General features: G+C 37.0%; 3 protein-coding genes across 3 annotated transcripts; all 3 read right to left on the bottom strand.

Annotated features, from left to right (window-relative positions):
- Window positions 1-25122: 25122 nt before the first annotated feature.
- Window positions 25123-29340, bottom strand: LOC121384146 (glycine-rich cell wall structural protein-like). Its single transcript, XM_041514396.1, has 3 exons — window positions 29203-29340; window positions 25648-26030; window positions 25123-25237 (listed from the first exon to the last, which is right to left on the bottom strand). Exon 2 carries the CDS (start codon window positions 26020-26022, stop codon window positions 25651-25653), a length of 372 nt encoding a protein of 123 aa, XP_041370330.1. The 5' UTR covers window positions 26023-26030; window positions 29203-29340; the 3' UTR covers window positions 25123-25237; window positions 25648-25650.
- A 13222-nt stretch (window positions 29341-42562) lies between these two features.
- On the bottom strand, window positions 42563-46273 carry LOC121384247 (glycine-rich protein 23-like). Its single transcript, XM_041514534.1, has 3 exons — window positions 46135-46273; window positions 44756-45135; window positions 42563-42682 (listed from the first exon to the last, which is right to left on the bottom strand). Exon 2 carries the CDS (start codon window positions 45125-45127, stop codon window positions 44756-44758), a length of 372 nt encoding a protein of 123 aa, XP_041370468.1. The 5' UTR covers window positions 45128-45135; window positions 46135-46273; the 3' UTR covers window positions 42563-42682.
- A 13929-nt stretch (window positions 46274-60202) lies between these two features.
- Window positions 60203-63505, bottom strand: LOC121384407 (glycine-rich protein 23-like). The gene is made up of 3 exons (XM_041514793.1): window positions 63389-63505; window positions 61207-61586; window positions 60203-60320 (listed from the first exon to the last, which is right to left on the bottom strand). Exon 2 carries the CDS (start codon window positions 61576-61578, stop codon window positions 61207-61209), a length of 372 nt encoding a protein of 123 aa, XP_041370727.1. The 5' UTR covers window positions 61579-61586; window positions 63389-63505; the 3' UTR covers window positions 60203-60320.
- Window positions 63506-72089: the final 8584 nt, after the last annotated feature.

Below are 72089 nucleotides of genomic sequence, written 5' to 3'. Positions count from 1 at the left end.
GATACTTGGACTTTGTCTTGGTGCTTTTAGAACATTTCCTGTGGAGAGGATGTATGTTGCTAGACGTGCAAAGCTCTCTGCACTATGCTACCAAGATTAAATAATGCATAATGCGGTGATTGATAACAAATACATGAAATTACTGGATGCGAGGGCGATTGTCGTCAAAAAATTTGGTCTTCATATTCAGACGTTTTTTCAGTTTCCGAACTTGATTTTTTAACCGTCATATTTGTTTTGCCATCCTGTCCATCTTGAAGAAAGATTGCAGTTATTTATAAACAACATTTCTTGGAAATCCAAGACATGTACCATGATTACATTCCTGTTTACACAGACGGATCACGGGATCTGAATTGTGTGGCTTCCGCTATAGTTTTTCCATCAGACACAATATTTCCCCTGAGCCTGCCCGATTCAGCATCAATCTTTATTACTGAAATTTGAGCAATCATTAAAGGTCTGGAAGAGATTAACTATTAATGTGCATACAAATATAGTATTTTACAGACGATCAATAAATCAATGTGCTCTAATGGTGTCATTAATAAAAAACCGACGAGAAAAGATATATTTGTAAACAGAAGTATATTAGACTCTTTTAAATTCCATCCAGAATTAATTTTAAAGTTTTAAAAACATTTTGATTTATGTACACAATTTTAAAATATACTTACCTTGATTTGTGTATTTAATTGTACCTTGCATTGCTCTTAGTATTGTGGTGTTACATACTTTTACAATTGTTTTTAAAAATCCAATTAATGTACTTACCTTTGTTTGACACTCAATAGTCGATATATAGTTTGTGTTGGGTAGCCATTTTACGAATAGCTAGCTCGGGATGTAATGTAATCGCATTTCGTAACTCTTTGATAACAGGCGTGTCGGGGAAATTAACAATGCCTCCAGCTGCACACTTTTCTTCACACACGATAAACAATTAATCATACAAAAATAGAAATTAGTGACATCTTGCATTTTTAGAAATTCATTTATTAGTCACAAAATGCCTGAAGATCACAACTAAAAACCAGGGGGTAAGGATATGACCGGTAATTGGATAGTCGGGTAATGTCAAAATTAAAATTAATAATGGAAAATGAATCCATCAAAGTTCTCAAATCTTTCCTGTAAAAATCGGCTCAGAATTCCCATTCAGCAGTCACATCTTGGCTGCAGTCGTGTCGACCAAGGTAAGTAAATTACATTTATTACTTTAAAATATATTTCATCCAAACATTCTGAAGAATTTGTTTACCAGTTAGGTTACTTAATTGTATTTTCACCAAATAAACACGTTCACAGTTTACAACCAATGAGAGCTAGAGCTAAATTTGCTCGGAGTAGATTAGCTGGCGTCATACCCCGAACTACGACACGCATACCCTCAATTGCTTAAGTTATGTAATGGTGGTCGGTATTAAGTTCGCATTTGATACCATTCCCATTCAGGGACGTTTTTACTGATTAACAACTAACAAATGTGCCCTGCACTGGCAACCCAGATAGCTGAAACGTGTGTCCAGGACAATATGTTTGAACCTTACTAGGACATATAACGACAGAACTCAAGTTTCGACGTTTACCAATTAGCTATGTTTTAATATGCATATACCATATACATGGTAGCACATAAATCGACTGTTGGTATACCAATTTTGGTGAGTTTTAAATTAAGTTTTCTTGTAGTCAGTTTAAGTGAATCATAATCCATGTGTCTGAGCTCTAGTAACAGAAAGAAACATAAGTTGCAAAAGATGTTGTTTTTTATCATCTTCGAAATGTCAAGACAATTTTGCTTCAAATGCTAATTTATATCTTACTCCTGGTTTAAGGAGCGTGATAACTCAGTAGATCGCTTGCATGAGATGCTGTGGTCTCAGGTTCGAAACCCCTTCGTAGATTCATTCTCTGATTTGTTTTTATCCATCCCATTTTATGAAATGGAAACAAATACTAGTATATCTGGTTTCTTCTAAAGAGTGTTTGTCAAAACTATCCAATAGCCGATGATTAATAAATTATTGCTGTCTAGTGGTGTCGTTAATGAAAACAAATTGTAACTTTTAATCCTTCTTTTTGCTATAGTATCAATACCAAGATAATATTTTATGCAGCCTAATATGTGAAAACGATGATCTTAAGTCTATTTTTATTAATGTGTTCAGATGATATTGTAATTTATAAAGAATATATTGATGAATTGTAATATCAGTCAGTGGCTCTGTGAGACTATTGTAGGAAATAGAAGAATTTACATCTAAATAATAAAAAGACATACATCGTTGTTTTTAGTAATGCTGGGAAAATACAAGACAAAAGAAAATGTTTTATGATAGAAAATGTGCAGAAATTGTCAATGACATATACGCATATCTAGGCATTTTATTTCACTATAATAATAAATATAAATTTAATGAAACATTATTGTCTTAGAAAGGAAGGAAAACTGTGTTTGTGTTGAGTCGTAGTGTTAAACGTTTTTGTCTTAATCCAGAAACAATGTTGTCATCGCTTGATTGTTATATTGGTTGTATTTTGTGGTATGAATCTGAAGTATGGGTTCACATAAAGGTGGTAACTGGGCGTATGCATTTTGACTTTTTCAATAACAAGACAAAACCCAAAACTATTGGACGTTACGAACTTTACATGTAATGTAATGATTTATGCAGAACGTGGTCGTTATCCATTTAGATACCTGCAGATGTATAAAACAATCACATATTGGTGTAAACTGTAAATTATTAAGGACTTCAAATTGTATATTAAAATTGTTATGAATGTTTATATGATAAGAGTTAAAAATTATAAAAAGCAAAATTGGACATATCATGTTAACAAGAAATTGATTAATTTAAGCTTTGGTGACTATTGGTTCAGTCAAGATCTACATATATCACATTTACCTGTACTCAAAGATAAGTTTAAACAAAGGTATGCAATATATTAGTAGTGAAATTATTATATCACGAAGATGCACTATGTATAAATATTTTACAGATTTATTGAATCAGTAATTTTATTTACTGACACCACTTCCAATACTTTATAGAAATTATATTTCAAAATGTAGATTGTCATCTCATATATTATCAATTGAGACTATTTCATGTTTGTTTTTTTAATTCGATTTTTATGTCCACTCGTGATGTCTGAAAACCATATTTCACTATAAACCGCTGGTTTTAGAGCGGTAGTATTTGCCTAACTGGCTTAAATCTGTTAATAATATATATATATTTCTGGTTTGGACATATTTTACAAAACAAACATTTTGATGTTATATTTCTGAATATTAAAACATGTTTTAATCATTTACTGTAATTGAATTGTTAAAACGGAAGAATACTTTTACTAAAACAGAAAACCCCCATTTGGTTTTATAATTTTGTTATTTTGATCTCTCATTTCAGATCTAAGTTGTGACGACGGTAAACGGATAATTTGGACTAATCTGGACACTGGAAACATGACTATGTTATCACAGTTACCACAGTTTGAAATAAACATTTGCGTTTTAAACAGTTATGTTCTTGTGTTTTTACAAGGATTTATCAATAAGGCAAATCCCAAACTATTGTATGTTAAGCTATAAATACAAATGAAGCCACGTGTACACAAAACTGTCTTTGATATCTGAACCCAAATCTGTCGCTGGAGAAATGACCACTCATTGTACGCTGTTTGGAAATTATAATATGCCCATTTGACAGATGTCTCACCTTTCTGTATTGTTAGTGGTCAATGAGAAAGATATTGGTATAGTAGGTTTATACCTCCTCGATGAACCAACAAATTCTGGATTTTCTTAATTGTGGCTGAACCACTTTAACACCGAAACCTATAAACATGACCTATTTGTTTAACTTGTTTTAATGGCTATACATCACAGGTGACTAGTCTGTTTGTGAAACCCTTAATTGTGGCTGAACCTTGAAGTTCGGTGTCCACAAATGTTCTTTGTGGTTTTTAGTACTGATTGAGGATCCGAGTGGGCAAACTTGGCACCCTTGATCATTTTGAAATATCCAAGATGGCTGCCAAAACATACAAATGGCACCTTTTATGACAGAACCGTTAATGTATGTTATGGCGGTTTATGGGTTCAGGAATTGATTTTTAAGGTACCCCCAGCCAAATAACGCATCACAACATAATGTAAATCCACGATGGCCGCTACAATAGCAGTTCGAACAAGGAAATTGCAATTATTGCATCTTGTATCCACTGTATAAGGATTTTGATGTTAGTGATTGCGATTTGTGGGCATATGAATTCATTTATAACATGTTGCTAAGAAGATGACGCATCATCAATTAAATCCAAGATGGCCATGAAAACGACCACCAAGAGTAAGCAGTTGTCATATTTTACGTTCTGGTGTTCCCCAAACGATAATTTATACTTCAAATACAAGGTTTTAGTGTGCAAGTAATCCAATATGACATTGCTTAAATCAAATTGCACAGTATGCGCCTCAAGATATTAACTACATAGATGACATTTGACCTTTTTACAAAATATCAAAAATTACAAAATTTTGGTAAGAAGTCAAAACATCCACAGAACTTGAAAAAATAATATTCCATTTGGTAAATGCCATATATCTAAAACACATTATTGACGTTAGCTGACCTTGATGGTCGGATATGGGGTCAACGATCATGAAGGTGCAACACTGTTTTCATCAGAACGACACATCACAATAATTAATGATACATTTGTCTGCTGTACTATGCTTTACGGCAAACAGTGGCTAATCCACTGGGATATCTGAAAAACGTCCATAACGTTAGCTAACCATGATGGTCGGATACGGGGTCAAAGGTTATCAAGGTGCAAAACTGTTTTCATCAGAATGACACAACATCATAAATTGTTGTCAAAACCATATGTATTTGAGCACTGCATATTCAGCTCCTTTACGTCCACTGGGTTCTTCTACCCCTTATTTGCTACCCAGCAACCACAGAAATCCGGACAACCTTTCATGTTCTTCGTTTTACATGGACATCATTTTGAGGCGCATGCTGTGCAATTTACAGGGAGTTGGAAAGCTGTCTGATAGCAACTGCTGATACCATCGTCCAATTCGAATCTGCGTTCAAAATTTTATGTCGAAATTACTTTTTTTTTAAATATTATTAAATAGTCCGATCCTCTCTTCTTTCTCTTATTTAATTTTGGACTGTCCTTAAAAAATGCTCAAAATTATATAAATATTAGGCCGAGCAGTCAATTCTTTTTTATTTTTGGCTTGTAACCTTTTTATTTATTTTATTTATTCTATTAACGTTTTTTACTAATTGTTATTTTCAAAATTCTGCCCATTTTCAACCCCCTCCCCCCCCCCACCCCTCCATCCCGATTCAGGCCACCGATCTTATCGGAGGTCGGACTCGGGATGGGCGTGTTTGAAACCCTAGTGGTATATGGGCACGTTAAACTAGTTATCATCATCATCACAGGCTCCAAACAAAAGAAACGTTGATTTATGTCAATGTATAATGACAATGCACAAACGTTATTGGCATCAGTATCTACATAAAAACACACATAACTGATCCTAACTGACATTATTTTCAGTGGACATTGTTAAAATGTGGATCTCATGACCAGTCCAGTATTTCAAACTACACTATGTTCGAGTATGCATAATTATAGACGTTTGGATTGTTTAACTTATGCGTATGTGTGTTGTAAGTGCGTGTGAATGTATGTGAATGTGTGCGTGTGCTTCTTGAATATGCATACATGTTAATTCGTCTGTGTCTACAGGTAACCGTGGGAGTGAATACGAGTGTATAAGTACATAGACAAGCGTCAGATTTATTCGCTGTGTATACATTACGAATAATACGTCTCATTACTAGTATTTTTTATTTTCATTTTCTTTTAATTATGATTATGGTTTATTTGTTTCTACATTACTATTATGTGTATATGCTATTATATGTATGCGTGTGCGTTTTTTGTGTTTTATTTTTTTATTATAATATTTATCATTATTATTATTATTATTTTATTATTATTTTTTTTTTATTTATTATTATTATTATTATTTTTTTAATTTATTTGTTTGATTATTTTTATTATTTTTATTTTTGTATTAGTTTTTTGGGGGGTGTGGGGGTGGGGTGTCGGAAGGTGGTGGAGGTACATCTGTTTATCTAGTTAGCGATCTATCTGTTAGTACCTATTTCTTTACCTACTAACCATATTTCTCTTTTGTTTAATATTGTCATCTCTATGTATATATGAATCTATGTGTGTCGGTCTGCCTACACTAGGTAAACAAATTATATTTGAAAGTAGCTGCTTGTTAGAATCACAGAACAGATCAATATTCCAAACCAGTCTGACATCTATCTTACCATGGAAACCCCTAATATCTACCCGTTTTGTTTTTCTTGTATTTGTGTTGTCGTTGCAGGGGAAAGAGGGGTGCGATATTAGTCCTTCTCCTTTTATTCATGGCTGGGGATATTCACAAAATCCAGGCCCGATCCCAGATATCTCTATTGTTCATATTAATGTTAGTGATTTGTATATAAAAAAATGATTTAATCGAAATCGAAATGAACAAGTTTGATATAATAGCAGTTACCGAAACCCATTTAAATCAACATATTTCCAGCGACAGTATCTTGATCAAAGGCTACAAAGAACCTTATCGTAAAGATCGATTAGTTAACACCTTTGGTGGTGTAGAAGTCTACATTAAAAAACATATAATCTTTAAACAAAGAACTGCAATGAATATACCTGGTCTTGAAGCTATTTAAGTGGAACTAAACCATAACAATTATAAGTTACTACTCGGTAAGTTTTACAGAGCTCCATCCACTTCAGCTGACATTTGGAATTTAATAGAAAAATCTTTTAATTACGGAATAGATGACCCTATCGACAACATACTAATGCCTTTTGACCAATCCCATCTGTTAATATAAAGAGAAATAAATATTATTTAAATCAAACATGGACATCTTAATATTATTCATGAAAAAGTATGGACCGTTATGATAAAATTTAGGACTTCTAACCACTATTTACCTGTTGAGACTGGACGTTGGAATACAGTTCTATTGGAAGATAGACTATGTAGGGCCTACTGCGATAAAAACGATATAGGAGACGAATTTCATTATTTATTTATACATGTATGTAGTGTTTTCATTAATACCCGGAAAGAACGTTTACGTACATATTATTATATCCGACCAAATATATATATAAATTTAGAGAACTTATTAGCAGTAAAAGAATAAACACACTAAAAATGAGCTAAATTCAGGAATATAATATTTCAAGTATTTAAACGCCCATAACAGCAACAATACCCAACAACAACCACAATTACCATACTTTAACCAGCTAATGAAACTGAAGGTAAACATACAATTATACTTGAAATATTTTAAATCGTATTGTAATGGCCCTTGGGTGACCCTTCAGTTCAAGTACCATTGTACTCAAACTCGATAACAACTCCAGAGTAAAATTCATTCAAAGTTTATTAATAAACAAAACAAGTTAAGTCATACATTGAATCCATCATGGTGACATCCAAGGTACTTTAATACGTTTTGAGAACTAACAGGACTGTAGTGAAGGATGACTTGAAATAGTAAAGAAGCACAAGTGTATTACTAATAGCTGATGGCCTGAATAATTCTAAGCTAATAAGTAATAATTATTACTAGTTGCAAATCTATAAAATGTCACTAAAATAATATTAATAATATTATTATTATAGAAAAATATATTTTGTATTAAAAAAAATGTGTAATGTAAATTATTATATTTCCAAGAAATAAATAGTAGTTTATTTATTTAATATTTAGAATTGTTAGGTAGCCAAAAATATTTTAAAATGTCATGTAAGGCCGGTTCCCTCTGCCCAGGACAGAAAGGGTTGGGGGAGGGTTGTAGAGAGGGAATGCCTGCACTGGCAAGTGCAAGGGAGCACCAGCAGTCCAATGTTGGTGACAGGCGGGGGGTATTTGGTGCTATGGAATTTTGAAAGTCCCGTTGGATTATGTCAAAGAGGAAGAGGTGCGCGTTTTACATGAAGGAAATGTGGCGCAATTTTGATGGCCGTTCTAATCGAAATAGTGAAGAGAGCCAATAGGTTTTGCTTTTAGTATTCCGAAAGTGGCTCTTTATTATGACCGTCTTGGTGCTGTAGGGTGTCTCCCTAGGTTGCACATAGGGTCCTTAGAAAGGGCCTGATCTCTTCTGATCGTGGCAGGACAACCCAGGGGAGACTCGAGCAATTTGTGTGTGTTGGACGAGGTAGAGGCGTTGGTGGAGAGCTTGATGTTGGACGCTTGTTACCGATGCTGTTGCCGTGGAGGTGGAGTAGGTTCGTCCGTTTTGCCCAAGGTCCTGCCAGCGCCAAGGAAAGTTTTATTTTGGGTTTGGGGGAAGGGGCTGGTATATATTATAGCTTTGCAAACATTATAAATATATCTAATAATATTAAACTGAACATTTATTGAAATAAACAATATTTTCGTTTTAACTTGTAAGAGCGTAACTTTGAACCCGACTATTGACGTCATTTTTTTAAAATGACGTCATATGTTTCCCACTTAAAGTGGCAATGTCGGATTTTGTAATTGATGTTTTGCCGTGAAAGCAACATTTCACCTATCTGGTTTTGTGAAAGAAATGTGTGCAAAGCTTTACAATAATATAAGTATTAATGTCTACTATTCATTAAACCCCTTGAACATGCCCAGTGACTAAAACAACAATTAAAAGTCCCTGTTGCTAAATATACAGTTTCATAACTCCTGTTTTCTAATCATGTGATTAGAAAGTAAAGTGATTAGTACCCATACATTACTCTCATTGATCTCTAAGCTGCAAATTTAATTAATTAAATGGACAATCAAGGAGTGACCATTACAGTATTACATTATGTTACGTATTTATTGGTAATTTATGAAACTTTAGTTTTAAATCTAATTATACACGTTTATAAAAATTGAAATGCACTAAATATTTATATTCATATATTGTAATATAAACAATTATAAAGTACACAGTTGTAACTGAAATACTCTTAATAATTATATTTGACAATATATCTATACTCTATTACATCACGGAATGTAGCTATATTGTTAATACACATATCTTTATAATGTAATACCATGTACGGTATTTGTATTTATATACGTACCAATCAATGTATTCCTATTATTTATATCCTTCTGTAAACCATCTTGTGAAAATCAGAATATGTCTGTTCCTCTTACACGGTTGCATAACAGCCTAAGTGTAATACAGATATGTTCTGTAATAACTGATTCCACAATCTTTATAAAAAAAATCAAGTCATTGGTTGGGGCTCGCCCATTTCTCGCAGGGAGTTATAGACTTGGTCTATATGATAAATTACATCGAGGTCGTCAAAAAATAGATTGGTGCAGTTCTAAAACAATGAATGAAGGGATGAATTACGGAGTAAGTAATTTCCAGAAACTGTTTTGGGTACCAGCGATGATAAATACTGTGAAAGGTACATATTTTGTAAAATACACGATGTTGGTTTAAAGGACTGAATCCAGTTTCGCTATAAATTTTCTCATGGCTTGTTCCCCTAACAGCACCACATACTGTACGGAGGGCGTCCAACTGAAGTGTTTCTAATATATTTGCTTGGGCTTCTGTACAATTACCCCAAATATAATCACAATAGTCAAACACTGGCAAAATAAAAGATTTATATAATGTTTCCAGAGTTTTCTTTTTTAGGCAATACTTTAAACTACGGAGACAATTTATCACTGGGCTAACTTTATAAAGAAACTGTTCTATGTGGTAATGCCACTGGTAAGACCAAGATGTTTATGATTGTTTACGTCAGTTATTTTGAATCACCTAAGAATATATCTGGTTGATCTGCTGATGGATCTTTCTAGAAAATGTGATTGATTCTGTTTTTTTCTGGTGAACATTTAACCTGCCACTTCTCTGCCCAGCTTGATAACAAACTACGATCCGAATTTATTGTACGACATCCCACTTGATAATCATCTAAAACTGCATAGAGAGAAGTGTCGTCTGCAAATAATTTAATATTACTCTCAATATTCTCCACTATATCATTTATATAAACGAGAAATAAAAGTGGCCCTAGCACCGATCCCTGAGGCACTCCTGCCGAAATAGGCTTATTATCAGATTAAAACCCATTGATCACAGTCTTCTGCATTCGTTTTTCTAGGTAACTTTCAAACCACAGTAAAAGTCTTCCACTAATTCCCTTAGTCTGTAATTTATATAATAATCCTTTATGTCATACTCGATCGAAGGCTTTACTAATATCACAGAATACCGCTTTGATTTATTTGCCCGCATCCAATGTTTGCAATATAAAATTTATAAAGATCGGTCAGTTGATACTGAGACATGCTGGCTAAAACGTTCATCATGTCTATTGTATAAGTTAATAAGTAAACACTCGATTGGCAAACACCGGTTATGTGTGTAAACGAACCGGAAGTGACCAGTTGTGTGTATGTGTATTGTCCTTTATAAGAAGAATACAAGTAGTATCCAGGCCTGTTGAGAGTCATGATTGACCTACTTTCCCGTGATCACGTGACCTTGGTAGGAGACAATGGGCTTTTGTGTAGGAAACAATGGCCTTTGTATAGGGGGGTGCAGGTGTCTGACCTTGGTAGGAGACAATGGGCTTGGCATAGACAATGGGCTTTTGTGTAGGAAACAATGGCCTTTGTATAGGGGGGGGGGGGTACAGGTGTCTGACCTTGGTAGGAGACAATGGGCTTGGTATAGACAATGGTCTTTGTGTAGGAAACAATGGCCTTTGTATAGGGGTGTGCAGGTGTCTGACCTTGGTAGGAAACAATGGCCTTTGTGTAGGAAACAATGGCCTTTGTATAGGGAGGTGTAGGTGTCTGACCTTGGTAGGAAACACTGGCCTTTGTGTAGGAAACAATGGCCTTTGTATAGGTGGGTGCAGGTGTATGGTCTCGGTAGGAAACAATGGCTTTTGTGTAGGAAACAATGACACAATGGTCTTTGTGTGGGAAACAATGACACAATGGCTTTTGTATAGGAAACAATGGCCTTTGTATAGGTGGGTGCAGGTGTATGGTCTCGATAGGAAACAATGGGCCTTTTTGTGTAGGAAACAATGGCACAATGGCCTTTGTATAGGAGACAATGGCCTCTGTGTAGGTGGGTACAGGTGTGTGGTCTTTATGTAGGAGACAATGACCTTGGTGCAGGTGTGCGATCATGGTGAATTCAATTCAGTGTATTGCATATTACCAAACAAACTGGTGTCAGCAAACAAATAAAAGCAAAGAAACAACAACAATTAATAATAACAATATGTACAGGCCAGGTGTAAGTCTGACGTTGGTTTTGGCTTCATTGTATAACGTCTATTGTGGGTTTTTTTTATTCACAGTGGACATACACGTGGATGTTTTTTCACAGTGTTTTATTCTAGAAACCCAAAATAATAGCCGTTAAAATATGTCTCGTGGGGAAGGACTGTAACTGTTTGCTGACTGTTTGGTTTAAAGTGAGGCTTTCATGTCGCCAGACAAAATGCGTGTGTGATGATTGTCATTCATTTGTATTTCTTTAGCACATTGTCGACGTTTTCTTTTGTGCTCGGAGGATCATTGAGCCATTCATTCATTCATTCGCTTTATAATAGAGGAGTACTTTATCAGACCTCTTCATCAGCCCTCATACAAAGACATTTTATTACGCCTCTCCGAGTGTTTATGAAACCAGGTGAACTGCAAAAGACATACCGACGCGTGCCCGTCTCAAGTAGCAGAATAAATTTGTTATGGTATGCACACTGACCGTCAAAGTTTGTTTGTGTTTAGCGACATCACTAGAGGACATTGATTTATGAATCATCGGTTATTGGATGAAAAACCTAATTTTGACAGTTCTAGAGAGGAAACCCGCTACATTTGTTCCATAAGTAGCAAGGGATCTTTTATATATACAATCTCATACCCCTTATGGGGCCAGTATTTTATAATTAAATACAAACTTTTTGTGCGTGCGTGCGTGTGCGTGTGTGAAACACTCCAGCCCATTCCTATGAACAAAGAACGCGTGATTGCAACTCAACGCTCCAACCTAACCTATGCTCTTTTAACTGCATTTTAAACACGAGTATTTCCCAAGAGTACAAGCCTTTATAGACAACCAGTGTATTATGTCTGGTATATCAAAGGCCGTGGTATGTGCTGTCCTGTACACACAACTCTTGCTACTATAAAGTAGCGGCAGAAATATTCAATCACAAATCTAGTTATAGAGTAGAATACACAACAAACAAACGCAATGGTTGAGAGAGAGAGAGAGAGAGAGAGAGAGAGAGAGAGAGAGAGAGAGAGAGAGAGAGAGAGAGAGAGAGAGAGAGAGAGAGAGAGAGAGAGAGATATCACACGTGATTAATCCATTAGTGTAAGTCGGCGATACGCGCGCCGCCATGGATTTAACAAGTAGTACGTGTTAACCGAAGGGAAATAGCTGCATTTTTAAACAGAAAATGTCTCTAGAGTACTAGCCTTCGTACAGGGCTTTTTAATTACCAAATGGGTAAATACAGTGATCGATCTAGGATCGATCCCCATCGATGGCCAAATAGGCTATAGCCAACCAGTGCATTATGTCTGGTATATCAAAGGCAGTGGTATGTGATGTCATGTACACACAACTCTTGCTACTATAAAGTAGCGGTAGAAATATCCAATCACAAATCTAGTCATGGAGTAAAAAACACAAAAAACAAACGCAATGGGTTTTTTATTATTTTTTTTCATCTAAAGTACAATCGTTGGTCTCTCTAGAGACAACTACACATGCAATGGACACACATCGGGTTACATCGAGAGGCCTTAAGGGGGACATGTGAATAATATTAGTGTTCATTTCTCTTCATCTTCGTGCTCATCATCAGTATCATCATCATCGGTATCGTCATCGTCTAGTTCGTCCAAATATTCGCCAATCCATGAACGATACTGATTTAATTTAGAACGAATCTGTGGTCTGAGATCTCTGTCTGGATTCACAAACTGTAGAATTTGTCTCGTGTTGGGGCCTTTGTCAAAGTAATGCATATACGTCAGAAAGCGAGAGTACGTGTCTTTAAATAACTTCCATTGCAATGTCTTCATGTTTCTTTCGATGGCATCTTGGGACATGTTTTTTTCTTCGTAGCGTTTCCTCTTGCTTTCGAAATAGTCACGATTGATGTCGAATTCACGCTCGATCATCAGACGTACGCCTTCGTTTTCCAGATCGGACGACGGCTCTTCATTTCCCTCCTCTCACGTTTTCACGTGTCGCTGCAAGTCACTCCCGTCTTTAAAGACCAGACCACACGTATCGCAAGACTGCATCCTCTTGACCTTTTTCAGATAGGGCTCTACCTCATCTTCTTCTTCTTCGTAGGCGGGTATGCCTGGTAGTTTTCTCTTGAATGCGTTTCTTTGCATGATTTACTCGTAGAGCTCCTTCTCCGACGGTGGTTGAAACTCTCCTGAGACATTCGCCGTTACGCTCGTGCTTATATACCATCCGGACGGCCCCGTCTCTAAACCATTAGGTCGAAGGCGCCAATGTTCGGGCGTGGTCGGTTTTAAGTCCATCAAGAGATGTCCGTAGGGCCTGTGGGTAGCTTCCTCAAACCGCTACATGAAATGACGAGTATTTCCAGGATACATCTGCTGTGCCAAGGTTAGGACTTGCTGCTTGTCGATGGGGTTGTTGAACAGTGCCAGGTAATGACAGTTTCTTCTTTGTGTCGGGACCTTGCTGTTATAGAGGTTCTGGTTGATGGCAATCACAGAGAGGTTTCTCTGGTGACTTCCTTCCGTGAACAGATCGGTGATGCGAGGGTCTTTTCCAGCTGTAGACATCAGGTCGTCCAACACGATGAGCTTTCTGACTCCTGGATCCAAATAACGATCCTTTTCCAAATTCGCAGGTATACCTTGAACAAATTTTACTCGAGCAACCATTTTGATCGTATCATAGAGAGGTTGCCATCGTTTGTAGATGATGCGCTGAGGAGGCGGGTGGATTTTACCATCCCTTAGCAGTTTGTACAACAAAAATGTTTTTCCACACGACGTGGGTCCCGACACGATCATGGTGAACGGATGTAACAATCTTAGGGGCTGCTGCTGCAGCGGAGCAGGAGCTATAGGAGCCCTATGAGCAGGAGCTATAGGAGCCCTATGAGCAGGAGCTATAGGAGCCAGAGGAGCAGGAGCTATATGAGCTAGAGGAGCCAGAGGAGCTAGAGGAGACGGAGCAGGAGCTATAGGAGCCAGAGGAGCTATATGAGCCCTAGGAGCCGGATCAGGAGCTATACGAGCCAGAGGAGCCGGAGCAGGAGCTATAGGAGCCAGAGGAGCAGGAGCTATAGGAGCCAGAGGAGCCGGAGCTATAGGAGCCAGAGGAGCAGGAGCAATAGGAGCCAGAGGAGCCTGGAGTTGAGCTGAATGAAAGGTCTTCCAATGACGTAGCATATTTGATGGTTTTGAAAAAAGTCTTTGGACATACGGGACACGATCTTTTGTTCATGACATGTTCCGGAATAAACCAATTCTGATTCATGATGTTGACTATTGAAGTGTTCGACGTGAACTGACGATGTTGAAACTGCCATGCCCCCTTTTATAGTCTTCTCAGAAATGCTTGTGCCGTTTTTGCCCAGTCTGCTCTCGTCGTTTCTGTTCCACGCCACTCTCTTGACGTTTCCGTTTCTGCTCGGCCTTGGCTTGCTCTACCACCTGCTGCGTTGGGGACACCATGACGACTTTAGGTGCCCCCTCTTTTTCTTTTTTCCATGTAGGGTCATACAGTTCTAGACATCGATCTACACTGTACATCATCTGACTTTTCCCACCACGTTGCACTGGAAAATGAGGTTGAAGTTTACCTTCTGCCTGCAGTTTATAGAAACGGGTCCACTTATCCACGTCGGGTACATATAACTTGTACTGGTCTGACATGTTGCTCCTCTGAAGGTTCTTATATACCTTATGACGCATAAAGATATGGTACAGGAATGTTTGAATGTGTGTGATACGTATGACCAGTGCCCCTTCTCCCAAACACGAATCTCGTCGTGCGAGCTCCCAAAAAAACATCGTTACCAACATATTACCCTTTACCAGTGTCACTACCATAGGGACACGTCCAGAGACACACTCATGGACGCAGGACATAACTAAGAAAGCAAAACATGTTATTCACGATTTTATTCACAACATACAACATGAAAACATAGCACACAAGTGTCTGAAATATTTAATGTCTGAACATGTTGTTCACATAGGGACATCTTGGAGAGAGTCTGTGATGTTCCATCACTGGGTCGTCTGTCTTCTTCCATCGGTAGATGCGAAGTCCGCAACAGTAACAGGTGATGGCATCGTGGTCTCCCGTGTAGTAGAAACCGGCCTTGGCAAGTTCTTTTGGTTTTTGACGTAATTATATGGGCCACCGAGCATACGTCAGCATCCAGGCATAGAAATGTCTCATTTCGGGACGATGACAGAACAAGTAACGTCTCGAATAGCAGTCTTCCTCACAGGCAGCATCTGTTTCACAGGCAGCATCCGTCTGATCTGTGGGTTCATCCACGAGTTCGCCATCTTCAGTTCCAACCTCAATTTCACGTGTAGCATTCGTTTGATCCGTATAATGAATACTCGTCTTCTTCTCATCTTGTTTGGTAGTCACTCCTTTACATTTGATTGTATGTCTTTCTGAACATTTGCAGACCAAGACGTCGTCCTCGTCGCTACTGCTGCTGCTACTAACACTGCTCGAATATCCCGATGTCATCGTCTTCTTTCAGAATATCTTCAAACTCCAAAAGCAAAAATAGATCTCCTTCACAGAACTTTCGGCAAGCAAATGACGCTACTAACAACACACCCCTTTTTATATCTAAATACGAGCCTAGTTTCTTTCAACAAACATGAACGTTGATCTGTAGACTTTTCGGCGAACGAATGACAATGAAACCAAAAGCACCCTTTTTATACCCGAAGGAGGCACCCCCAACTCAGTCCAAGGACGCACACCTGCACCAAGGCCATTGTTTCCTACACAAAGACCATTGTTTCCTACCGAGGCCATACACCTGCACCCACCACTACAAAGGCCATTGTTTCCTACACAAAGCCCATTGTTTCCTACCAAGGTCAGACACCTGCACCCACCTATACAAAGGCCATTGTTTCCTATACAAAAGCCATTGTGTCATTGTTTCCTACACAAAAGCCATTGTTTCCTACCGAGACCATACACCTGCACCCACCTATACAAAGGCCATTGTTTCCTACACAAAGGCCATTGTTTCCTACCAAGGTCAGACACCTGCACCCACCTATACAAAGGCCATTGTTTCATACACAAAGGCCATTGTCTCCTACCAAGGTCACGTGATCACGGGAAAGTAGGTCAATCATGACTCTATACAGGCCTGGATACTACTAATACAAATGTATTTATGTAAATAAATCTAGTGTTATTTATATCATTTGATATACTCTTTTTAGTAGTGTGTTTATTTATGTCAACAAGATAATTCTTTGTTGACATGCAAAGCTTATTTATTGTATAAATATCTGGCCGATCGGTGTGATCAACTAGTAGTTACACTTAGAAATATATCCGGTCAAGGCAACGCTACCACATAACCCACACCACCCCGAACCGATTACAGATACAATGTACAATCACCAGACCTAAATCCAGATGGCAAATTAAATATTATATTGTTTTCCAGGAAGAAATTGGATACATATTTTAAGACGCACGTTTCGAATATTTTTGATAAACAACTGGTGGGAGCCACTGGTCTGTAATTATTACACAAGTTAATGCTGCATTTCTTATGGATTGGAATTATAAACAATTGTTTCCAAATATCAGGCAAATTGGAATACATTAAAGACATATTAAACAATTTTGTAAGTGGTTTGATTAAATGTTTTCCGAAAATTTTAATAATTCTATTACCAATCATATTTGGACCGTTAGCTTTTCTTACATCTAATGACTTCAGTATATCTTTTAACTATTCTTCTTTTATTGAAATTTCACTCAATTCGTTAATGGCTTTATATTTATCTGGTACAACTTTATCCGGATTATGAACTCTGGCTTGAGTAATAAAATAATCATTCAATATATTTACAATATCTTCCCTCTCTTCATAAACAATTCCACCACATTCGATTGATGGGATCGTATATTTGGAGTTATCTTTTTTAAATTAAATATTGTTTAAGGACCTGCCGCCAAGCTTTACTTCCATGTTCATTATTTAGAACATTATCCAAGTTTGTATTATAATCAGCTTTAGCTTTACGAACATTTGCAATTACTTTATTTCGCGCTTCCCTGAATGACTCCCAATCCTTCGGTGTATTTCTATCTTTAGTCTTCTTGTGAAATTTATTTCGTTTTCTCATTAATTTTCTAATATTTCCATTCATCCATTCAGCATCATTACGGCTAATAGTAACGGTTTTGTGTGGAATAAATTCATTACAAAAATGAGTTATAGTATCAGTCAATAAGTTTGCTATATTTACATCTTTACTAATAAATATTCTTTCCCAATCATAATTTTGTAAACTATTTTGTAAACCTTGATTATTGGTATTTTTATAATCATAAATTACTCTTTGGTAACAATTTGGTTTTTTCAGTTTTACAATTGAGAACAACGTGTATAGCACAGAGGTCACTACAAAAATGGAGGCAATACACCCTTTTCGAATACCAGCTAAAGGTATGAGACAAAAATCAAATCGATGAGTTGTAGAAGTTGGTGTGATTCGTGTCGGCTCGGTAATAATCTGATAGAATAAAAAAACACCTGACAAATGTGATCAATATGAGGATGGAATGGGCGTAACAAATCTTCATTAAAATCACCCACGACAACCGTTTTCATCATCTTATCATTAGCAGATTGTAATAAAACCGAGATTAACTCCCAATATGTCTTACTATAATCAGATCGGTAAAAAACAGCCAACAAGTACATTCTGATTCTTAAAGCAAATAGTAATCCACATTGCTTCAAGGCCGTTTCGTTCTATGTCTGGCATATGCTTAAAATAAATATTTTCTTTAACATACATAGCCACACCACCTCCTCTAGTCAGCCGATCTTTACGGACAGGAACATGATATCCTCGAAAAACTATTTCATTGTTTGTAATATTTAGATTCAACCATGATTCAGAAATACAAATTATGTCATAACTATTAAGTTCGGCATTAATTAAGTCAAGTTTGTCTCTTAAACTACAAACATTCAAGTGAACAATGGGAATATGATTACCATATGGTCTTGGATTAGGATGTACATCCCCACAACATAGCAGAAATACTAAGATTATACGAATACCGACTAGACCAAAGAAATGAACAAATAAATGAATACATAGGTACTTATAATCATCTCTAAGTTATAATTTGGTAAACAATTATCCTCACCATTATCCTGTATAATATTTAGTTATTATAAGTTAAGTTTGTAAAATGCAGATAAGTTGTAAAACATGAATAAAAAACCTTGGAAAACACAGACACAAAATTATATATCGTCCTAGTCTTCGGGAAGTGGCAGTCCTGATCCATGGCTGACCCATGTAATACATAGAGGATAATAAACGAGTTACCAGTTATTATCAAATTTATGTCCCTCGTGAAATAATTTTCATTTGTCACTCGCTAAAGCTCGTGACAACTAAAAAGTATTTCACTCGGGACATAAATTTGATAATAACTGGTACCGAGTTTGTTATTCTATTTATTACCTCCGTTATTTTCTCTCTAAAAGCCTTTATTTTGGACACACATACACCTACATCTATAGAAACGATATACACCACTTTACGCATTGTTCTGAGTATTGCTATAACTTTGTAATTTAATCACGTTCATAGATAATTTTCAAAAACAAAAGTCCTCTTTATTCTGGTACGAAATCTATAATGAATTGCATTAAAATGACATTTTGTTATAAATTTTGCATTAAATGACATTTTGTTATAAATTTAACACCAAAAACAGACCCCTGCGTGTGCTGTAACCTAACCGTGGTGCAGGGGTGTAACATTCTCTTTGAGAATGGCCAATACAGCACAACTCCCCTTTTGGGGCACCTTGTTGGCCGTGAGGTGCATCCCGTAATGCTGGATGATGGGATCCTGGTGGTTGAGTGGGGGCATATCTGCGGATATGTTTTCTGGCAACACACCACTTTGGCCTGAATTTCAGCTAGACGGGTGATCAGGGAGGCCCGACCTGATCAATCGGCTAGTCACGCCAAGCTCGAGAGCAAACAAGCATTGCTTTGTTTATACAGTCAATAACAAACACTGTTTGATTTACCATTTGTATGTGTTGCTCTTGGGGCGGTGGCTAGGGTCAATTGGGTGATTCATTCTGTGTTTATTGCCCTAGTATATCAACCATGTATCCCTGGCATGAATGTCTGGTGGTTATCCGCAGCTTCATGTTCCCTTGTTGGACTCCGTGGTGGGTGGGGGCATGGTTGATGAATCACATGACCTTTATTATGGATCATTAAAAAAACACTATAATCTCCGATGGGACCCTGAAAAGGGTCCATACCGAAGTTTCGGACTCTTCTTCATCTGATGAAGAGTCCACGACCATATCGACCTTAAAGAAATCGAAAGTGATTTCTTCTTTAGCTTGGCCAAGGTTCCTTGTTATTGAATCTTCAGATGACGGAGCCTTGAAAAAATGGTCACCCTTTGCTGTACAAAAGGGTCCTGAAGGCTTGGCCAGTGAACCGAAAAGCGTTAAAAGGCTTCAAAATGGTTCATTGCTGGTGGAATGCTCTGCAGAGAGCCATTCAAAATGCCTTTTGAAATCAAAGATGTTGTGCAATATTAAAATCAAGTTAAGTGCACATTCGTCCCTGAATTCATCGAAGGGTGTCATTAGAACAAGAGATTTGGAAGGTGTCAGCGAAAATGAGATTTGTGAAAATCTCTCTTCGCAAGGCGTTTCTTCAGTCAAGCGGATAAAGGTTCGTCGAAATGATGAGTTAGTTCCGACGAATACTTTAATTCTCACATTTAGTACGCCTGTCCTTCCAGAATCTATTAAGGCAGGTTACTTGAAAATATCTGTTGCACCTTTTATTCCTAATCCTTTGCGGTGCTTCAAGTGCCAAAGATATGGACATGGACAAAATACATGCCATGGCAGGCTGACATGTGCCCGCTGTGGTCAATTTGATCATGACAGCAAGGCATGCCAGGCTGACATGGCTTGTACCAATTGCAAGGGTAAGCACTTTGCATACTCTCGCGAATGTCCAAAATGGTGCAGCAGATTAAAGTTGAAAAGCGTTTGTCTTTTACCGAGGCCAGGAAGTTAGTTGAGACTGCAACACCTGTTGTAGCTGGGAAGTCCTATGCGGCAGCGGTTAGAGTCTCGACAGCAACTGTCTCGATTCAGACAGATTTGACCTGGCCAAATGATACTAATCATTTTAAAAAGATTTCGGATATACAAAAGGCTAAAAAACAAGCAGCAAAGATTGAACAAGTGAGCAAAGCATCTCAAGTGAGCAAAGCATCTCAGGTGTCTCTTGATTCTATAAATCCGCCAAAGGGTCTGCTCCTGTGCAGTCTGGCTCCAGTAGACCTGTGACAGGTAAGGACACAAAAGTGCATCAGAAGGATCGCTCTTCAGGACGATTAAAAAATCTGAACAGCGTTCAATCCCTATTAGCAATCAATATAAAGCATTAGATTGTGTAGATGATGTGATGGAAATTTCATCACTTGATATTTCACAATCATCTCGACTACCTCCCAAACCTAAGATAATACCCATACTTCCACCCAATGGCAAATAAATTCCTACAGTGGAACTGCCGTGGGCTTAGGCCCAATTTTGATGAATTAAGTCTTTTAATTCAAAACCATAAACTTCTTGCAGTCTGTCTTCAGGAAACTTTCTTGAAGGACACTGATCATATTTCAATGAGAGGATTTAACCTCTATCACAAATTTCATGAAACTGAAAATAGAGCATCTGGGGGTGTTTCCATTCTTGTTAATGAAAACATTCCTCAGAGTATAGTCAATGACACGGATGTCACGTCTCATCGTGACATTGCCAATGCCTTGGCAGACAACTTTTCTCACAATTAATCTTCTGCTTTCAGTACAGATGCTTTTACACCTGTCAGAACTAAAGCTGAAAAGCAGTCCATTAATTTTTCATCCGAAAATGCTGAAGTTTACAACAGGCATTTCTCTATGGAGGAATTGCAGGATGCTCTTCGTAGAGCCCATGATACTTCAGTAGGACTGGATGAAATTCATTATCAGTTATTGAAACATTTACCTGAATCATCTTTGATGGTTCTTTTGAATATTTTTAATAACATCTGGATTTCTGGAGACTTTCCTTCTGATTGGAGGAAAGCTATTATTATTCCTATTCCCAAGCCTGGTAAGGATCCATCTAATCCTACTAGCTATCGCCCTATCGCGTTGACAAGTTGCATTTGTAAAACCATGGGACGAATGATCAATCGTAGACTTGTCTGGTATCTTGAATCCCACAAATTGCTTACTAACGTGCAGTGTGGGTTCAGATCTAGACGTAGCACGGTTGATCATCTTGTTCGATTTGAAACGTTTTTTAGGGAGGCTTTCATCCATAATCAGCACTTGGTTTCAGTGCTTTTTTGATTTGAAGAAAGCTTACGATACCACGTGGAAGTATGGGATTTTAAACGACCTCCATGGTATGGGCCTAAGAGGTCGACTTGCTGTTTTTATATCTCAGTGTTTAAGAGATAGATTTTTTAAAGTCCGGGTGGTGTCGACTTTGTCCGACATTCACCCACAGGAGATGGGTGTGCCTCAAGGTAGTATCCTGTCTGTAACTCTATTTTCTGTGAAAATTAACAGCATCACCCAGTGTTTAACATCTGGTGTGGATTGCTCGTTATATGTCGATAATTTTCAGATTTGCTATAGATCGTCCAATATGAGTATCATTGAACGTAAGTTGCAGCTTTGTTTGAATAGACTTCATCAATGGGCAACTAACAATGGCTTTAGATTCTCAAAGGCAAAAACGGTTTGTATGCATATCTGCCAGAAAAGAGGTCTCCACTTAGATCCACAGTTGTTTTTGGACAAAAATCAAATTCCAGTTGTGGAGGAGACTAAATTTTTGGGGGTTATATTTGACAGGAAGCTATCTTTTGTTTCCCATCTAAAATATGTTAAAAAGAAAGGCTTGAAAGCTCTCAATATTTTAAAGGTTATTGGTAATACGGAATGGGGAGCAGACCAAAAGGTTATGCTCCTTCTGTATAGATCTCTTGTGAGGTCTAAACTTGATTATGGATGCATTGTGTATGGGTCGGCACGCAAGTCGTACTTGCAGATGCTAGATCCTATACACAATCAGGGACTTAGGCTTTGTCTTGGTGCATTTAGAACATCTCCTGTAGAGAGCTTGTACTTTGATGCACACGAACCTTGTTTGGGTGCTAGACGTGCCAAGCTTTCTCTGCAGTATGCTGCCAAGATTAAATCTTTACCAAAACATCCAACACATGATGCGGTGTTTGATAACAAATATATGAAGTTGTTTGATGCAAGGCTAAATGCTATTCGTACACTTTGGAAACTCCTTCATATTTTGTTTTACCACCATGGTGTATCACACCACTTAAAACTGTGTTTGATCTGGCGTATCTGAAAAAAGATCGCACAGATGCTGTTGTCTTTAAACAGTTTTTCATGGAAATTCAGGACAAGTACCGTGATTACATTCTTGTGTATACAGATGGATCACGGGATGGGAATTATTTGGCTTGTGCTACAGTTTTTCCATCAGACACAATACTTTCCATGCGACTGCCTGACTCGGCATCGATCTTTAGTGCTGAAGTTTGGGCAGTCATTAAAGCCTTGGAAGAACTAAAGGATTCTAGTGCATCCAAATTTATAATTTTTACAGACTCACTTTCGTGTCTAGAAGCTTTGCGTAATATGAAGCTGGACCATCCCTTAATTGGGATGGTGATACGAAAGTGTGTCTTTTTTTCTATTGCCAATAAAGACATTGTATTTTGTTGGGTATCCAGCCATGTTGGCATCAGGCGTAATGAAAAGGCAGATTTTGCTGCCAAGTCTGCTTGGGATTTGCCTCATGCCAGGGTTGGTGTACCGTATACTGATTTTAAATATTGTATTAACCAATTTCTCTTTTCGACTTGGCAAGGTGATTGGGACGTTGAGGTTGCGAACAAACTTCATGCTATCAAGCCAGTCTTGGGAGAGTGGCAGTCCTCCTATAGATAGTGCAGAAAGGATGAAATAGTCTTGTGTCGTGCCCGCATCGGTCCCATTTGACCCATTCATTTATTTTAAAGAAGGATCCTCCACCTCAGTGTGAGCACTGTCAGTGTACTCTGAATGTACGCCACATGTTGGTGGAGTGTACTCATCTGAAAGCAATTCGAAATGATATATTTGGACCACGAACTGTGATGGAATCCTTTCGATTCCATCCAGAACTTATTTTACAATTTTTACGCGATACTAAATTTTATTCACAATTTTAATATCATATATTTGTGATATTTGTATTTTTACACAGTCCTTTACACTGTTTTTATTTAACAGTTGAATTTTTATATTGATGTTGATCATCACATTGTTGTTGCATTTACCATAGTTTGACACCCTATAGCCGATATATTTTTTCGTGCTGGGGTGTCGTTAAACATTCATTCATTCATTCATTCATTAAACGTATCTGTAATTTGTATGTGGGTTGAATACTATACTTCAAATCAACACAGCACATACCAGCCATAACCCATATCGATGTTGGATTTAGAATGGTTGCGTTTTGCTAACAACTGGTGTAAATATATTAATAATCCTTTTCGACATTGACAAAAAAACAAACAAACACTGTGATATTTGTATTTTTACAGTCCTTTACACTGTGTTTTTATTTAACTGTTGAATTTTTATGTTGATGTTGATCATCACTTTAGTTTTGCATTAACCATAGTTTGACACCCAATAGCCGATGTATTTTTCGTGCTGGGGTGTCGTTAAACATTCATTCATTCATTCATTCATTCATTCATTCCAAAAACAGACAGCCGTAAACGCCAACTCTTTAAACTACATGACGTCATTGTATGTGTTTGCCAAATCGTGATGACGTCATATTTAGTACCGACAGGGTCATTGGTTTGTAAGCGTCAAATCATCCAGTAGTATTTTTCGTTAGCCCTATGCGTGATAACGTCTCAGTGAGCAATTATGGTTTTTATTTCCCCGTTATGAGTGCCTGCTGGGGTAATAAATACGCTATTCGTGACCTTTTAACCTTAATATAAAAGTGACCACAGGGTTTTGCATGTCGACTGCGTTGTATATAGTTCACATTCACTTCGTTTGGTCCTTCCGTACAACAAAGTAGGACATGTAGTGATCAGGCCTTGAGACTTAAGCCTGACATGTGCTCGGTTCGCATCCTGCTATCAGCTCATACTCCGTTTGAGATTTACTGAACGACTTGGGAGGCTACTGAACCAACGTCCACTCAACTAGGGCGTGTCCCAGAAAACAAACTAAATTGAAAATAAAATTAAGTTAAAATGACACGAATGGATGTGTTATTATTATTTTGTACAACACTCATATGTAGTGATTTGGATTTGGACTAAGATGTAAAAAATAGCTTTATGGCAACTAGGTATGAATGTTAAGGTGTTTGTTTTCTTGTTCCGTTTCATTTAGTTGTTTTTGTGTGTCGTGGGGGTTAGGGTGGGAGTTTGAGTATTTGTTTATTGTATTTTCTAGATCGTGATACACATGTATGAGACTTCATTTATTGATACTTTAAAAAAACAAAAACACATAAATTGTTTTGTGTAAACGTGGCTTCATTTGTATCTATAGCTTAACATACGGTAGTTTGGGATCTGCCTTATTGACAAATCGTTGTAAAAACAAAAGAACATAATTGTTTAAAATGTTAATGTTTATTTCACTGTGATAACTGAGCTCAGATTAACACATAGTTATATTTTCAATGTCCAGATAGGTCCACATTTTCCGTCTAGCTTTGTTACAGCTTAGATCTGAAATGAAAAATCGACATATATCAAATTAAGAGCAAAGTATTGACATCTTTATTACATTATAAATTGTCTTCTTTCTCAACGATTGAAATATAGTTTCTGATTGTAATATGTTTTAATCCTTAACCCATTAACTACTGTTCTGTAATATTAAACAGCGTGCCCAGGACGGCCTTCTTGGGTCGTATTTCGATATACACAATGATGTCAGTTACATCTTCATCATTATTTTACAATTACATCATGAAACTGTTCTTAAATAATTACATGATTAGATATTAATTACAGAGTGGTAAATTGGTAGAGAGAGAGAGAGAGAGAGAGAGAGAGAGAGAGAGAGAGAGAGAGAGAGAGAGAGAGAGAGAGAGAGAGAGAGAGAGAGAGAGAGAGATTAGGTTTACTAATTTTACCTATTAGTACATCATCTTCTTGCCGTATCCGTAGCCGCCCATGCCTCCCCAGCCTCCATAGCCTCCCATGCCTCCCCAGCCTCCATAGCCGCCCATGCCTCCCCAGCCTCCATATCCGCCTCCATATCCGCCCATGCCGCCCCAGCCGCCATAGCCACCATAGCCGCCCATGCCTCCCCAGCCTCCATAGCCACCCATGCCGCCCCAGCCGCCATAGCCTCCATAGCCTCCATAGCCGCCATAGCCTGCTTTTCCAAATCCAACGACAACGGGTTTGACCATTTTGAAAACCATGGGCTTCACGATTGGCACCATTTGTTTCACGGCGGCCGCGACGTACAGACACGCAAAGGCGAGGATTATGGCTTTCATCATCTTGAAGGCTGGAATGAAAACAGCTATATCTGCGTAAGAACTATAAACTAATTAGAAATATATACATGTATATATTGATACTATTACAGTCTCAGGAGAAAACTGTAAATATTAGGAGAGGTCCAGGCAGTTTTGAGAGAAACATTTGCAAAATGTCTTCGTAACTGCTAACGACGTTTCCTCGTGGACCATAGTTTGGTACTCGTAGAATCTGGCCTACGTTGAGCCAGTCATTCGGATTAATGTCTAGCATAAAAACCAATCTAGTAAGCGTTAGCTTCAAACAGGTGGTTAAACGTAAACCTGAAGCTACTTATATTGCTGTACAAGTTGTATATCACTTTGTCGTGGAAAAAGGCACATATAAAAAGCCCCCATCTCCAATCTGATTAAAATTAGCTCTACTTGTCTACCAGTAAATCTACCAGCATTGCGTGGACTCCCATGCCCAGGTGACATTTCATCTATAAATAACAATTTAAATATCGACCAATTACACTTCACCTTTTATAACGTTATTCGGGAGCATACAAATTCTAAAAATAACGGGCGAGACTCTTTATGCAATCGGCCAACTTGTTGGCCTATTTCAACACTGAAAAAACAGGGGGAAAAGTGCAGTAATTACCTCTAGATTGTATACATACTGATATAAATAGATGTTACAGCTACACCATCACAGGTTTTTGTTCGTCTTGAAACGAATTTTAGATAACATTTTATATTGAAATTAGTTTCCGGCATACTTCGTAATTCACCCGAATCATTTCGTATACCCTCGGCATAATCCCGAATGTTTTCAAATTCTTTTCAAATCACTGGCATGATTTTGCAAGTAAGGTTTTGTTTGGTCGAATGAAAGGTCAATTGGACATGAACTCCAACGGGCTGCTGTTAGATCCACATGTTATAGTGGAGCTAATTTTAATTAGATTGACCCATGTCACAATACCACGTGTCAGTAAGTCCGTGGTTTTTGACCTCATTTTCTCATGGTCTCCTAAGTTCAGTTCAGTTTAGTTTAACGTGCACGTTCAGAGCAAGCTATTATAGTACACGTCTTTGATCGGCGCTAGTTCCGACTATTACGGTCTTCCGTCCAGGACAGGAAACGAGGGGAGGGGGAGGGAATGAAGAAGATCCCCTAGATATTTTGGCCTCTTTTTATAGTTCAGCAGAGTTGGCCTAAAGTTATCTTCCCATTTGGGAAATCCGGAAATATAATAATGCTATCGGCCTCAGTGGCGCAGTGGTTAAGCCATCGGACTACAGATTGGTAGGTACAGGGTACGCAGACCGGTATCGGCTCCAACCCAGAGCGAGTTCTTAAGGGCTCAATGGGTAGGTGTAAGACCACTACACCATCTTCTCTCTCACTTACCACTAACAAACTAACAACAAACCCACTGTCCTGGAGAGATAGCCCAAATACCTGAGATGAGTGCCCAGGACAGCGTGCTTGAACCGTAATTGGATATAAACACGTAAATAAGTTGAAATGAAAAAATGATAATGCTGTTTGACTGTGATTATTTCATGGCAGACAGCTTTGAAGTGTCAAGTATTAGACTGGAGTTGACAATGGAGAGCATCTAGTTTGCAAACGTGTAGCTTCTTAAGATTGAAGACGTGTAAAATGGGTGTACCCCGTTCAGGTTTAGTGGGTGTGTCTGTTTAAATCAATATAAAGGAGAACGAACTGGACAACAGGGGTTACGTTGCCCCTAGGCAGGCAAAGATGGATACAAAAATTAACGGACCTATTGATATTAAAGGGACATTCCTGAGTTTGCTGCACTTTTTATTTTTAAGATGTTATCGACTAACAGAGACTTTTTAACGATTGTAATTACATATCAAATATAGTTTTCTGCATAAAATATTAGTGGCTGTGCATTAAACGTGTTTTTGATCGTTCTAATATTTGTACCAGGTTAAATTTCATCTTATTTCCTAAAATATAGTTTTTCGTACATATGAAATTATTTGAAGAAAAAATATAGTTTGGGCTTCTTACAAATATTAAGACAAACAGAAACACATTGAATATACAGACACAGATATTCTAAACAAGAAACTATATTTAATATGCAAGTTTAATCATAGAACTATTTTATTAGTCGGAAACATCTAACAATGCAGCAAACTCAGGAATGTCCCTTTAATAAAAATGCTATTGCCACTACCGCTATATAAAAACACATTGCGAAAATAATTGTGGTCTGTGGTCAGTTAATAGGTATTGGTTATTAACGCCATTAGAGGTTAGCTTGCATTTAATAAAGGACACAATGCAACATAACGGAGCAAAAACAATTACAACTCTGATTGGTAGTAATAATGGTGTGAGTGTTTATTTGTTCAAATACAAGGCGCTTGATGCCCGGTCGTTCTGGGATCGATTCCCGCTGGTAGGCCATTGACCTATTTGTCATGCCAGGCAGTGCACCACGACTAGTACGTGTTATCCTGTCTGTGGGATGGTGCAAATAAAAGATCGCATGCTAATAATGGAAAAATGTAGCGGGTTTCCTCTCTAAAACTATATGTAAAAATTAGCAAATGTTTTACATCCAATTGCCGATGATTAATAAATCAATGTGCTCTAGTGGTGTCGATAAACAAAACAAGTTGTAACCTTTTTCAAATACAATTATGTTCACAATAATTTATAATATATTTTATTTAATAATATACTATCGCTATGTTACATACATTGGAGATGAATTCTACATAGAGTATACTAATAAAATGTAACTCTGTTTTTTCAGAAGGTGGGATGAAAATTAGTGTTGCTAATAAAAATTGTGTTCAATTTCTTCAGTGCCATTTGGCACTACATGTGCCTGATGTACTTTGTTGGACAAATTAAAGCAATTTATTTTCAGGTCGTTTAGTGGGTCAAATGTCGTGCTGACTTTAAAGCATAAAAATTAAAAACTTATGTTTACGTCCATTACTACAGAGAGATCTAGTATACACGCTTTTATTTTGACGTATTAATGAATGAATGAATGAATGAATGAATTACTTGACTTATTTAAAATAAATCCAAACCATTAATCTAATTAATTACCTGACTTATTTAAAATAAATCCAAACCATTGATCTGAAAAAACAGCACATTATTCAGAACATACGGAAAACATTATTTTAAAGCTTTAAACGTATTTTACTTACCTTTGTCGGAACGACTGTAGCTACGGTACAGATGTGAGTGTTGAACTGGAATTCTGAGGCGATTTTTATACAGAAAAGTTGATAACTTTGATCGATTTATTTTCCTGGTTGTAATTTCACTTTTTTCGTATTATCCAATCACTAGGCATATATTTATTTCCGCATCACCCATGGGTTTTCCTTTCTATCTTGAGGCATTTAATGATTAGTAATTTTGTTTTAAGCAAAATACCAGTCGTTAATATTTCCGTATGATTAATTATTTTGTATATCTATCTACCTGTGTATGTGTAAACATAAAAAGGCGCAGCTTCGGGGCGTTGTTAATTTTGTTCCTGTCATACATCTAATTAAACTGTTACGGACTGTGATTACATTCCATTTTTTTGCATACATACTATGATTCCATAAACCGATGTTTTTTATTGAGCAATGTAGACAGAACATCAACTATTGAATTGCATGTGATCTTATGAGATGGAATGACTATTGTTAATTAGTGATAATTATTATAACAGCATTAACGGTTTTTTTGTGGGTTTTTTTGCGAGAAGCTACAAACTAACATGTCATATATATTATACACAACAGCGATACCATTATTATTTTAATTGTACATACTTGTATTATTTAACTATACTGTCTCTCATAATTCCATAAGGCATGGCTTATTTATTTTTGTTTTTGTTTTATCTTGTGTATTGCACATAAGGTGAGACGTTAATAAATTATCTGTCTGTCCGTCTGTCTGTCTGCCAACTGCCGTACAGGATATATGAAAGACATGTATTCCGACATCAGTTAGAAACAGAAACACGTCTGCGAGTTAAATATATCTAAAACGTTTACTTACCAGTAGTTTAACAATAAGATAAACATGCATCTAATGCAAATTCGTTTATTTCTGTTATTATTATAATTAATTAATTAAGTTTTAGTCATCTGTCGTACAACAGAAACAAAAGTGTTTTATTTAACGACACACTCAACAACTTGTAATTACAGATATATGGCGTCTGACACATGGTTATGGGCCACAAAAATAATTAGAGAGAAAACCCGCTACCGCCACTCTTTTTTTTTATTAATTAACAGCATGGGTTATTTTAATATAAATTATTCCATATACATTATAATACATACCACGGCCTTTGTTACACCAGTTGTGGAGCACTGTCCGAAAAGAGAAATAGCCCAATAGGACCACCAACAGGGATCGATCCTAACCCGACCGCGCATCAGACGAGCGCTTTACCACTAGGTTACGTACCGCCCTTTGTTGAACAAGACATCTATCGTGTAACGAAAATAATTCCAATTAATTGACTCTTTTAACAGATTATTATCTCTCTATATATAAACAAGAATACCGAGCGCACAGGAATTTTGCACCACAATGTTGGTGTAGCCAGGAAAGAGTTAGGTAGGGGTGTAGGTCTTTTCAAAGTAAGTGAAAAACGTGGACATGTAAGTACAGAAGCCAGTTGTTTTAGAAAAAAAATAAAGTAGTCCGCAGAACAATTTAGTTCAGTAAATCTAAGCCAAAAGTTAAGTGAATCTATAAAAAATTGCAACAGAAGGTTTTTTGTTTTATATTGTTAGGATGGCCACACTGAACATTATATCCAAAATCCGCCAAAATCAGATACCGACAAAGGTGCTAATTAGCATAAATCCAATATGGCCGCCAAAACCACATTTGTACCTCTATATCTCCTAAACGGTTGATTTTAAACCCTATAACTGTATTGTAAGTATATTGAAATATGATACCAAAGAATCGAAATATGACGTCATATTGCGTCATCAAAACTCAAAAATGGTGTCCAGCAGATATGATAAAATACTCAAACATTTACCCACTGATTTCCTAATAATACTTGATGATGTAATATTACAAAATGGTATATACGATTATAAGAAATATTGTCAGGTTCAGGTACATTGTCTCAGAGGAAAGTCAATGTCTAAACTAATGCCACTAATTTCAATAACCCCCTGATATACCATCTCGTTAACTATCATCAGACCTACGCTGTATTTATTTTCGAAATGAATTCGAATCATAATCAAAGCATACCAAAGTCCAAGTCATCTAGTTCTTTCGTTTCTACCAAAATATTCTACAAACTGACATATTTGTTTAAAAGGTACAATTAACTTATTTTTACAGCAGTTAGGTATCACATTTATTGGCTGTCCTACCATGTGCAAGTTCACAAAGGAACAGAGGGCGGGTCGTAGCCCAATGGTAAAGCGTTCGCTTGATGCGCGGTCGGTCTAGGATCGATCCCCGTCGGTGGACCCATTGGGCTATTTCTCGTTGCAGCCACTGTTCCACAGCTGGTGTAACAAAGGCCGTGGTATGTACTATCCTGTCTGTGGGATGGTGCATATAAAAGATACCTTGCTGCTAATCGAAAAGAGTAGCCCATGAAGTGGCGACAGCGGGTTTGCTCTCTCAATATATGTGTGTGGTCCTTAACCATATGTCTGACGCCATATAACCGTAAATAAAATGTGTTGAGTGCGTCGTTAAATAAACCATTTCCTTCCTTCCTTTCCTGAAACCAGAAAATTGAAGATGGCTGTTACAAAGAGCAAACTTCAACCATGAAACAGTGAACTCTTCTTCGGCTCTAGATATGAGATTGTGAGTATGCATGGCCAACTACAGATAAACTCCAGCGAACGCTCTTGTATATGCGGTGATTGCAATGGTGTCAATGGCCAAAATATATTGGTCGATGGCAGTGAAGTACATGACTTTGACCTAAGTTTGATATTATAATGTTAAAGCTAAAGTTTGATTGTTTTGTTTAACAACACCACTAGAACACGTTGATTTGATATAATGATTCGGTTTGTATTATTGAATACATACATTAAAGGGACATTCCTGAGTTTGCTGCAACTGTTAAGGTGTTATCGACTAACAATGCTTTTATAACGATTGTAATTACATATCAAATATATTTTTCTGCATGAAATATTAGTGGTTATATATTAAACGTGTTTCTGATCGTTCTAATATTTTTACTAGGTTAAATTTAATTTTATTTCCTAAAATATTATTTTTGAAAACAGAATCCTGTTTGGGCTCCTTACAAATATTAAGACAATCAGAAATGCAATGCATGTTTAATCGTAGAAATATTTTATTAGTAGGAAACATCTTACAATGTAGCAAACTCAGGAATGTCCCTTTAAGGAAATGTCATAATATGCTTTTGCATTCGATGGCATTTTATGAGTGTGGAAATAGGTGGCATTATTTTAGACATTCGCTTTTCTCTGAGACAATACATCTGAACCTGAGAATAATGTTTATTATCCTGTTTACTGTTTTGTAATTTTATATAATTAATGATAAAACATTATTTTGAAGTCACAGCCCACATCTTTGAGTTCATGGCGACAGCGGGTTCCTCCCTCAATATCTGTGTGGTCCTTTACCATATGTCCGACATCATATAACCGTAAATAAAATGTGTTGAGTGCGTCGTTAAATAAAACATTTCCTTCCTGCCTTCTTTGAGTTCACTATTGTATCGGCTTAAAACTACACGACTTTATCTTAAATGAGCCACTTTCAGTCCAGACAAATGTAAGTACTTGTTAATGGAAAAGTGTTGCGACCGGTCAATATATTGAACAATCTAATTAAAATTAGCTCCACTATTACATGTGGATCTAACACCAGCCAGTTGGAGCTCATGTCGACCAATCAAAACCTTACTTGCAGAATCCTACCAGTGATTTAAAAATAATTTCAAAACATTCCAAATTATCCTGAGGGTATACGATATGTTTCATGTGAATTACGAATGCCGTATTTAGACCAGTAGAACTAATTTTAATCGGATTGCTAACAACACTGCGTAGTCCCCAATGTCCAGGTATCATTTTGTCTGTAAATAATAATTTAAATATTGACCAATCACACTTCGCCTTTTATAACGTTATTTGGAAGCATACAAATTCTAAAAATATCGGGAGAGTCTATTTTAGTGGCCGCAGTACAGCGAACCATACCAATACGTACGTGTGGGTTATCAGTCTTCAATTTTACATTAAAAATTATTTATTTATTTATAAAAACAAAACCTAAGTAAATCGGTCTTCAGTTTTACATTGCAAATTATTTATTTTATAAAATAAAACATGTTTTAAGGCATTCGTAATTCACACGAAACAAATTATTTTTAAATCACTGGCAGGATTCTGCAAGTAAGGTTTTGATTGGTGGACATGAGCTCCAACTGGCTGGTGTTAGATCCACATGTAATAGTGGAGCTAATTTTAATTAGATTGTATATTGAACAAAGATACCGCTCGGTATGCTGAGCTACACACTTTACCACCGTGTCAGTGTATATAGATCGACCTGCCACCTAATACCTAACACCAGAATATTAAAACAATTAAGGAGGGTACACGGCTGATGACGCCTAAACCACTTGGATCATGTTGATATGGACAAACACCCTACCACCTATTTATAGCATAAATAAACTTATTAAAAGAAACATTCGTGATCAAAACAGTCACACCCGAGTCCGTTTCTCCATGCATTCAGGCTGTGGTATGTGTTACCCTGTCTGTAGGATAGTGCATATAAAAGATCCCTTACTGCTAATGAACAAATGTAGAGGGTTTCGTTTCTAAGACCACATGTCAAAATTACAAAATGTCTGACATCCAATAGCCGATGATTAATACATCAATGTGCTTAAGTGGTGTTGTCAAACAAAACAAACTGTTTTTTCGATATTGCTTCACCTTGGGTTTTGTAATAAATGTTTTAAAGGGACATTCCTGAGTTTGCTGCAATTTTTAAGATGTTATCGACTAACAGACACTTCTTAACGATTGTAATTACATATCAAATATATTTTTCTGCATAAAATATTAGTGGCTGTATATTAAACGTGTTTCTGATCGTTCTAATATTTGTACTAGGTTAAATTCATTTTATTTCCTAAAAATCATTTTTTTGGTACGTACGAAATTATTTGAAGACAAAATCCAATTTGGGTTTCTTACGAATATTAAAACGACCAGAAACACATTGAATATACAGACACTGATATTCTAAACAAGAAAATATATTTAATATGTAAGTTTAATCGTAGAAATATTTTATTACAATGCAGCAAACTCGGGAATGTCCCTTTAATCTCTTTTTGTAATGTGTTTAAGAATATGTCGTTTCCGGTATCAGACAAAGTAAAAGTTTGTTTTGTTTAACGACACCACTAGAGCACATTGATTAATTAATCATCGGCTATTCCCCACATACACATACCCCGGTATTTGACCAGTTGTGGTGCACTGGTGGGAACGAGACAAATCCAATCAGCGGAATGGATCCACCGAGGTGATTCTATCTGCGGCGCCAGCACCTCAGCCGAGCGCTCAACCGACTGAACTAAATCCCGCCCCTGTATCAGACAAATATACTCCATGTGTCCGAAATAATAATGTGTGCGACTGCCAATTGTATGATGGGTTATGGACCGGTCAGTGTTTGAAGCACAAACAGCAATTTTACCACAGCTGTTTTAGTCTATACTTATACCACGCCACTGCAATGTTTCTTGCAATATAGTACATGCACAACGATGTGCTATATCCGTTTTTATTTGACTGATTAGCTTACATTGGTTAGTTGTAACAACATTGATTCCACTATGATGCCTGTTCCCCCCATCCAACAGATATTTACGATCAGTGCCTGCAGACACAGACTTTGTAAACCTTTAGGGGCGGGACGTAGCCCAGTGGTACAGCGTTCGCTCGATGCGCGGTCGGTGTGGGATCGATTCCCGTCGGTGGGCCCATTGGACTATTTCTCGTTCCAGGCAGTGCACCACGACTGGTATATCAAAGGCCGTGGTATGTACTAGCTTGTCTGTGGGATGGTGCATATAAAATATCCCTTGCTGCTAATCGGAAAGAGTAGCCCATGAAGTGGCGACAGCGGTTTCCTCTCAATATCTGTGTGGTCCTTAACCATATGTCTGACGCCATATAACCGTAAATAAAATGTGTTGAGTGCGTTGTTAAATAAAACATGTCTTTCTTTCTTTGAACCCTTGCGCGTGCTGTAACCTCACCGTGTGCAGGGGTGTAACATTCTCTTTGAGAATGGCCAATACAGCACAAAATTGAAATTTTGAGTAAAAGTCCGTATCTATCTGTGATATTTGTATTTTTGCACAGTTCTTTACACTGTTTTTATTTAAATCTTGAATTCTTATATTGATGTTGAACATCACTTTATTTGTTTGCATTACCATAGTTTGACACCCAATAGCCGATGTATTTTTCGTGCTGGGGTGTCGTTAAAAATTCATTCTTTCATTCATTCTTTCTTTGAAAATCTTTAAAGCATGATCATTGGTGTGCCCAATATATTATTGTGCTACCAACCATCCAAATGTATGTTATAAATATTAATGTAGTGTGCACATAACTTGCATACATAACAATAAAATTCTAATATAGCGTTTATATGCACCAGACCTCCATCTTCCTATCAGTTTAATATTATCAACATACACACCTTTAAGTCAAAGACGTGTTGCTCTACCAAGGCGAAATGAATGACCGAGGATTCGTCCCGCAGAAATACCAGAACTCTAAATTGCTTTAAGACCGAAGTGAATTGGTTTCTAGTCAATGGCTGACCGTTTGCGTGCTGGATTAAAAAACGAGCCCGGTATCATAAAGAACTCGTGACACTTACGTCGGACGTACACCACACTTACCGATTTAAACGAGTAACTCAACGTACACGTTCTTAAGGACATGGGCGTAAATCACCTCAAAGTTACGTCTACTTCGATACATACATACATACATAATCTGATCCTCATTTCCAGATTTGGCGCTTTATGTCTATAATTTTTCATGTTATTAAAACAATGTTTTGCATAACGCTTGGAAATTTCCCCCACCCGTTCCAATTCCAGACCATGTCATGCGATAGGTGTAATATAATTTTAACGTACTGTTTTGTCATTTGGAAAAGCGCAGATTCGCATTTTAACTCAATTTATAATTGTTATTAGGTCTGTAAATGGTATTTGAATATTCGAAGGGAATGACGAGCGAATATTCGAATAATATCCAAACAACAACTGACTCATCAAAGTAACGGTTTTTCTAATAGTTTGAATTGTATAATGAACTTTTAAATTATGAAAAACACCAAAACAGTATGTCCAAAAGAAATATGCGTTAAAAACTCATACAGGAACGCACCAGATCAGTTCACGTGTTATTTTGTCTTGGTTTGGTTTTGTTTGTTGTTTTTTTCCCAGAAAATGTAGCATTCTGATATTAAAATTTTGTTTTGATTAATGTATAAAATTGGCCCCATGAAGATTGTGTAATGTCCGAAAAACCACTGCTGTAGGAATGATCGTATCTAGGTTTTGTTTCAATTCTTGTGTTATGAACTGCAGCCAGCCGCATCAGATTAATACACTATTAATATGAAACTCGACACATATTCCCCGAGTAAATGCGTGTAACAAGCAGCATGCAGTGCCGATCTTAGAATTCAAAGAAACAACATCATACATATCATTTAGAGTCATTTCCCCGATACGACCTAAAAATACCTCACCCAGATATTCGAATACTTAGAAATACTATTCGAATATTCGAGTCGAACACCGGCTGAACTACCTACGTTAAACATTGTCGTCGAGAGAGAGCGTTTATGAAAATAGAAGCAAACATTTGAGTAATTTTTGAAAATACAGTACACCCACCTCTATAATGCTACATAACGTTTAGACCTACACCCACCACCGCCTCGAGCGTTACGTAATATTTGAATGACACCAATTGTTTAACTATCATGTTACGGCATTAATATACCATATTTATATATATATACCGTCTTAGAATTCAAAGAAACAACATTATACATATCATTTAGAGTCATTTCCCCGATACGACCTAAAAAACCTCACCCAGATATTCGAATACTTGGAAATACTATTCGAATATTTCGAACAGCAAATTAGCGAGCGAATATTCGAATCGAAGACCGGCTGAACTACCTACATTAAACATTGTCGTCGAGAGAGAGCGGTTATGAAAATAGAAGCAAACATTTGAGTAATTTTTGAAAATACAGTACACCCACCTCTATAATGCTACATAACGTTTAGACCTACACCCACCACCGCCTCGAGCGTTACGTAATATTTGAATGACACCAATTGTTTAACTATCATGTTACGGCATTAATATACCATATTTATATATATACCGTTATCCATGGCGACATCATTTACAAGCAGATTGATGTCGTTAGCTTAAACAAATGTTCTTTTTGGGTTTTGTTGAATTCATGTTTTGTTATTTCCGTTTATGAAATGTATAATTTGGAAGAACCCAAGCATACATGCAGATAGCCAGTTGTGTGTTACACCGATATTCACACGTTCTTAACCACTATGCACGTCAAGATTTTACGAACATGCAATATTTTCTACACATTCTACTGGTTACTGGAGTAAAACGATAATTACGTGCACATACCACACACGTATTGGACACTTAGTTACATTTCTGTGTGTTACCGGGCCAGTCTTGCACCTAATCAACATATAGGGGCGGGGCTATTTCTCGTTCCAGCCAGTGCTCCACAACTGGTGTAACAAAGGCTGTGGTATGTACTCTCCTGTCTGTGTGATGGTGCATATAAAAGATCCCTTGCTGCTAATCGAAAATAGTAGCCCATGAAGTGGCGACAGCGGGTTTCCACTCTATATATATGTGTGGTCCTTAACCATATGTCTGATGCCATATAACCGTAAATACAAATGTGTTGAGTGCGTCGTTAAAAAAAACATTTTCCTTCCTTCCTAATCAACATGTATTGAGTTAATGCTGTAACGTAACACAACATGGTTTCTTTCTCTGCGGGGATACGCAGTGTTACAGGCGATCAAGTCTGATTGCTTTTAGAAACCCGGATTTTATAGTACAGTTTTGTTCTCATGTTCAAATACAATATCGGTTGCCAACAAAGGGCGATTTGCATGTGTGTGGGAAATGTATACCAGCTCACTCACTCGAAGCATTCTAAAATACGCCTGGGGGCGAGACGTAGCCCAGTAGCAAAGCTTTCGCTTGATGCGCGGTTGGTCTGGGTTCGATCCCCGTCAATGGGCCCATTGGGCTATTTATCGTTCCAGCCAGTGCACCACGACTGGTACATGAAAGGCCATGGTATGTGCTATCCTGTCTATGGGATAGTGCATATAAAAGATCCCTTGCTGCTAATCGAAAAGAGTAGCCCATGAAGTGGCGACAGCGGGTTTCCTCCCTCAATATCTGTGTGGTCCTGAACCATATGTCCGACGTCATATAACCGTAAATAAAATGTGCTGAGTGGTGCGTCGTTAAATAAAACATTTCCTTCCAAAATACGCCAAAATGAAGACAGCTTTGAACAGTTTTTCTCTGCAATACATTTCATACCGTGATTTTACTGGATTACTATTTTCACAATATGCTTTCGTAATATATGGCTATAAATACCCTAACTTCATAGAAAGTGAATTTGGAATAACACTTCGTTTGACATGTCCAGAATGGTAGCCACCGTAGATAACATGAAAGGCATGTTACTGAATAGACAGACGATTGGTCAATATAAAAATGTGAACGCAACGCAGACGCAAGTAGGCGCACACGTGCGTTTTTAGACGGATACGGCAGGAGACGGACGCGTTTGTGCGTCTAAAATCAAACATGTTTGATATTTAAAAAATCGACGCAGCGCTAAAAAAACGCAACGCAGAGGGGGTCGCACACGATGTGTTTTTACTGCGTTCGAAAGGATGCGTTTTTTAACGCAAGACGCATGCGTTAAAAAACGCTCGTCTGCGCCGGGCATTAGCAATACGATATGCATCCAGGCTATCCCCAGTAGGTTCACGTTTGAATCTCTCAAACAAGCTATTTCGCTCTTTGAATGAATTATTGTACGTATCATTAAACTATGGTTTATTGAAACGCTTTGGCACTGCCGAAAAAAAGAGTAAAGTTTGTTTTATTTAACGACGCCACTAGAGCACATTGATTTTTTTTATCTTATCATCAGCTATTGGACGTCAAACATATGGTCATTCTGACACTGTTTTTTTTTTAGAGGGGTCTTTTATTTGCGCTTCCCACAGACAGGATAGCACAAAACATGGCCTTTGTTGAACCAGTTATGGATCACTGGTCGGTGCAAGTGGTTTACACCTACCCATTGAGCCTTGCGGAGCTCAGGGTTTGGAGTCGGTATCTGGATTAAAAATCCCATGCCTCGACTGGGATCCGAACCCAGTACCTACCAGCCTGTAGACCGATGGCCTATCCACGACGCCACCGAGGCCGGTGGCACTGCCGAAGTCTTAGGAATAGATTCGTCTGCAATGTCTTTCAAGATGGAAGTGAACATAGATATGGCATCATCAGCATTAGTACAGATGCTGAAACTGACCCCAATTTGCCTTCGCCAACTTCCACCTTTAAACCCTTTCAAGCGATGGAGGTCCATCATTCTCCACAATAATGGGAAAGTAGTCACTACCAAAAGGGTCTCAACCAACTTTCTAGGAGAAATCGAGAAAAAGTGAAGGACTACAAAGGGTTAAGCCACTAGCAGAATGAAAATATGTATGACTTTTATCATTAAATAAAAGTAAGTCATTTTTGAGAATTAAGTCTTCCTCTTGTTTACCTCTAATATTTACATACTGACGTCCCCACAAAGGGTAGTGACCATTGAAGTCTCCCATGATAATAAAGGGAGTTGGAAGCTGGTCAAAGAGATCTTGAAAATCTTTAGGGTTAAAATTAAAATTATTTCGAGGAGGCAAATAAACTGAACATAGATTCATCTTTTTATTTTTTAGAACTGAACATAGAGTGATATTTTTGTGAGCTGTAACCTTTACAGCTACAGCTTGTAAATTAGTATACTTGTTCATTAATAATAATGGAAATACCCCCAGATGCTCTACTATCAGTTTCCTGAAATTTGTGATAGAGGTTAAATCCTCTGATTGTAATAATACTAGTATCCTTCAGAAAGGTTTCCTGAAGACACACTGCAAGAGGATTATGTTTTTGAATTAAAAGACTTAATTCATAAAAATTGGGTCTAAACCCACGGCAGTTCCACTGAATGACTGAATTTGTCGGGAGTTATATTTGGCTTATGAGATCTTTGTGGTTGTGGATGATCATCTAGCACTATATCCATTTGATCATTCACATCAGCCAAAGCTTCGAAAGGATTGTTGGCCGGAACCAACTGTTTTAAAGATTTGTTTTAGTTGTCCCGAGTAAGAATCTTTATTCTGTTTTTTGATACCTTTTCCTGGCGGAGGCTTACTGGGGCCTGGCTCCCCAGAATATGAGCCACGTGGTGGTAATGTAGCATCCAAAGACACCTGATGATTTGGAAACGTTTTTATTTGCAGCTTTTGTAGTTTGCTTTTTAAATTTTCCAGGATCAAAAATCTTCTTAAATTTAACCTCACCATTATGCCATGCAAGATCAGCAGTGACATACGATTTTCCTGCTGCCGGAGGTGTTGATGCTTCCACATCCTTTCTAGCCTTTGTGAAAGACAGGTGTTTTTCAACTTTCACATGTTGTACCTCTTTTTTCTCTTTCCACCTTGGGGCACTCTCGCGAGTACGCAAAATAGTTCCCTTTACAATTGATACATGCCATATCATGTTGACATATTTTGCTGCCATGGTCAAATTGACCACAACGAGCACATGTCAATCTGTTATGGCATGCATTTTGTTCAGGTCAATTTTTTTTACATTTGAAGCACCATAAAGGGTTAGGAATATACGGCACGACAGGTAAATTCAAATAACCTGCTTTGACAGAATCTGGAAGTGTTGACGTATTGAATGTCAAAGTCAAGGTGTTCGTCAAAACCAGTTCATTGTTCCGAGGGACCTTAATCCGCTTGACTGATGTGACACCTTGTGAGGAGAAATTTTCGCAAATCTCATCCTCACTGACCGAACTATTCCTTTAGAAGGATTAAGGCTGGCGTCAGGACTGACATTGATCGAAATATTACATAGTTGTTTTGATTTAAGAAGCTTTCTGGAATGACTCTCTGTTGAACATGTGATCAACATTGAGCCATTCCGTAATTTGTTAACACTTTTGGGTTCGCCAGCCAAGCCTGCAAGCCCTTTCTGGATGGCAAAAGGTGACAATTTCTTCAAGTCCTCATCATCAAGACCCGATGATAAATCTTGGTCAGGTTTGGGTAATGTAAAACACAACTAAGGGTTGTATGCTTTCGAGCTTGGCGTGACCAGCTGACTGATCAAGTCGGCCTTCCCTGACCACCAGTCTATTTGAACTTCGGTCCAAAGTGATGTATTGTCAGAAGTCATACCCGCAGGCATGCCCCAACTCAACCACCAGGATCCCATCATTTATCTTCATTGGTTGCACCTCACGGCAAACACGGTGCCCCAAAAGGAGAGTTTTACTGTATTAGCCATTCTGAAAGAGAATATTAAACCCCTGCACCACGGTGAGGTTACAGAACTTGCAGGGAATCATATGTAGTAGGTCAGCTATTCGCGACCCTTTAACCAGAATATATAAGTGACCACAGGGTTTCGCATTATGTTGGTTGCCTACTGCATAGTTCACAATCAGTTCATTTTGGTCCTTCCAAAGAAGAAACTTGAAAATGTAAACTGTAATGATTACGTTTATGGACTCAATACTAATAGATACTCAGTTTGCATCCTGTTACCGGCTCGTACACCCATTGAGATTTAGTGATTCACTGAGGAGGCCACAGAATCAACTTCACATCACTAAATAAGATGTATGCCCAAGAAAATTAACTCAATTGAAAATCAAATGAAGTTGAAATGATATAAAATGAATCAGAATGGATGTGTCATGATTTCTGTACAGCACTCATATGTAGCAATTTGGATTTGGACTGAGATGTGAAAACTTTGTGGCACCTAGGTATAAATGTGGTTTGTTGTTTTGTTTGTTTGGGGTTTTAGTGAGTTTGGACAGTGTGTGTGTGTGCATGTGTGTGTGTGTGTGTGTGTGTGTGTGTGTGTGTGTGTGTGTGACTTGGCTTTGTTATAGTTTATTCGTTTGGTTTGTTTATTTTGGTTCGTTTGTTTTCTTGTTTTTATTATTTATTTTTATTTTGGAGAGGAGAGTGTGAGTTTTCCTTGCTTGTTTGTTGTTGTTTTCTAGATAGTCACACAACTAGCTGTTTAAGACTTATTTATTAATATTTTCTTAGAATGAAAAGTAAGACATGTATAGTTTGGAATGCACATCTTTATTTAAAACTGAGGTGTCTCAACGCGAATTAAAAAATAGTTATGTTTCCAGTGTCCAGATATGTCCAAAGTGTCCGTATAGCTTTGTTACAGCTTAGATCTGAAATGAAAAACCAACATATATCAAAAGCAAGAGAAACATTTTGATATTCTAATTACGTCATAAAATGTATTGTTCCTAGTTTTTTATTCCCACGGGGAACACTTTTTTTTCATACTATGGAATTTACTACAAGCTATTTATTTCTAAACCGCTTGTTTTCTAAATTACACACAGAAATAGTACATTTTTGTTATTTCCAAAGCACTTTAATTTTTACGTCAAACCAAACTTAAATTATTTACAAAAACAACAAAACATTTTTGTAGGAGGATGGGACAGACTATATGTAATATTCCGATCAGGACAGTCCCCTTCCCCACGTGCTATATTATGCTTGTTTAGGGTTTTTTCAATGTATTTCTGGGGATGCATGACTCGACCCCTCCCGTAGAAACTAGCCAGTCTAGACTTCCTCAACACAATGTTCTGAACATGTGCCTGTTTGACTAAATATTTCGTTTGCTGCAAATCAATTAGGCCTATATACATTGCATTATAAAGTGTAAATTATGCTGTAATAACAGCTAAATATATAATTTAACCTAAAAACATCTACCTATAGTAAAAATACTCTTTTTTTTATATCAAAATATTTGTGTAAACATATTTATGTTAGTCTTGCATGCCGATTATTTAAAGTAGGTAGATGCCCAACATGTTAAAATGAAGATATCGTTGTATACATGATTATGAGCGTAAGTGGCAGGCAAAACAAAAACCCCAATATTTTAAAAATACCCCCTCCTCAACAATTTTACCTCCCCCAAAGAAAACCCAAATAAACAATAGCCTACAAAACAAGCCCACACACCAGTACACATGCACAACCAAAAACATGACCCAGATAAACACGCACATTTAAAAAAAAAAGGTTTTATCTATGTACATATACCAGTGGCGTAGGAAGGTGGCAAGTGGGGGGGGGGGGGGGGGGGGGGAGGGTGCACGTATACACACACACACATACATATATATATGCCTACACACCACACACACACACACACACACACACACACACACACCACACTCACGTATATATATACATATATATATAAACAAACCATCGTTGCTGCTACCTTGATCAAGAAAAGTGATATACAGTGCCGTAACAGTGGCAAACATTAATCACATTTGCATTATTTTGGGGAGCTTTCTTTTGACTACGGCGTGCCAAAACCTATTTACGAAACACCATGTGAGAAGACAGACTGGCCGGACAAGCCTTGATGCATATTCATCGTTATATGAAAGACGTGTTCGTAAGTATTTCTGTTGAACACAAAACATATTGTACATTTTCTTTTCTGTAACAGAAGGAAATTGCACACAATCTGACAAAAAATAATAGTAATATAAAACTTTAGTAACGTCAAAAAATAAAAGAGCATGTCGATAACTACTCCACAATTCAGTAGTAACAAAAGGCCTTTGTTGCAAGCGACTGGAACGTGAACGCGCTGGAAGTCCTTTAGTGGCTGATTGGGGCCGCTTAGCGCTATGTAAATCAAGGGCAGATAAGTATGTTTCTAATAGATGCTATACACAAGGATGTCAGTTACATCTTCATACATGAAACAGTTCATAAGTGATTACAGATTAATAGCTGAGTGGCAAAGGTTTTTTTTTTTATATAGTTTGGCATTATCATAGAAGTTGGTAATTTGATATGGCATAGGCACACATAAATGCACATCTGTCATAAAAATGTACACACGCATATATATACATACATGCCCACAAAGATACACACTTGAATAGATATATACATACACAGATACATACATGCACAGATATAAACAAACAGATGTACATAGATGCATATACATATAAATGCAGACAGACACAGAGAGAGAGAGAGAGAGAGAGAGAGAGAGAGAGAGAGAGAGAGAGAGAGAGAGAGAGAGAGAGAGAGAGAGAGAGAGAGAGAGAGAGAGAGAGAGAGAGAGAGAGAGAGAGAGAGAGAGACGAGAGAGACAGGAGAGAGAGAGAGAGAGAGAGAGAGAGAGAGAGAGAGAGAGAGAGAGAGAGAGAGAGAGAGAGAGAGAGAGAGATCAGGTTTACTAATTTTACCTAATAGTACATCTTCTTGCCGTATCCGTAGCCGCCGCCCATGCCTCCCCAGCCACCATAGCCGCCCATGCCTCCCCAGCCTCCATAGCCGCCCATGCCTCCCCAGCCTCCATAGCCGCCCATGCCTCCCCATCCTCCATAGCCGCCCATGCCGCCAAAGCCTCCACTGCCGCCCATGCCTCCCCAACCTCCATAACCGCCCATGCCGCCATAGCCTCCATAGCCGCCATAGCCTCCATAGCCTGCTTTTCTAAATCCAACGACAACGGGTTTGACGTGTTTGAAGACCATGGGTTTCACGATTGGCACCATTTGTTTCATGGCGGCCGCGACGTACAGACACGCAAAGGCGAGAATTATGGCTTTCATCATCTTGAAGGCTGGAATGAAAACAGCTATTTCTGAATTTATTATGTTTTTTAAATCCACACAATATGTATGCATGTATTCATACTATTACAGTTCTCAGGGGTAAAACTAAATATTACGAGAGTTCCCGAACGTAAATTTCCAAAATACAAACAGAGCAGTTTCTGACACACTAACAAAGTATTCGCCGCTGCTAACGTTTCCTGATGGACTAGAGTTTGGGTCTTGTAGAATCTGGCTTACGTCTTTCGTTCAGTGTTTGAAAACTAGTTTGGCTGGTTTTCAAGCGGTCATTCGCTTTAATGTGTAGCGTAACAACACATTGCTTTAAACAATATTTATTCCGTCTTTTACATAGAGGTAGAGATTGGTCGACAGGCATAACCTTTTATTAGGACCTTTCCCCACAACTTCAGAACAGATACATTCATGTAAAAAAAAATAACGGTCAATAGTAGCATATACGTAACTGATAGAAGTGGTAACAAAAGCTGTGGGTAACTGAATATAAAGTAATCGGTTAGGACACAACATTTGACTGCAGATTAAAGAAAAACAGGAAACAAAGTAGATCAGAGGGAGAGACGTGAAAGAGAAGGTAAAGATAAAAGGTTGACAGTTAAAGTTGGTTTTGTTTAACGACATTACTAGAGCGCATTTATTTATTAATAATCGACTATTGGATGTCAAACGTTTGGTAATTGTTACATAAAGTACTAGAGAGAAAACCCGCTACATGTTTTCCATTAGTAGCAAGGGATCTTTTATATGTACCATCCCAGAGATGGGATAGCACATACCACGGCCTTTGATACACCAGTCGTGGTGCACTGGCTAGAAAGAGAAATAGCCCAATGGGATCAATCCTATACGGACGCTTTCATTTCGACGAGTTAATTCATTAATTCACTTAATTTAAAATAAATTCATAAAATGAACCTAATCAACAAGCACACTATTCAGAACACATGGAAGACATTAATTTAAAGTTCTAAATGTAATTAACTTACCTTGGTCAGAACGACTAGTTGCTGTAAAGATGTGTGTTGAAGTGGAATTCTGAGGCGATTTTTATAGAGAAAAGTTGATAGCTTTGATGGATTTAGTTTCCTGGTTGCATCGTCACTTTTTTGTACTTAATAGACATATTTTTATTTTCTCATCACCACTGGGTTTTTTTTTTTTTTATCTTGCGGCATATATTGAGTAGTAATTTTATTATTTTTTAAAGCAAAATGTCACTAGTTTATATTTTTGTATGATTAATTATATATTAATTGATCAATTAAAGATTGTTTTGTATACGTGTATGTGTATACATAGAAAGGTGCAGCTAGGGGGCGTTGTTAATTTCGAGATGGCCGCCTTACTATCCTACAAATGTTCATTATTTAGATGTATTTTAATAGAGTGTTTCGATATTAGTCATTTTGTATTCTTTTATATGTTTAAAAACATGCTGAACCTAACGGCTGATATGTAATAAAGGCCTCTGATGGTGGGAGTGGCAAATATTGGGGTCAATATATGACCTCCCCCCACCCACCCCCCCAAAAAAAAAACCCCAACAACAACAAACCCATGGACACCTACTAACTACTAGGACTACCGACAGAACAGATAACGGAAATGATGTTTCAAATGGTGATACAAGCTTGAAACTTTGCACACATAATCTATTTGGTAAGTTCGTCAAATTCAATCAATGAGCAACTTGAAATGTTAATACATACTGCGATAATTGTTCAAGATGGCCGCCTTTGTTTTCCAACCATTGTCCATTATTGGCATGTATAATAACAACTTTGTCCGATTTTAGCCATCTCGGTGATTTTTATGCACTAATATTTAAAATCATGTTGAAAGTAATTCTGATATTTAAAATACTTCCAGAATTAACGTTTTTATTCAAAATGGCTACCATATTTTCAGCAAACATAGTCTCCAGCTAGAAGAACATAAGCTTGTATAAGTATACTTTGTTCCATAATTTTATGATCAAACACACACGCAGAGATGATATCCATGGGGCGTTCTTCAAATCCAGTCAATGAACCACTTGGATTTTCAATATGACAGCCATTTTTCAAGATGGCCTCCATACTGTCCTACTAACCTACTAATTTTCATTATTAAAATGTATTTTAATATAGGTTTTTTTATAGTAGTCATTTTGTCTTATTCTTATATGTTTAGAAACATGCTGAACCTACTGTCTGGTATCTGTTTTTGCTGTATACATGCATAGCACGTTTGCTTCAGTTGTAGGTATCTTAAAATCTATAATAAGTAGAGACAATTGGTAACACTTAAATCCTGTATGCTGGGTGTGGGTGTCCTGAAGTTACCAGGTGTAGGAATTTCAAATCAATCAGCCATGCTGATTTTCATAATGGACCATCAAAACCATTGGCAGCCACCAATATCCCTGACTATATTTTATATATAGCCTACTGTAGTTGGAGGTTTTAAATATTTGTGATATCTAGAATTATCATTCAGCTTTTACATATTTATTTTTGATTCATTACTGAAAAGACTATTCTTAAATGACATAATTACCCGAACATCTATTTTCTTGCATTATTTTCTAATCCACGTAGCCCAGTGGTACAGCGTTCGCTCGATGCGCGGTCGGTGTGGGATCGATCCCCGTCGGTGGGCCCATTGGGCTATTTCTCATTCCAGCCAGTTCACCACGACTGGTATATCAAAGGCCGTGGTAGGTACTATCCTGTCTGTGGGATGATCCATATAAAAGATCCCTTGCTGCTAATTGGAAAGAGTAGGCCATGAAGTGGCGACAGCGGATTTCCTCTCTTAATATCTGTGTGGTCCTTAACCATATGTGTGACGCCATATAACCGTAAATAAAATGTGTTGCGTGCATCGTTAAATAAAACATGTCTTTCTTTATTTTCTAATCCAGATCAGTATAATAAGTATATGGGATGTATTCCTACAATCTGTAATCCAGCATAGTATTTAGCTAGTAACATTGGGTAATACAGCTTCAACTTACTGCAAGGCAGATAATCAAATCTTGAAAATTTGGTTCTGAATCTAAAACCAAAACCAACTTTTCCTCAGTGCTAACTTTGATTCAAACTCCATTCAGAGCCAGGTACAGTGATTATTGTCACGGTCAAGGTCATTGTGAGTTAATTAAATTAAATGACAAAATTATAATATTTTTTTTATGCACTGAATATGTGCTATAGGGTGTATACAACTAAATCAAATCCCATAGACGACAGTAGTAACATGTGTGGCTAAAACTCCTACCTGCAGCGCATCAGTCGACATAAAGTGTAAAAACAGGATTATCATTTATTTTTAACATCATTGTTTCTTCTAACTTCCATTCATGTGACTTCAATTACCCCCTCTAACCCCGCCCCCACCCCACACACCCCTCCCCCAACAACAACAAACTAACAAACAAAAACAAAAAACCCCAAGAAAAACCCCCACCCACAAACAAAAGAAACAACAACAACAAAACAAACAAATCAAATACATTTATTCTAAACTGTCCTGACATCTAGCTACATACAATAAGAGAAACTAATGACATTACAAATCTGAACAAGACAAATATTGTCCAGGATGTCACGTGTGTTACCTTGAGTGTCACGTGTGTTACCATGGCTTGTGGGAAAAGGGTTAATATTTTTTTTTATCCATCTCTTGTGCGAGAAGCCTTCACTAGATGCTAACAAAGAATCCAGATTTGCACAAAAACAATTCTCAGCTTTCTTCAGTAAAAACTCTTTAGTACTGTAACGGTAACACACGTGACATTTGTATGTTCACTCCTAAAAAAGGCAAGGTATGACTGAAATATGAAAATATAATGAACAGTTGTTGATACAGTTTTGGAGACTGATATTTAGGCCATTGTTGAACACAACTGCTTTAATTGCTTATAGTTTTTTTTATGTATGTTGATAGAGCTACAGTGTTTGCGATGTAGCATTTTCCCCGTCCTCTCTAGATAATGCTAAGTAGCTGAAATAGTGTAAGGATTTGGTAATGTGTGACATTACCAGTGGTGTATTTTATAAATAATATCTTTATTATTATTGACGTTCGTATTTGAAGATAATGCACCTTTAATAGAATCAAAGAAGACTGTTTGTTTACATTCTTGTTTACACTTATTTTAATGGCAAGTTGAATTACTCACAATTCATACGACATATCATTAGATTTGTTTAGCATTAATAGAGGTATTTATTACCGTATGGCAGATGTTATCAGTTTCCAAGTGGAAAATAAAATCGAAGATTAGCAATAGTAGCTCGTAACATGTATGTTATACGAAAATGGCGCCAGAGCCTCGTTCTTGAAGGGACATTCCCGAGTTTGCTGCATTGTAAGATACTAAGATGTTTCCGACTAACACATTATTTCTACGATTAAACTTACATATTAAATATATTTTCTTGTTTTGAAATCAATGTCTGTATATTCAATGTGTTTCTGGTCGTCTTAATATTTGTAAGAAGCCCAAACTGGATTTTGTAAAATATTTTAGGAAATAAAATGATATTTAACCTAGTACAAATATTAGAACGACCAGAAACACGTTTAATATATAGCCACTAATATTTTATGCAGAAAAATATATTTGATATGCAATTACAATCGTTACAATCTCTGTTAGTCGATAACATCTTTAAAATTGCAGCAAACTCAGGAATGTCCCTTTAAATACTTCCTGTCATAAACAGCTGATTTACAGACGATATTCACCTTGCAAAGGTAAAGTGCTATTTTTAGCTGATTATATATTTATGTGTTTTTAAAGAACGAGAAATATCTTATAAAAGTTATAAAATATGTAAAATTAAGTATAGTTGGCTAAAATAATATAATTATTATTTTAAAGAGTTAATTTTAGTGTTATTGGCAATTTATCCAATAAAGACCAAAATGATTCTGCCGTTCCAACCATTGACGCGATCGGCGGAATTGTACAATGTAAATCCCGCAAGCGGCTGGAAATCCAGCAATAGCAGAATTACGCCAAACGTAGACTGTGGCAGGGGTATAAATAGCAATCCAGCCAATGTTTGTCAGTCTGGTCAGTCGCGTCATATATGTGGTCATAATCACGTCATAGGATAGTCAGTTGGGTTGTTGTCAGTATTTCGTCCCATTAGGTGGATCGGTGTTGTAATTGACAATAAAGATTTAGCAGATGTTTTCGTATGATAAAATTAATAAGCTATAAGGAACAGACTTATTTATTAGGATCAAAACTCTGCCAAAACCGGATGCTTTCTATTCTGGATTTCGGATGCAAATTCAAGAACAAAAGAACGGTTTAGGTAGTAATTAGCTCTGTCTACACCGGTACGTGATCTTACCTCTGTTGTCTGCCCGTGGTCACCTTTTAAACAATGACCGCAGTTCCCCAATAATTAGGAGACACCGAAAATATTATATGTTATGTTTGTATAAAAGAGGTAAGTTGTGAAAAATTAAGCAAAAAAGACCGTGAAACGTATTTTGTCAAACCGGTATAATATCCACCCGCACCCCGTAACAATATTTGTTAGAATTGTGTAAATTTAGGGTTAGGGTTAGGGTTAGTTATATACAATACCTTTTGAAACATTTTGTTCTATAAAAGCAACATAATGTTTATATTTCGTAATCCAGTATCACACGTTTTGCCTTTGAAAAATTAGACATTTTGACTATTCTGTGTAAAATTTCCTCAACAAGGGTGCTTTTGTTGGTGCTTTTGGTAGAAATATAGCACAGACGACACAATGAGGCATAAAGGTTCATTTCATTCCGTCAAAATACACCCTATGAGATTTATAAGCATTAAAATGCAGTCTTACTTGTTGATGCACTGCGTTGCCGAGTGGATACAGTGCACGGCTACAGTCCCGATAGTCTGGGTTTCGAATCCAGATCCTACCACTACGTCGTTTATTTGTATGGGCGTTCGAGGTGCGCCAACTCCTCAATAGGTGGCGTTACGCAACAACAGGGTCCCACGTGACACTATGAAAAACAAGGAAGTGAACGACTTTTAGTCTATAATATTTTGTAAAAAGTTCTATAAATAATGACTTCTTCATGTTTTTGTGTTCCTCAATACCACGGAAGAAGGAAACTTTCCAAGTGACAAGATATTGTAAAACAAAAGACGGATTGTTGTTATGAGATAAGACAAATGACACTTGAAAGTCTACCGTCAGTGTTGTTTGTTTTTACAGACTGCATATGTGGCAATATCGAGTTTTATCTGTATATAATAGTATTTTATAATATTTGTAATGTTTCCTGTAACTAATTAAATTGTTATTTACAGGTAGTCATGGTATGTTATGTTTTTTTAATGTTTACTATATCTAATTAATCCAATGTCTCTTTCAGGTAATTCTGAAAAGGATAGTGCTCCTTTAATTTAATCATTTACTTTTAATACAGCCTTCTTTATTCCAGGTGCTCTTATTTCAGTCAGCTTGTTAACTGGTGATATGTTGATTAAAAACACAAGCATGAATCTTGCACAAGCACCTAACAATAGCACTTGCATTCTTGCGCTGCGTCTGTCCTTTGTTCTAAACTTTGAAGCTTGGGTCTACTGTAAGCTGGTATTCTGTCTTGGTGTTTCTGTCCAGCTTCTAGTTATGTAATCTTCAGCATAAATACTGAGAGCTCTTGTTCTCAGTGTGGAAATGATATTGTCACTATTGCTGTGATATCGTATTCTTAGAGGATTTCTAAGGTCAGTTATTTGTTTTTGTTAATTGTAGTATTCATGTTTCTTATCTAGTGTATTTGTTAACAGGCAGGTATTAAATGTAAATGTTTATGGATTAAGTCGGTACGTTATAATATAATGTATTAATATGTAAAATAACTTCTGCAAATATATTTGTCTAAAGTAATTAAATGACAGATGAAGTCTATTAAATTAAGTTCTAATGTCTAAATGGTAATGTAATTAATAGTATGATTTCTTATCACTAAATACTAATGGGTTTTAACGTTAAATTAATTATGGTGTGAAAGTTAACTGAGAGTAAGATGTTTGCACAGTTTGTATTATCTCAGAAGAGAGTTTATTTTATGCTATGACTATTATTGCTATTAATATAATTATGGACTTTGGATTATAGTGTTTCTACGATACTTAGTGCATTTTATTATTTTATTTAGATCGCTATTTCTGAATGCGTGTGTCAGTTACCGGCCAGGTGTTACAACCTTAGTTACACACACTTGGCATGTACATGACTGTGTTGTATGTGTATACGAATTCTGTGACAGAAGATTATAAAATATGTAAGTCCTACTGAATTTTTATTTTACTATTTTCTCCTGTAGATTCTCTTAGAATATAGTTTAGGAAATGCTAAAATATAAAATATTAATAACACGATGATATGAATTTTTTCTTTTTGCTTAAAGGCACACTATCTCTATCACTGATATTATCAGTTTGCACGTGCTATTTTTTCACCACTTTTACATTATTTAGGTCTAGCATACTTATCAATTATAAGTACACATTTAATTAATCAATCCTACAATTAATCTTTGCATAATTAATGCAAGGATATCAAATTGTAATGTGCAGCCAATCAAATTGCAATACGAAGACTCATATAGAACCAGGACATAGACCAGTGGTAAGGCAATCACCTAATGTGCGGTAGGTTTAATATTGATTTCCGCAATGGGTCCATTGGGCTATTTTTCATTATATCCAATGCTCCACAACTGGTGTAACAAAGGCTGTGGTATGTACAATCCTGTCTGTGGGATACTGCATATATAAAATATTGCTTGCTGCCCATCAGAAAGAATAGCCCATTGTGTGGTGGAAGCAGGTTTCCTCTCTCATTATCTGTGTTGTCCTTAACCATATAACCTTACATACACGTGCACCATGGATATAATAATAAAAACATTAAAATAATATTTGGATAGTGGGGGTGTTATTGTGGGTTTTTTCCCAAATTACTGGTAGGATATACTTGTATTATATTTGTTTGCACAGAATCACCCCTTGTAAAAGCTGCAAGTTTCTTTTCTCACTAGTCCAAGTGCCAAAAATACCATACATGTATGTCAAATACTAAGTACTAACGTACCTATACTATAGGATCTGCGGAGGCTCTTTAAACATACATTCCTGTTGTTTCCTATTTGTTGATTTAAAAATGCTAAACATATTAAGCTTAGCTACATGATTACATTTGTATTATAATTGAATTTTGCATTTCAGGTACAGAACTAGTACGGTTCCTTAAAGACTGAAGCTAGAAGCCATTCCATGCTTGTTTTTATGGATAGAACCTGATTTATTGTCTTGTTGGGACAGGACAAGCAGACTACAAAATGGAAACAATACGAAAAGTGCCAGATTCGTATTCAGATGATAAAACAAAGTTTTTTTCATGATGATTGTTCCTTAGTAAAAAAAAGTAATAAGTGTCAATGTGTCAGATGTTGAAGTTGTGAGATACAAGTGAATATCAGACTGTACTTGGAACATTGGGTACTGGAATGTTTGTTATGCTTTGAATGACTAAACATTAGTCCACTGAAAGTTGTCATCCAATGTAAGCCATGAAATGATGGTAATAAAATTGATATGAAACAGGGTTTTCCCACCTAGACTATTATTCAGTACCATTTCACATGTTATTTGTATGAGTAAAGCCTGCATGAAATTAGGTTCTGGATAGTTAATTTTTAAATTTGTTTTAATTGCCCCAGATCAAACAGACAATGTCATGGTTGGGGATCCTCGAATCATTGCCTTACAGGTAGTACTAAACCAAATAACTTCCGGCTGGGTCAAAATTTGAGGTGCACCCAACTTTTGATAGAGAAGTGAACACCACAAGTCCTGTGATTGGTTATAAATGTGAGTGTGTTGGTTGTAAAAAATAATAGTTTCATCTGGGTAAAAAAAATGTGCAATTTTATTTCATCTAGTACCAATGTGTCAAGTAGCCTTGTGCTTGAAACATGTATGGGGTACCTGTAAAAAAAAAGTACTCGAATTTTGTGCGAAACTAGGGTAGTCATAGACGCTACCCGTTATCTCACAAACGAGCAGCTTGACCCCCATTTTTTTCTGATTCACTTTAAGTGTAAGGGGTGGTAGTATTTATATCCGTGGCTTTTATGTCGGTTGATACGTTGCAGGTAGGAGTTTTAGCCACATATGTTACTATTGTCGTCTATGGGATTTGATTTGGTTGTATACACCCTATAGCACATATTCAGTGCATAGTAAAAAATATTATGATTTTGTCATTTTATTTAATTAAACTATACTGGTTGATTAATTAGCCATCACTCGATCATGCAAGTTCACAATGACCTTGACCGTGACAATAATCTCTGTACATGGCTCTGAATGGAGTTTGAATCAAAGTTAGCACTGAAGAAAAGTTGGTTTTGGCCTATAATTCATACTGTAAAGATTTCAATAATTTCTTTTTACATGGTATTTGACTTGCCATATACAACTGCTCTTAAATATGGTATTATATATAGGCAACCTGAACTAAGATTTTAATAGCAATTTATTTTTATATTAAAAATAGCATGTGCCAATAGTGGGTTAATGTCTTTAGTTTCCATTAACATTGTTAATTTCTTATGTATGAAATTCTGAAAACTCAAATTTGTAAAGAAGTTGATTTTTGTTGTCATTTTGACATATTTATAGGGTGCTAAGTTATATTTTAGACAAATTTGTAGTTTTATGCAAAATTTAAAGTAAATTTGAAGAAACACTTTACCAAAAACATAATTAAATTTGTTGTCACTATTGTGCCTTCTGTTCTTATTTGTACATAACAATAAGGTTGTTAAACATATACTTAGATCTCCAGATCATTTTTTTTTTCTTAATAATCACTTAGTTAGCTCTTATGAAAAGCATTTTGAGTTTATACTAGATTCAGAACCAATTTTTTCAGATTTGATTATCTGCCTTGGATTAACTTGATAATTTATTTTATTGTTAAAGCTGTATTACCTAATGTTACTAGCTAAATAAAATGCTGGATTACAGATTGTAGGAATACATCTAATGTACATATTGTATTCATCCGGATTAGAAAATAATGCAAGAAAATAGATGTTCAGGTAATTTTGTCATTTAAAAATAGTTTTTTTCAGTAATTAATCAAATATAAATGTGTTAAAGCTGCATGATTATTCCAGATATTACAACTATTAAAACCTCCCAACTACAGTAGGCTATAAATAAAATATAGTCAGGAATATTGGTGGCTGCCAATGGTTTTGATGGTTCATTATGAAAATCAGCATGGCCGATGGATTTGAAATTCCCACACCTGGTAACTTGAAGACACCCACACCCAGCATACAGGATTTCCTCCCAACACTAATGTTCAGGACATTAAGTCATTACTTCATACAGGTACAGTCATGTTTCTGTTTCCTTCCTCAGACAGTGTATTTTTTTAATACTGATATTTCTTTGATGTGCCTGTTAAGGTCTTCATAATCTAGGGGTCAATCTAGTGCATGTGTTTTAATGGAATTCTTTAAAGGGGTAGAGGTACTCTGACTATCTTTGTTGTCTCTACATATATACCTGAGTACACACACCCAACTGAAAGTAAATATCTTCAGGAGTTTTATTTTAAAACATTTTGTTGTTTAATATGACATATTGCATTTGTACAAAACTATATGCAATATATATGCTTTTTTAGGTGTACATTATATTAGGTTGCACTGTAGAAACAACAGTTTCAGTGAGGTTGTCAGTTTATGTCAGAATACACCAGATCCTGGTTGTCATAAAAACACATAGCTGGACACTTTTTGAAAAATGTATGTTATCAGTATAGGTAGTACTAAACCAAATAACTTCCGGCTGGGTCAAAGTTTGAGGTGCACCCAACTTTTGATAGAGAAGTGAACACCACAAGTCCTGCGATTGGTTATAAATGTGAGTGTGTTGGTTGTAAAAAATAATAGTTTCATCTGGGTAAAACAAAATGTGCAATTTTATTTCATCTAGTACCAATGTGTCAAGTAGCCTTGTGCTTGAAACATGTATGGGGTACCTGTAAAAAAAAGTACTCGAATTTTGTGCGAAACTAGGGTAGTCATAGACGCTACCCGTTATCTCAGAAACGAGCAGCTTGACCCCCATTTTTTTCTGATTCACTTTAAGTGTAAGTGTAGTATTTATATCCGTGGCGTTTATGTCGGTTGATACGTTGCAGGTAGGAGTTTTAGCCGCATATGTTACTATTGTCGTCTATGGGATTTGATTTGGAAGTATACACCCTATAGCACATATTCAGTGTATAATAAAAAATATTATGATTTTGTCATTTTATTTAATTAAACTATACTGGTTGATTAATTAGCCATCACTCGATCATGCAAGTTCACAATAACCTTGACCGTGACAATAATCTCTGTACATGGCTCTGAATGGAGTTTGAATCAAAGTTAGCACTGAAGAAAAGTTGGTTTTGGCCTATAATTCATACTGTAAAGATTTCAATAATTTCTTTTTACATGGTATTTGACTTGCCATATACAACTGCTCTTAAATATGGTATTATATATAGGCAACCTGAACTAAGATTTTAATAGCAATTTATTTTTATATTAAAAATAGCATGTGCCAATAGTGGGTTAATGTCTTTAGTTTCCATTAAATTGTTGATTTGGTAGTATACACCCTACAATAGTAATACATAACGTAAGGATGTGTCATGAATAAAAATCAAGTAGATACAGAACTTCCTATATTATAAAAATATACATTTCCAATGTTCTGCAACAGAAAGTTAAATGTATCGCATGTGCTTGAACTTTTTTGGGGGGTTTGTTTTACATAAATGTGATTTATATTTCTAAATTATGATGCTTTGCATGTTGTTGGTTTTATATTTTTAGACATTTATAAATGCTTTGTTTACATACATTTGGGTTCATACCCCTCCCCCCCCCCCCCCCCCCCTCCCCAATTCATTGACATTAATTGGCTTTGATCTGGGGGAGGGAGATAGAGAAGAAGGAAAGAGAGAGAGAGAGAGAGGGAGGGGTTTGCAGATGGAAGACCTGGATAGTTATTGCTGTGGATAAATACACTGCGAAACTATGGATTGCTTGTCCACTTTTTTTTTTCTGTTGTGTACTGTATATATAACATAACATGGTGACAGATGTAAAAAAGAACAACCCAAAATATGTTGATGACTAAATCGAATTCATCTAAAAATAGTATATATATATATATATATATATATATATATATATATATATATATATATATATATAGATATATATATATTGTTTTTTGCTGCTGAAGGGTTATATTGCATTAAAGTTATTTTAATCTAATTCAAGCAAAATATTTCAGTGGTTTTAAAGTAAACTGTTTTGAGGTTAGCATGTCTGTCTTTAATTTGGTATGTTTATTTTGGGCGCAGCATTTAATACCTTGGCTTAGTTGCAATCTAAAGCTCTGGGTATCGTTTTCTTAACAAGACATCTCAGTTTACCATACCATGAATTGGCCCATAGGCATACGGGCACATTTGTTTAGGTGTGTGTGGGGGGGGGGGGGGGGGGGGGGGGGCTGAACTGAACTTGCCCGAATGACATGCGACGTCAAGACCATCCTTGCCCGAATGACCAGACAATTTTTGCCCAAATAGATAAATTATCACACAACTGGTGGTGGTGGTGTGGGGGGGGGGGGGGGGGGGGGGGGGGGGGGGGGGGGGGGGGCTACAGCCTATGAATTGGCCCATATTATTTCACTACTGCAATCTGTATTCCAAAAACAATTTAAGTGGAACATTTTATTTATTAAATGGAGAGAAGGAAAGGTGACAAATTTTTTTATAAAGTTATTAGTGGTGTGAATGTATATTGTTCCAAACTGTGACCCATGACTGGTATATAAAACCCCATGATATTTGCTGTCCTGTGTGGAGAAGTGTACACTTAGTAATAATGCTGCTAATGGAAAACTGTCAATTACCAAATGGTTGACATCCAATAGCTTATTAATTTATCAATGTGCTCTAGTGGTGTCATAAAGCAAAAATTAATTTTAACTTAAAAAGCATTCACAGCATCCAGGTAAGTTTGAAGACTGATAATAAAATTTGCACCCCCCCCCCCCCCCCCCCCCAAATATGTGAAATATATTCATCCCCAACAAAAAAATCCTGTTCGCCCCCACTTGGGGTTTTGGTGTATCCTTTTTAAAAATATCGATAAGGAAAAAAACAAAAACAATCAAAATTATGAAATAGGTCATGTGATCACTAACTCCCATGTATATTAATCAATGCCATCTTTACTGCCTAACATTAATATTGGGGGGTGGGGCGAACCGACAAATAGTTGGGGGCGAACTAGCCTGGAGAGGAAACGTCTGATACCCAAGGAATTGACGATAATTTGTTAAAAAAAATCATAATAAAGTTTTATGTAAATTCACAGACATTGTACTCCACAATGATTATCACTTCTGAAAAAAAATATTAATACAAACTAATAATTTTACTCCCATTTTGCAGTTGGTCCGAATTAATGTTAGTCACGAAAAAACGTACAACACGTACACACCTTACCCGTATATTAAGCCTACGGTACAACAAACAAGAAATAAAACAAAATTTCACTTTGGACATCAGTTTCTACTTATTTTTATTTCGTTTCATAATTAATGCGTTTCATAATTAATGCAAGTTGAATACGCTGTATTTTGATGTTATTTGTTTATTTTTAATTGTGTATGAAAACGACTTGCTAGACTGGTTTCCTTTTTCACGTACGACCCTTATTTTCATGTGGCGTCACCTGGCGTAGACTTCACCTCAGAAAACTCATTGTTTAATGCAATGTCCACTTGATATCGCTAAACCAATACCCCAAGGGGGGGGGGGGGGGGGGGATTGCGGGCGGAAATCTTTCCGTGAAATCAGCCACGGGAGTGACAGTCATCCTACTGAAAAAAATATGATGCATCATCCTACAGTCTTGGGGAGGTGGCAGTCCTCTAGATAGCGTCATATGTAGTCGCTCTTCGCGACCCTTTAACCCAAATATAGAAGTGACGACAGGGTTTTGCATTATATTGGTTCTTTGGGATCGATCCCCGTCGGTAGACCCAATGGGCTATTTCTCGTTTCAGCCAGTGCACCACGACTGGTATATCTAAGGCCATGGTATGTGCTATCCTGTATGTGGGATGGTGCATATAAAAGTTGCCTTGCTACTCATGGAAAAATGTAGGGGGTTTCCTATCGATATGCCGAATTAGCAAATGCTTGACATCCAATAGCTGATGATTAATAATCAATATGCTCTAGTGGTGTCGATAACAAAACCAAACAAACTTTTTTTTATGTTAGTTGCCTACTGCATAGTTCACAATCAGTTCATTTGGTCCTTCCAAAGAAGAAACTTGGAAATGTAAACTGTAATGATTACGTTTTTGGACTCAATACTAATAGGTGCTTGGTTCGCATCATGTTACCGGCTCGTACACCCATTGAGATTTAGTGGGGAGGCCACAGAACCAACTTCCCGTCGCTAAATAAGGTGTGTGCCCAAGAAAATGAACTCAACTGAAAATCAAATGAAGTTGAAATGATATAAAACGAATCAGAATGGATGTGTCATGGTTTCTGTACAGCACTCATACGTAGTAATTTAGATTTGGACTGCGATGTGAAACTTTGTGGCAACTAGGTATAAATGTGTTTTGTTGTTTGTTTATTTCGGTTTTCTGTGTGTTTGCACAGTGTGTGTGCGTGTGTGTGTGTGTGTGTGTGTGTGTGTGTCTGTCTGTGTGTGTGTGTGTGTGTATTTTCCCTTTGTTTGTTATAGTTTATTCGTTTGTTTTGGTTCGTTTGTTTTCTTATTTTTCTTATTTATTTTTATTTTGGAGAGGAGAGTGTGAGTTTTCCTTGCTTGTTTGTTGTTGTTATTGTTGTTGTTTTCTAGATAGTCACACAACTAGCTGTTTGAGACTTATTTATTAATATTTTCTTAGAATGAAAAGTAAGACATATATAGTTTGGAATGCACATCTTTATTTAAAACAGGTATCTCAACGCGGATTAAAACATAGTTATGCTTCCAATGTCCAGATATGTCTATAGTGTCGGTATAGCTTTGTCACAGCTTAGATCTGAAATGAAAAACCAACATATATCAAAGCAAGAGAAACATTTTGATATTCTAATTAAGTCATAAAATGTATTGTTCCTAGTTTTAAATTAAAATATGTTTTTGCCTTTACACATATAGGTTTAACGAATCATATGTTTTCAAATAGTGGTGTTTTTTCTTGGGGAGGAGGGTGATGGTGATGTTTTTTTTATTAAATAAGTTTTTTGTTTGTTTGTTAGCTGTTTTAATGTCAAAACGTATTATGACCATATTTACACCAGTTGTTAGGCGAACGCTATCAATTTGGGCTATGGCTGGAATTTACTGTGCTGGTTTTGAAGTATAGTCTCCAATCCACAAATAAAAAATGACAAGTACGTTTTAATACAGAAGAAATAAGCCAAACCTGGAAAAGTTGGTAACAAGCTGAACATTTCAGAAACGTTTTCCTAGAGTATTATAAAACACATTCAAGATGGCGTCCAAAATGACCGCCAATATCTATTAACTATAAATTTCTGCTTGTAACCAATTTGTTCCTAATGCCCCTGATCTATTTATATCAAAGGTCCATGGTTTGTGCTATCAATGTGTGTGTGTGTGTGAGAGAGAGAGAGAGAGAGAGAGAGAGAGAGAGAGAGAGAGAGAGAGAGAGAGAGAGAGAGAGAGAGAGAGAGAGAGAGAGAGAGAGAGAGAGAGAAGAGAGACAGACAGGAGAGAGAGAGAGAGAGAGAGAGAGAGAGAGAGAGAGAGAGAGAGAGAGAGAGAGAGAGAGAGAGAGAGAGAGAGAGAGAGAGAGAGAGAGAGAGAGAGAGAGAGACAGACAGACAGACAGAGAGAGAGAGAGAGAGAGAGAGAGAGAGAGAGAGAGAGAGAGAGAGAGACATCAGGTTTACTAATTTTACCTAATAGTACATCTTCTTGCCGTATCCGTAGCCGCCGCCCATGCCTCCCCAGCCACCATAGCCGCCCATGCCTCCCCAGCCTCCATAGCCGCCCATGCCTCCCCAGCCTCCATAGCCGCCCATGCCTCCCCATCCTCCATAGCCGCCCATGCCGCCAAAGCCTCCACTGCCGCCCATGCCTCCCCAACCTCCATAACCGCCCATGCCGCCATAGCCTCCATAGCCGCCATAGCCTCCATAGCCTGCTTTTCTAAATCCAACGACAACGGGTTTGACGTGTTTGAAGACCATGGGTTTCACGATTGGCACCATTTGTTTCATGGCGGCCGCGACGTACAGACACGCAAAGGCGAGAATTATGGCTTTCATCATCTTGAAGGCTGGAATGAAAACAGCTATTTCTGAATTTATTATGTTTTTTAAATCCTCACAACATGTATGCATGTATTCATACTATTGTATTTCTTAGGAGTAAAGCTGTAAATATTATGAGAGTTACCGAACGTAAATTTGCAAAATACAAACATAGCAGTTTCTGACACACTAAGTAGTAACAAAAGCTGTGGGTAATTGAATACAAAGTAATCGGTTATGACAACATTTACTGCAGATTAAAGAGAAACAGGAAACAAAGAAATAGATCAGAGGGAGACATTCCCAGTCTGGAGCTACACGCGGTAAGACGTGTTTGTTTCGCTTGTGCACACTGCACGTGCTTTCGTGTGCTCGACTTGGGGGTCCTTCATTTCGTTGTTTTTGTCAGCGAAATGAAGTTTTCTACTGGGATGTATGCGGCCATTGGAACAGATTGAACGCTGGAACGCTTCTCGTTTCGACAGTCTGCACCACCAGGTTGGATTCTTTTTCAGCGAGATTCCTCGCCTCCACGTTTTTCTCCGTCTGACTATGTTGACTTGTTTTTTCGTGACTAGTATGACGGCCATTCTGCAGAACGCCACGGTTGTTCGCGTTTAGTCTCTACATGTCCGAGCCTGTCCTAGCAGCACTGGAAGATTGACCGCCCCACTCTAAGAAGAAATAGGAAGCGGGGTCGGCCCCTACTACACTTTTTCTAGACTTTACATTGTTTTATAGTGATACCATCTCGTATCCTCCGGAGTCGGGCCCGTCCGCACCACTATACCAACCCATGACGACTGGACTATACCCTAGTCTGATACTCTACTCGTTCAGACGGATCCGGCTTCTCAAGATCTGTATTTCAGCACAGCACTACACCTTCAACGTCTATCGACTGTCAATCTAGGGGTTTTCTTGACAGGATGCAACCCATCTCGTCCCTTTAAGCTGTGCACCCAAACGGCCTTAACGAGGCCACTCGCGTGGACATATCGATCGGACTTTAAACGTTTAGATCTGCGTTCAAAATTTTATGTCGAAATTACTTCTTTTTTTGTAATATTATTAAATAGTCCGATCCTCTCTTCTTTCTCTTATTTAATTTTGGACTGTCCTTCTAAAATGCTCCAAATTATATAAATATTCGGCCGAGCAGTCAATTCTTTTTTCTTTTTGGCTTGTAACCTTTTTCTTTTTTTTCTTTAATTTATTAACTTTTTTACTAATTGCTATTTTAAAAATTCTGCCCATTTTCACCTCCCCCCCCCCCCCCCTCCATCCCGAGTCAGGCCACCGATCTTATCGGAGGTCGGACTCGGGATGGGCGTGTTCGAAACCCTAGTGGTATATGGGCACGTTAAACTAGTTATCATCATCATCAGGGGAGAGACATAAAAAAGAAGAAAACGAAACAGGTTGACAGTTAGTTTTGTTTAACGACACCACCAAAGCATATTGATTTATTAATCATCGACTATTGGATGTCAAACTTTAGGTACTGTTTACATAAAGTACTAGAGAGAAAACCCGCTACATTGTTTCCATAAGTAGCAAAGGATCTTTTATATGTACCATCCCAGAGATAGGATAGCACATACCACGGCCTTTGATATACCAGTCGTGGTGCACTGGCTAGAAAGAGAAATAGCCCAATGGGCCCACCGACGGGGATCGATCCTATATCGACCGCGCATCAAGCGTGCGCTTTACCACGCTTTCATTTTGACGAGTCAATTAATTAATTCAGTTATTTAAAATAAATTAATAAAATTAACCTAATCAACAAACCATTATTTTAAATTTCTAATTGTAATTAACTTACCTTGGTCAGAACGACTAGTTGCTGTAAAGATGTGTGTTGAAGTGGCGATTTTTATACAGAAAAGGTGATAACTTTGATGGATTTAGTTTCCTGGTTACATTGTCACTTTTGTTTGTACTTATGCAATTACTAGACATATTTTTATTTTCTCATCACCCCTGGGGTTTTTTTCTATCTTGCGGCATGTATTGATTAGTAATTTTATTATTTTTAAAGCAAAATGTCATTAGTTAATATTTGTGTATGATTAATTATTTATTAATTGATCAATTAAACATTTTTTTTGTATCCGTGTATGTGTATGCATAGAAAGGTGCAGCTTGGGGGCGTTGTTAACTTCGCTGCTAACACACCTCTGATTAAACAGTTACGGAATGTGCTTACGAATGCGATTACCTACCTGTTTTACATGGAGCGGGATGTAGCCCAGTGGTAAAGCGCTCGCTTGATGCGCGCTCGGTCTATGATCGATCCCCGTCGGTTGACACATTGGGCTACTTCTCGTTCCAGCCAGTGCTCCACAACCGATGTAACAAAGGCCGTGGTATGTACTATCCTATCTATGGGATGGTGCATATAAAAGATCCATTGCTGCTAATCGAAAAGAGTAGCCCATGAAGTGGCGACAGCGGGTTTCCTCTCTCAATGTCTGTGTAGTCCTTAACAATATGAGCTGACGCCGTATAACCGTAATTAAAATGTGTTGAACGCGTCGTTAAATTAAACATTTCCTTCCTTGTATAACGATACCTCTAGAGCACATTAACTAATTAATTATCTGCTATTAGATATCAAACATTTGGTAATTCTGACGCGTAGTCATGAGAGGCAACCAGTTACATTAGTCGTTTATAAAGTTTGTTTAGTTAACGACACCACTGGACAGGCTATTGGATGTTAAACATGCACTTTCCGACAGATAGGAAAGCAGATACCACGGCCTTTGACCAGTTGTGACGAACTGGTTGGAATGAGAAAAAAAACCAATCAGTTGAATGGATCCACTGAGGTGAATCGATCCTGCTACGCAATCACCTCAGGCGAGCACTCAACCGACTGAGCTAAATCCCGCCCCTTGGGGTCTTTTTTATGTACTTTCCCACATACAGAACGACACATACAAAATCCTTTGATATATGGACATTTTTAAACTGCACGTGTATGCCCAAACGAGTGGGATTTCCTCTAAGTTGTAGTCCGTTCGATTGAAATTAGACTACTATGTAGGATCGATCCTCTGGGTGGAGATATTGCGTTTTCCTACTCCAGTGCTTCGTGAATGACATATCATAGGAAATAGTATGAACAATGCCGTGTAAATATGTAAATCCTTTGTATGTATGTGTATCTGTCTGAATCTCTCTATGGAGGCTATGGCGGAGGCTACGGCGGAGGCTACGGTGGTTCTGTATATGGATACCATCATTAGGTAAACTATTAAACGTCATCTCTCCCCACCCACCCCATCTCTCTCTCTCTCTCTCTCTCTCTCTCTCTCTCTCTCTCTCTCTCTCTCTCTCTCTCTCTCTCTCTCTCTCTCTCTCTCTCTCTCTCTCTCTCTCTCTCTCTATATATATATATATATATGTATATAAAAACTCTTGGAAATTGATTAAACAAGGTAAACAGTATTCCAATATATCACACGAAATTAGTTCGAAAGAATGTATTGAGCACTTCTATTTAGAAATTAATTTTCTATGAATGATAATAATTACAATTGATATACTGGAATTGTAATAATTTGTCCATAAAATTTAATATACAAGGTAAAAAAGACATGATGGCAATATATAGATATCCAAAGAAATTTGGTGATATTCCTTGTAAATGTCTATTTAAGATATTTGATGCTTTGGTAACTCCAATGTTATGTTATGGTTCAGACGTCTGGGGTACATATTACTGTAAAATTAATGAAGACTTTAAGATTAAAATGTGTAAATGGTTTTTAAGTTTGGGAAGAACACCATTAATGTTATGGCTTTAGGTGAATGTGGTAGAGCTCCTTTGCAGCTTATGCACACTACTAAAGCTATTAAATATTGGTGTAAGCCGTTACAACTGAATGAAAACCAGCATCCCCGTCAATGTTATACAATGTTACACACACTGGATGAAGCAGGACGTACCTCTTTTTAGATCAGGATTTGACTATGTTTGGATAGCTCATGATGTTGGAGATGCAAAATTGTTTATAGTTACCGATTGTTTAATAATCTTTGTTAAATGCAGAACCGTATATATATACAATCAAACCTGTCTTAAGCGGTCACATAAGGGAGTAGATAAAAGTGGCCGCCTAAGACAGGTGGCCGCTGATTACAGGTTGCGACATATAGTCTTTAAAACATTTGTTGTTGTTTCTTGTTTTAGCGTCTGTACCGCTAATTAACGGATGCGTGCTTCACAGTTTACTATAAATAAAGTTTTGGCATGTCGCCTCCTACAGGAAAAACTGCAACTGGAATGTATTAAATTAACCGTCTCAACAAGTTTGTTTTCTCTTTCCATTTAATTATTTAATTTCTACTTCATGCGGTGTATTGTCATAGTAAGTGAACCTACAAATGTCAAGCGTAGCCTGGCCAGAGGCAATTAGATGCACTCCATATTCATACTTTCTTAATTGATACACAGTAGAGATGTCGGGATTGAATGGGTAGGCCTACTAGTATTCCTGAAGGTGTGAAGATCGGTTATTTGCTGCACCTTATCGCTGTTCTTAAAGATCCCTTTTATATGATAGTAAATCTTTACTGTGGCCGCTTAATACAGGTATTTTAGCGATTTGGGATCCGATTTGGTTGACCGCTGGCCGCGTTAGACAGGTGACCGCTTATTACAGGTGCATTTACGTTATAAATCGTTTGGGAGAGGAAAAGGTGACCGCTTAAGGCAGGTGACCGCTGAATACAGGTGGCCGCTAGGACAGGTTTGAATATATCTATCTATCTATCTATCTATCTATGTATGTATGTGTATCAGAGATGGGGTAATCGTAATCAGTAATCGTAATCGGGGGGCGGTACGTAGCCCAGTGGTACAACGCTCGCTCGATGCGCGGTCGGTGTGGGATCGATCCCCGTCGGTGGGCCCATTGGGCTATTTCTCGTTCCAGCCAGTGCACCACAACTGGTACATCAAAGGCCGTGGTATGTGCTACCCTGTCTGTGGGATGGTGCATATAAAAGATCCCTTGCTGCTTATCGAAAAGAGTAGCCCGTGAAGTGGCGACAGCGGGTTTCCTCTCTCAATATCTGTGTGGTCCTTAACCATATGTCTGACGCCATATAACCGTAAATAAAATGTGTTGAGTGCGTCGTTAAATAAAACATTTCCTTCCTTCCTTCCTTAATCGTAATCGCTTGTAATCGATTACATGTTTTCATGTAAGCGCAATCGTAATCGATTACATTGTTTGAGAATGTCATGTAATCACAATCGTAATTGATTACATTGCTAATGTAATCGTAATCTGCGATTACTTTCATGATTACTCATAATTATTTACTAAACTTAGATGTGTTTAGCATCAACTCCAGTAGCAGTGTCTATAGTTAGAAGCAATACTGGCCAGTCAGCAGAACTGATCTCTCATTGTGTACTACTCTCATAGTAGAACTATTATTTGCCTTGAGAAACAGGGGATCATAACGTCTGGATTATCAAATGAATGTTACCCAGGGAATGAAGACACACATTCACATAATGGTATCTATCGTGTTTACGTTTACTATAAAACCACTTGAATTAATACAGTGTTCTAGCTAGCAATATATAAAAGGGCGCTGCACCATGCCCCAGTTTTGTGTCATAATTCATTGCTTATAAAAAAAAGAATAATATATATATTTGTTTTTATAAATTCCTCTGAATGCATATACAGCGTTATCACGGGTCTGAATTCAACTAAGAAACGCTTGACAATATCTCGTTTTGTCACAGGTGTCAAACTTTCTTTTCTTTTGTTAGTGGTTACGACTGCAGACGGGCAGCCAGCCAGTCGTATCAAGCTTGATTCCATGGGCAGTCATCCTCACCCTGTCGCAGACACAACCACAAATAACGTAACTAATTAAGCAAACACCCAGTTGAAAGTAGTCTATCACGATAAACCTTGGTTTATTTTCCTTTAAAATAACTTAAAATATTAATACGTCTAATAAAATTCCCGAAAGCTGATTTTAATAGATGTTCTACGAAACGCGGCGCTTGTAATGATACCAAAATAAACACACCCAGACCAAGATACTTGTAATTTTCACCAATAAAATTGGATCCTTATAATATGGCACAAAGCAAGCATGACTGCAAATCGATTAATTAATAATAGTCATTTTTAGAATGTCAACAATTAAATGCAATGAGCAACTTGTGCACATGTATATGTATGCAGATATCAATTGAATTATTTATTTACTTGTTTGTTCTTTTCTTTCGGTCTTTATTTCTTCATTTATAGATTTAAAAAAAATTGTGGATGGTATTAAATGGTATACATTCTACAAACAATAAAAAACCCCAAAAGTAATAGTGATCAGACAGTTTGCAATTACTAATTATGGCTTATTTCAATAATATAACAAAATATATATGTTATGCATTGATACAATAGTTATATTAATTTAAGAATAATAAATCTGGTTTTGGAAACTGATTCCCTCCCTGCAGTATACATACGTTTATAAATGTTTGAAATAATTTAATAAATAATCATAAATTATCCATTATGTCTTTCAATGAATGAAATCGGTATAGTTGTAAAATAAAGTGCATAACTTCATGGTGGTAACATCATTTCATTATTTGTGTAGATTTGTGGAAATGTAATCATGATTGTAATCATGATTGCTAGACAATGTATCGTAATCGTGACATTCTAAAGTAATCGTAATCGTAATTGATTATTTTTGTCAAGTAATCGCCCTATCTCTTATGTGTGTGTATATATATATATATATATATATATATATATATATATATATATATATATATATATATATATATATAAGATTTAGATGTAGTAACTTTAGACTTGCTGTTGACCAAGGAAGATATAACAACATAAACTACACTGAAAGACTTTGTCCATATTGCCTGTATCATGGATTACGCTATACTGAGGATGAACTCCATATTTTGCGTGTATATAAGCGTTATGGTGTACTAAGAGATCATCATATTTCTGAATTTATAAAAAATAATTCATTGCCAACCTATATAGATATTATGACATCAGAAAATTTTGATGTATTATTCAATGTATGTCTTTATCTTTATAATGTTAATTTTTTTAGAAATACTTAAATATTTAAATATATACGTATAGTATACTGTGCAGATGTTAGCTACACATTATGCGCAACAATGTATAACAGTTTATGACTGTATTATGGGACTATGGATTTTATATTAAATACATTCTCTCTCTCTCTCTCTCTCTCTCTCTCTCTCTCTCTCTCTCTCTCTCTCTCTCTCTCTCTCTCTCTCTCTCTCTCTCTCTCTCTCTCTCTCTCTGTGTGTGTGTGTGTGTGTGTGTGTGTGTGTGTGTGTGTGTATGTATATATGTATATGTATAAAACATAATTTATACTGTTATTCGTATATGTTTCTGCTATAACGCACTATTGAGCCGTTGGGACGTCTTGGTACATACATTTTAGAATTGAGACATCTTGGGCAGTTGCTCGGCAGTTGTCCCATTAATCATTATATTGACTATTATAATCCATTTGATGGCGTTAGAGATAATTTAGTGTCCGATTTAAAAAAATATGTGAACAGTATGTGCAAATATTTAAATGGATTAATTGGAGGAGGGGGAAGTGGATAAACGAGTCAATAGCAAAAATTGCTAATTTTGTATATCCAAGACATAAAAAACCCTATTTAAGACAAAGCCACGTTCGACCAATATCCTACCGGACTACAATATGCTTGAGGGCACACATACAATATTGTAGGAGGATCAAATATATTTAAGAAACGTACCTAAATATTTGTACGGTGATCTAGAAAAAAGGGTATACATCCACTTGCGTGCCCCCCCCCCCCCCCCCCCCCCATCTCACTTTTCCCCCCTCCTACCACGTTATGTATTTCCTGTCGCCGCATAACATGACTAATAGACAGTGCGGTTACCTTCCCCTGGCTACACCAGTGTATACATATATAATTCGTTTGCGTCAAAAGAGAACCGATGAATTGGCATATAATTATATACTAATTAATGCTAAAACACATAAAATACATATTATTAATTTTTAAACGCATACCAACTCTCATAATTATTATTATTTTTTGTTTTTGTTTACCAACTATTTTTATGTAAATAAATAAAGTTTCTAAACAAATTGACATCGGTATGCAGCCTAACCTACAACGAAGGAAGGAAATGTTTTATTTATCGACGCAGTCAACACATTTTATTTACGGTTATATGGCGTCGGATATATGGTTAAGGACCACACAGATATTGAGAGAGGAAACCCGCTGTCGCCACTTCATGGGCTACTCTTTTCGATTAGCAGCAAGGGTCCTTTTATATGCACCATCCCAATACAGGATAACACATACCACAGCCTTTGATATACCAGTCGTAGTGCACTAGCTGGAACGACAAATAGCTCAATGGGCCCACAGACGGGGATCGATCCCAGACTGATTGCACATCAAGCGGACGCTTTACCACTGGGCTACGTGCCGCACCCACCTACAACGATATTGAAGTAATCAATACCGGCCTCAGTGGTGTCGTGGTTAAGCCATTGGACATAAGACTGGTAAGTACCGGGTTCGCATCCCGGTACCGGCTCTCTCCACGAGCGACTTTTAACAACTCGATAGGTAGGTGTAAGACCACAACATCCTCTTCTCTCACACTAACCACTAACAACTAACCCACTAACTTGGACAGATAGCCCAGATAGCTGAGGTGTGTGCACAGGTCAGCGTGTTTGAACCTTAATTGGATATAAGCACGAAAATAAGTTAAAATGAAAACGAAAATGAAGAAATCGATAATGCAGTGCACAGAGACTAAACGTAGAAAGTCTGTTCTATCAGTTATATTCCAAAAGTTCTATCAGTTGTCTTCATACCTGCATCATAAAATAACATTTAACCTATCTAATGTGATGGTAATTTGTTAAGAAACGTTTTTATTTACACTGTTTTTCTTTAAAAAAATCTTATTTGAGTTGATATGGGTTTGACACGTAATACTATGTTTTTAAATGAATTTTAACTTTATTCAATGTAGAGTTATATGCCAATGCATCGGTTCTCTGTAGACTCAAACGAAGTATAGTTGTCACTGTTGTTTGAAACATCTCAATTCAATGCTGTGTATAGTGTCACAGTTTGATTGATCGGTATTAATATATTACAAGTAAAGGAAGGGCCCCAGACGTCCCATTCTCTGAGAGGAAAGATGAACATCGGCATTAACATAGCATTAACACATGTCAGGCTTTTTCCCCCTGTTTTTTTAAAAACGCTATCTTACCGTACCGAGTTTTAAATATAAAACATATAAATATAATGAATTATAATGGCTGAATTATTTAAAATTTAGTTTGGCCATTGGAAGAAATAAATTCGTAGGTACGAAATTATTTTAGACAAAAATTGATATTGATATACCACAGAAAATTATCATGTCCATATTTGCATGGGTTATAGAGATATTCGTATTCTAAGCAAAACAAGGTAAATACATTGTAATTTTAATAGTGTAAAAATATTTCATTTACCATAAATCTTTTAAAATGGCTACAGACTCTGGATTGTCCCTTTGTGTTTTTCTTCTGTATGAAACATAGCAACGTGTTAACACACGTGTTTTTTATGTTGGGGTGTCGATACACTTTAATTCATTCTGTCCATTATATCCAGTAAATTACTGACGTTGTTATAGATGTATGACACCGGCCACGGTGATGTAATGGTTAAGCCATTGGACATAAGAGCCAAGGTACTGGGTTCAGTGCGTAGGTTGAACGTGACTCTACGTGGACTTCTCTCTCAATAACCATTCATCCTTGTGTTAAAAAATACGCTTGTTTCATTAACAAGTAAAACTTGTTTTATTCGAAACCACTATATAGCAAACTGGTTAATTAATTCTGAATAGTCTTGAGTGGGAATCTGCAACATTTTCCCATTATCAGTAACGGTGATTTTACATACATGTTTGTCAAGTCAAGACCGTACACATCACGATTTGTGATATACAAGTAGTTGGTGGGGTACTCCATGGAATTGAAAATCCGAATAGATTCGTCGAGACTGTTCGATCCTTCGACCAAGCAATCCAAGCGAGTTTGTTTCTGGATCCTGGAGTTAATACAGTGTTTCGTAATCTGAGTAGGGGGAACCCTGGCGTTTTAATTAGTCCTAAAACTATGTAACCGTCAACACACAAACGTACTGTGAAACCATTCATCAATTCATTATTTCATTTATTCATTCATTATTCATTCATTCATTTCAAATTAATTTTGTGCTTATATCCAATTAAGGTTCAACAACGCTGTCCTGGGCACACGCTTCAGCTATCTGGACTGTCTGTAAAGGACAGTGTTAGTCGTTAGTTGTTAGTGAGAGAAGAGTCGGTGTAGTGGCCTTACACCTACCCCATTGAGTCGTTAAAACCCAGTACCTACCAGCCTTATGTCCGATAGCTTAATCACGACAC

This window comes from Gigantopelta aegis, chromosome 10, assembly GCF_016097555.1.
Source record: "Gigantopelta aegis isolate Gae_Host chromosome 10, Gae_host_genome, whole genome shotgun sequence".
Taxonomy (NCBI): domain Eukaryota; kingdom Metazoa; phylum Mollusca; class Gastropoda; order Neomphalida; family Peltospiridae; genus Gigantopelta; species Gigantopelta aegis.
The sequence above is the reverse complement of the archived record's forward strand: the minus strand, read 5'-3'. Positions and strand labels throughout refer to the sequence as shown.

Bases quoted from the DNA above. Each gene is read 5' to 3' on its own strand.
- LOC121384247 (XM_041514534.1), bottom strand. From the start codon at position 45,127: ATGATGAAAGCCATAATTCTCGCCTTTGCGTGTCTGTACGTCGCGGCC.
- LOC121384146 (XM_041514396.1), bottom strand. From the start codon at position 26,022: ATGATGAAAGCCATAATCCTCGCCTTTGCGTGTCTGTACGTCGCGGCC.
- LOC121384407 (XM_041514793.1), bottom strand. From the start codon at position 61,578: ATGATGAAAGCCATAATTCTCGCCTTTGCGTGTCTGTACGTCGCGGCC.